The sequence below is a fragment of the Puma concolor genome, chromosome D2 (assembly GCF_028749965.1).
Source record: "Puma concolor isolate L17-30 chromosome D2, mPumCon1.1.hap2, whole genome shotgun sequence".
Classification (NCBI taxonomy): Eukaryota; Metazoa; Chordata; class Mammalia; order Carnivora; family Felidae; genus Puma; species Puma concolor.
Window position 1 is genome coordinate 8,537,406 of NC_141677.1, and position 60,948 is coordinate 8,598,353.

A 60,948-nucleotide genomic window follows, 5' to 3' on the forward strand; every position below is an offset into this window, starting at 1 on the left:
TCACTTTTGCCCATGTTCTGGCATCACACGCCAAATCCAGGGAGGCAGTTCTTTCCCAGCAACTTTTTGGATGGTGGCAGGCGTGTAGAGACAGGTGGAAGGTATGTACCCAAAGAATACTATGAACGCAGGCGTGTCAATCACGATCACCTTGAGAAAGTCACACCACATGTAAGAGGTAGTGTGGTCAGGCCCCTTCAGGTCATTTACTCTGAATTTAAAAAGCATATAAAGTTCCCTCCAAGAACAATTGCAAGGAGCACGGGGTTGAAGATGGTGTGGCAAAGTCCTCTCTGCTCTCTGAACAAGACCCATTAACTGCTCCAGACCTTCCTCATGTGTGTCTGCGACTGTGCACTGCACACCTCCAGGGGGCGCCGTTTGAGGGATACCTCTGAAAATGACACTCCCTGGAGTTGTTCGATGTGCAACCTGCATGGCTGGGCACGGCATGCCCAGAAGAGCCTCTCCATCATGCAGGGATGGAGTAGAGGGGAAGTGTGTAGAAGAAAGAGACTTGGCTCAAAATTGACTTTGTATCCTGGTTTCCATACACACTTTGGGCATGCTTATGGGCAAGTCATGTAACCTCTCAGAGTCTCAATCTCCCCCTCTGTAAAAAGGTGGCAATGAAAAAGATCTTACAAGGTTGATGGGTTAAATGAGGGCCATGTGAGAACTTGTAGATAAAAGTGCCTGATCCACGGAAGGACCTAGAAATGACAATTACCACTATTGACTCCCACTGCCAAGCAGACACTGAAGGAAGCAGTTTTCTTTTATTTATAGAGATAATTAGAATAATACCTCACGGGGCGCCTGGGTGGCGCAGTCGGTTAAGCGTCCGGCTTCAGCCAGGTCACGATCTCGCAGTCTGTGAGTTCGAGCCCCGCGTCAGGCTCTGGGCTGATGGCTCGGAGCCTGGAGCCTGTTTCCGATTCTGTGTCTCCCTCTCTCTCTGCCCCTCGCCCGTTCATGCTCTGTCTCTCTCTGTCCCAAAAATAAAAAAATAAATAAATAAAATAAAAAAAAAGAATAATACCTCATATTGAAGTAGTATTTTACATATTACTATCAAATAATCCAGTAAAGAAATGGGCAAAAGACATGAACAGACACTTTTCCAAAGCAGACATCCAGATGGCTAACAGACACATGAAAAGATGCTCAACACCACTGATCATCAGGGAAATGCAAATCAAAACCGCAATGAGATACCACCTCACGCCTGTCAGAATGGCTAAAAATAGCAACTCAGGAAACAACAGATGTTGGCAAAAATGTGGAGAAAGGGGAACCTTTTGCAATGCTGGTGGGAATGCAAACTGGTGCAGCCACTCTGGAAAACAGTATGGAGGTTCCTCAAAAAATTTAAAATAGAACTACCCTAGAACCCAGCAATTGCACTACTAGGTATTTATCCAAAGGATACAAGAGTGCTGATTCCAAGGGGCACATGCACCCCAAAGTTTATAGCGGCATTATCAACAATAGCCAAATTATAGAAAGAGCCCAAATGTCCATCGACTGACAAATGGATAAAGAAGATGTGATACACACACACACACACACACACACACACACACACACACACACAATGGATTATTACTCAGCAATCAAAAAGAATGAAATCTTGTCATTTGCAACAATGTGGATGGAAGTAAAGTGTATTATGCTAAGCAAAATAAGTCAGAGAAAGACAAATATCATATGATTTAATTCATATGTGGAATTTAAGAAATACAACAGGTGAACTTAAGGGAAGGAAAGAAAAAAATAAGATAAAAACAGAAAGAGAGGCACACAATAAGAGACTCTTAAATACAGAGAACAAACTGAAGGTTGCTAGAAGGGTGTTGGGTGGGGGGGATGGGCATTAAGAAAGGCACTTGTTGGTATGAGCACTGGGTGTTCCATGTAAGTGTGGAATCACTGAATTCTACTCCGGAAGCAATTACTACACTATATGTTAACCAACTTAGATTTAAATAAAAATTTTTTTTAAAATTTTAAAGGAATAGAAAAAAAAGAAAAACAACAAAATAAATACTCAAAAAAATATAAAAGGAGATAATAAGGAATGGTAACAATAATAAATAATATACTTAGAACCAATAATGAATTAGAACTCAAATATTTAAAAAGTAGCCTTTTTTGTTAGGCACTATTAGTAGACCCATTTTATAGATGATTTAAGTCACTTTCCCAATGAAACAAAGTCAGGAAGTGAAAAGCCAAAACTCAAATCCCTGCTTTTGATTAAAAGGTCGACGCCCTACCTCTGAGTGATTCCTCAAGAAACAAACAGGCTTAGGCGAAGCACTTGAAGGAAGGTGAACTGGCAAAGTACGGTTAGCCAACTGAGCTGCTTTGGCAGAGGGTTTTATGAACTCACTAACATCTATTTAAGATGCTTCCTTTTCTTCTCATCAGCCACCTTGGGATTGCTTTCATGCAACCCAGGGGCAAGAAGAGAGAGACCAGTTCTCAGGCCACACACATTACTGGAAGAGAAAAACAGAAATGTGGAATTTAAAAATTGGCTCCAACCTTAAGTACTTCTATTTGGCCGGGAAGTGTGTGTTGTCTTTGCATCTGATAATAGGCGTGTGTGATGTGCCAAAATTGGAACCAGTTCAACCACAACAAAAGGCCGAATTTTCAAGGGACCTTCCAATTCCTTCCCCTGGCCTTGCCCAAAGCTGGACTCCCTCCTCCACACCTAAATTAACACACCAGTGGAAACTGAGGACTTTGGCCTCCAAGTGCTTGGGGCTTTTTTTCTCCTGCTGGCTACAACTTTGGGCAAGGTTCCTCATCACTTTGTGCATGAGCTTTCTTTCTCTCTCTAAAACTGAGATCGCGGCTCAGTGGGTGCCCAGGAAATTAGGAGTGCGTAACAATCCTAGACGTTTCTATGCCTCATGTAACAGAGTTCAAGATACACAAGGCAAAAACTGGTAGAGCTAAAAGAAGAAACAGATGTACCTGCAATTATAAAGTAGAGACCTCAAAACCAATTTTTAATGATTAATAGAGCAAGCAGAAGGAAAATAAAGATATAGGGGTCTTGGATAGCACTTTAATCAACTTGCTCTCATTGATCATTACAGACACTCCACCCAATAGAATACGTATAGACTGAATGTTGGCGCCGCCCCCGCCAAACACAGCCCCCCAATTTTTATGTTGAAGCCCTAACCCCCAAAGTGTTGGTCTTTGGAGGTAGGACCTTTGCAAGTTAATTGGGTTTAAATGAGGTCATGAGGGTGGGCTCCCGTGATGAGATTAATGCCCCTAAGAAGAGGAAGAGAGACCAGAGCTTCTTCTCTCTCTACCATGTGAAGACATAAGAAGAAGGTGGCCATCTGCAAGCCAGAAAGGGGGCCCTCATCAGGAGCTGAATCCACCAGGCCCTTGATCTTGGACTGCTTGGCCTCCAGAAACAAATGTCTGTCATTGAAGCCACAAAGTCTATGGTATTTTGTTAGAGTAGCCCAAGCTGCCTAATATGAGCACACACGAAACATTTGCCAAGATGGACCCCATCCTGGGCCAGAGAGGAATTCAAAACATACAAAGTGGATGTCATCGATGAAAATGTATCCATCCATCCGTAAGGCATGGGAAAAACCATCAGAAACTATTTTTTTGAAACTTTGGGAACTAACCAAAAGCTTGCAAGAAGCAGAAAAATGCTTAACCAAGAAAAAAAATGACTGAATCTTGATAAGAACAGAGAGTTTATATCATTTTAACTTACTTTAGTCTCAACTCCTCCTCCGGAGCTCAGCAGTGGCCTTGAAGAAACAGCCCACGTCCCCAGTACAGATCAAGGTCCAAGGCAGAAGAAGAATGGACTTGACTCACAGAGAACCACGGTTGTTTGTTTTGACCAGTCTTGTGTATCCCTTGAGGATAGGCCCCAAATACTTGCATTTATCAAGTCAAATTTGGAGCTCCCCCAGTGCTGAGCCAACTTCCCAGTGGGTGGAATTTGTCCATAACATTTACAGGGAAACGTATCAGTCACAGCCGCTCAGGACAATGGCCGGCAGTTCAACAGGTGATCAACTAAGCAAAAGCTTGGTAGGAAAAGAAAGATGCTTTGGGGAATCAAGACTCTGAAAAGTTCCAAAATATTCCTGGGACTCTAAAGGTCATACATCAGCCCACGCCTTGTGAATGCTCAAGAATGACTTGAAAAGGCCCTACACGTTCACCTCTGACCGACCTCCAGGCTCTGGGCAGGCAGGAAATAAAGGTGAAGACTTAGAGCTGTAAACTGCCAGGCTGAAAGTTGGAAGTGCTCCAAACACACATAGAGAGTCCACTTGGCAATGACTGGGGTATTTTTTTGGTTCCAGGCATGCAGGCTCTGGAAAAGTCACTTACCACCCAAACTCAACAAGCACAATCGGCAGAAACAATGAAACCTGCGGAGAGCAAAAGCACCGTTTATAGAGTTGCCACGGCATAATATGTGAAATGTCTGCTTTTCACAAAAACTACAAGCCATGAAAGAAACAGCCAAGTATGGCTTGTTCACAGGAGGGAAAAGCAACTAAGAGACACTGTCCCAAAGGAAGCACACGTTGTGGACTTAGTGGACAAAGACTTTAAAAAAACCATTTTTTTAATGTTTATTTATTTTTGCAAGGCAGAGCGTAAGCAGGAAAGGGGTAGAGAAAGAGGGAGACACAGGATCCGAAGCAGGATCCAGGCTCCGAGCTGCCAGCACAGAGCTCGATGCGGGCCTCGAACCCACGAACTGTGGAATCATAACCCAAGCTGAAATCGGACGCTCAACCAACTGAGCCACTCGGGCTCCCAGTAGACAAAGACTTTAAATCAACTGTCTCAAATATGCTCTGAAAGCTAAAAACAAACAAACAAAAACAAAACAAAAAATAAAAATAAAAAACACAGACCAAGAATCAAAGGAGATCATGAGAACACTACCATTATATTTCTAAGAGAAAGAAATTGTAAACAGAACCAAATAGAAATTCTGGCTTTAATTTTTTTTTTTCAACGTTTACTTATTTTTGGGACAGAGAGAGACAGAGCATGAACGGGGGAGGGGCAGACAGAGAGGGAGACACAGAATCGGAAACAGTCTCCAGGCTCTGAGCCATCAGCCCAGAGTCTGATGCGGGGCTCGAACTCACGGACCGCGAGATCGTGACCTAGCTGAAGTCGGGCGCTTAACCGACTGCGCCACCCAGGCGCCCCGAAATTCTGGCTTTAAAGAGCACAAATACTAAACTACTAAAATAAAAAAAATTCACTAGAGCAGCTCAAACTTGACGAGGAAAAAGAAAGACAATCTACAAAATGGAAGAAAATATTGATATATCACATATCTGATAAGGGTCTAGTATGCAGAATATATGAAGAACTCTTACAACTCAATAACAAAAGACCAAAAATAATATTTAAAAAAATTTTTTAACGTTTATTTTATTTATTTTTGAGACAGAGAGAGACAGAGCATGAACGGGGGAGGGGCAGAGAGAGAGGGAGACACAGAATCGGAAACAGGCTCCAGGCTCTGAGCCATCAGCCCAGAGCCCGACGCGGGGCTCAAACTCACGGACCGCGAGATCATGACCTGAGCTGAAGTCGGATGCTTAACCGACTGAGCCACCCAGGCGCCCCAAAAATAATATTTTTAAAGGAGCAAATGACTTTAGTAGGCATTTCTTCAAGGAAGGCATACAAATAACCAGTAAGCACAAGAGCAGATGCTTGACATCATCAGTCGTTAAGGAAACACAAATCAAACCACAGTGAAAGACCACCTTACACCCATGAGAATGGCTATAATTTTTTTAATGAGGGGCGCCTGGGTCACTCAGTCAGTTAAGCGTCTGACTCTTGATTTCGGCTCAGGTCCTGATCTTACACTTCACGAGATCAAGCCCTGCATCAGGCTCTGTGCTGACAGCATGGAGGGAGGCTACTTGGGATTCTTCTCTCTCTCTCTCTCTCTCTCTCTCTCTCTCTCTCTCTCTCTCTCTCTCTCTCTCTCCCTCTCTCTCTCTCTGCCTCTCCCTCGCTCATGCACTCTCTCTCTCAAAAAAAAATAAATAAACGTTTAAAAAATGAAAACAACACATATTGGGAGGACGTGAAGAAATTGGACACTCATGCATCATCTCTGGTGGGAATGAGAAATGATGCATTTATTTTGAAAACAGTGTAATGGTTTCTCAATAGTGTTAAACATAGTTACCATATGGCCCAGCAGTTCCACTCCTGGTTATACCCAAGAGCAATGAAAATATATGTCCCCACAAAAAAAAATTAATGAATGTTCAGAGCAGCACTGTTCCCAATAGCAGCCAAATGGTGGAAACAGCCCAAATGCCCATCAACTGATGAATGGATAGATAAAATGTAGTATATTCATACAATGAAATATTATTTGACAATAAAAAGGAAGAGGTACCGTTGTAGCATGCTACAACATGAATGAACCTTGAACACATTATTTTACTTGAAAGAAGCCAGACTAAAAAAGGCCACACATTATGTGATTCCATCCATACAGCCTCTGGCCATCGCTTGGGATGTACCAATTTGCGTCCATTGGTGACAACCACCCACGACTCCTAGACTGGTTTGCACCAAAGGGACTTCCTCCTTCCACCTAAAGGCAGAAGAACATCACAGAACCCTTGTGTTTTAACCAAGGTGCTCTTTGCATGCAAGAACCAGAATGGCATCTAAACATCCAAGCAGAGAAACCTGATGGAAAGTCACAGAATACAAAGGCAGTAACTACGGCGGACGTAATACCCGGAGCCCAGCCTGTAGATCCCTCAGGAACGAGAGCAGCTGCCTTCTCCCTTTACTCTCCTTGTTTTCACACTCTTTCCAGGGATGTGTGGCTCATCCCTCCTCCCTGAAAATCTGCCCATCCTTCCTTTGATCTGCAGACGAGTTTCTGTTGTATCGACGTTCACATGGCACAAGACGGTAGCCTCCACGTGGTCGCGTCCACTCCCTTGTTTACAGGACCTGAATTCCTGGGAGATGGGCTATTTATTCCTCTGTGGAACAGATTTCCAACCCAGGTCCACAAAGCTGTGGCCACAACAGTGGGATCGTATAGCACAACGTGGCTGCAGGAGCCTACCCTGTCTGTGTGTATGTGGGGGTGGGGAGGAGGTCCTCAGAGAAAGGGGTCTGGATTTTGTAGGCTCTCAAATGGGTCTTTTTCCTTCTGATAGGTCAGGAGTACAGATGGGCAAAGGATAGATCTTAGACTCTGTGTGTATGTGTGTGTGTGTTTACGATGTTATCATGAAGACCCCCACCATATTTTTTTCATGGCAAATTGGCTTCAAAGCTAAAATTCATAAATGATTAACCATCATTGTCATCATCCTCATCATTATTCAGTATAATTGATCTACAATCAACTAAACATGTTTAAATCACACAGTCTGATAAATATTGACATATGAAAACTACAATCAAGATAGAACTACAATCAAGACAGTGAACGTGTCCCTACCTTCTGTCACAGTGGACTCATGACTCACTTGCATTTCCTGGAGCTTTATGTCAGCAGAATCATTTAGTGGACACACTATTTCACATAAATCGAACCGTAGCGCACACACTTTTTTTGTCTGGCTTCCCTTACTTATCATAATTATTTTCAGACCCTTCCTTGTTGTTGCATGTACGAAGCGTTCCCTTCCCCGTCAATTGCTGAGTTGACTGTATTCTGTTATATGGATGCTTTCTTAATCACTCTGTAAACAGAGATTTTCCGAGTTCATGGGAATACAATAAAAGTTTCCATCAATTACCCACAACTGTATGTGGCAGGATCAATCTTAACCAAGTGTGGAATAAGCACTTCACTCAAGTTGCTAAAAATCAGCAGAGCTGTTAAGGTTGTGTTTATGCAAATGATTAACAAAGAATATGGATTGCAACAATTTCAAGGCAGTCTTATAACCACATTTCTAGGAGTGCTCAGTTGGCTGAGCGTCTGACTCTTGAGTTTTGGCTCAGGTCATGACCCCACCGTCATGGGCTCAAGCCCAGCGTTGGGCTCCCTGCTGAGCATTGAGCCTGCTTAAGACTCTCTCTCTTCCTCTGCCCCTCCTCTCTCTCTCTCTCTCTCTCTCTCTCTCTCTCTCTCTCTCTCTATATATATATATATATATATATATATATAATAAAACTTAGGGGCCCCTGGGTGGCTCAGTTGGTTAAACCTCTGACTTCGGTTCAGGTCATGATCTCTCAGTTCGTGAGTTCGAGCCCCACATCAGGCCCTGTGCCCACAGCTCAGAGCCTAGATCCTGCTTTAGATTCCGTGTCTCCCTCTGTGCTCACAGCTCAGAGCCTGGAGCCTGCTTCTGATTCTGTCTGTCTGTCTCTCTCTCTTGCTCTCTCTCTCTCTTTCAAAAATAATAAACATGAAAAAAATTAAAATTAAATTTAAAAAATTTTAAATGACCATGTTTCTGCAACCAGGCACGAGGCAGTCTGCAATGGCTCTGAGGCCCCAGGGGGTGGAAGGGAATCAGCAGGGACGCAGGGGGAGCCCGGATCCTCAGTTCTAGCCCAGCCCTGTGACCCAGGAAAAATCACTTCCCATCTCTCAGCCTCAGTTTTCTTCTTCCTAAAATAGGGAAACTGAATAGTGGTGTCTCAGCCTTAGCATTCGGAGAACCTAGTTCAAACAGTGTCAGCTCGACAGCCGTCTTCCCTCGGCTCTTGGGTCTCAGGCAGATCAAACCCACAGCCACGATGAGCCACTCTTATCCATTTAGCTGGAACTCAAAGAGCCGAGGAGGGGGTGGCTTTTCTCCACTTAGTGTCCGACCCGCCCCAAGTTTCTTCTTTCAATAGCCCTGCCCTGCCTCATGCTGCTTATGTGGCTGGCTGCAGCTCGTGGCTGGGGGTCGTCCTCGGCACGGAAAGCAGGCAGGGCCCTCTCCTGGAGCATCTGAGAGCGACACCACTTCTGGCGGCACCTGCGTGCGGCTCCTTCTGCAAACTCCGCTTCCGATCTCCTCTCTCTCCCTCTCTCTCTCTCTGGTGTCTCCGGAGCTCCCTCCCCTCCTGTGCTCTCCGGACACTTAGCAGACAGGCAGGGACCAGCGCACGCAGAGGAGACAATTCAAGGAAGGGACGCTGGCACGGGCCCTGGAGGCAGGACTGTTGGGGGCATCTGTGAGGCAGTATCGCCATGGCGGAGAGGAGGGGGACAGGAGCCTTAGCGCCTCAGTGCCTTCCTAACACACTCACGATCCCGTGTCACACTCGGCGCACACAGCACTCACTCCTACCTCAGCATTGTACCCCGGGCTGCCTCCCCAGTCGGAAGCCACCTCCTTCCCGTCTACCCCGACCTCCACCCATTTCACAGAGAGGGAAACTGATGTCCACGGGGACTCGAGTGATCTCCCACGGATGGGAAAGGGGTGTGGGCATGAGAGACAGGGGACAGGGAGACTCCCAGCCGCAGGCAGCAGGAGAAGCTCGCTCTTCCTGTGACCTGCCCTTTCTGCTGCGCCCCAGGCACGGCTTCCACGGACGGCGGGGAAGGCAGACAAGTTCAGTTTCTCTTCTTGTTGTAAGTCGTGATCAAACAGTACAGAAAAAGGAAATAAGCAAAAGATATTTAGAGGGAGGAAAGGCACGTGGGCTTTTATCTAAAAATTTCTGTTCACATTAACTTTTTTTTCTTTTTTTTTTTTTTTTAATCAACGTTTTTATTTATTTTTGGGACAGAGAGAGACAGAGCATGAACGGGGGAGGGGCAGAGAGAGAAGGAGACACAGAATCGGAAACAGGCTCCAGGCTCTGAGCCATCAGCCCAGAGCCCGACGCGGGGCTCGAACTCACGGACCGCGAGATCGTGACCTGGCTGAAGTCGGACGCTTAACCGACTGCGCCACCCAGGCGCCCCTTTTTTTTCTTTTTTTAACTTTTGATGCATTTAATGCAATCCTAGCTGCAAAGGAGAGGGAGAGGAGAGAAACGCTGAATGACTGGCTTTCTGGTCTGGTACCCAAAAAAGGGTTGACGTTGGTTGTATCTGCAGCGGGAATCAGTTCATCGAATGGGGGCGGAAGGTACTCTTTACTTCACACTGTTCTCTAGCGGTCGAAATTTTTCCGTGAGCCTGTGTTGCTGTTATGACGACAGAGAGACCCATTTCTTCCTTCCCACCTTATCCCCACTTGTTCGGGAGCAAGCTGATTCTATCTTGCCTGCAATCCTGAGGCTTTTGTAACTTGTCACAGGAGAGCGACTATTACTCACAGAGCGTTGGCTGTATGGGAGGCAGAGTGCTGAATTCTCTAAACATCTTCCTTACTGCTCCCCATAATTCTTTTTTTAATTAATTAATTTATTTTGAGAGAGAGAGACAGTGCCTGTGGGAAGGGCGCCGAGGGAGGGAGGGAGAGAGAGAATCCCAAGCAGGCTCCACACCACCAGCACGGAGCCCAACGGGGGACTCGAACTCACGAACTGTGGGATCAGGACCTGAGCCAAAACCAAGAGTCGGACGCTTCACCGGCCGTGCCCCCCAGGTGCCCCTGCTCACCATAATTCTAAAGGCAGTTACTACCACCCTCTTCTTACAGGCGAGGAAACTGAGTCTTTGATGGAGGAACTTGTTGAAGCTCACAGAGTTCCTCCTAAGCCAGAGAGCCAGGATTGGAACCCAGCGGCCCCCTAGGTGGAACCCCCACACCCTTCTCTGCCGCCAGTTACCTCCTTCCGCCAGGTCTGATCACATCACTCCTTTGCTTAAGATCTGGGGAGCCCTCCCCTCACCCTGAGGGATAGGTGCCTGGAGAACACAACCTAAGCTTCTCAGAATGTCATTTCCAAGCCCAGTGTTGAGTGCATTCATCCACGCACTCATCACAAACCAACAAATAACAGCAAGCCCTAACACGGGCTTTGAAGCCATTTTGCACACGTCTCCCCAAACCCCTGCGCACAGGCAGGGGAGCTAACAGGTCCTCCGGCCTGTCAAGGGGCAGGACATTCCTTCCTCGTTCTCACGGTGCTCTGCGCCTCCCTCCTCGTTTCAAGCACGCCAAGTATCTCCACTCCTCTCTGCTCTGCACGGCTGTCGCTTCTGACAGGTATGCCCTTCGCCCTGCCTGGCAAACGCCTACAAATCCTTCGTGGTTTCTGTTGCTCCAATGAGCCCCCCTTCCCTTGGGTTCTCTTGACGCCCCGATCCATTTTCCCACCATCGGGGCACGGACTGCATCACACTGGATGCATTTCCTGGCCCGACTGTCTCTCTCAGCAGACTGTGACCTGTCGTAGGACAGAGATTATGAGTCGTGAGCATGACCTTAGTGAGGAAGCCGGGACGGACTGGTGAGGGATGGAATGGAGGAAGGAAGACAGGGCTAACAGCAAAGCTGTGTCCACTGCTTCCAGGATTCATGCAACACCGAACCGGTACATATCAAAGAGGAGAATAGTACTAGGGGCAAAAATAAATGGTAAGCAAGACAGAAATGGGAATATGTATAGTGTGTGTGTGTGTGTGTGTGTGTGTGTGTGTGTGTGTGTGTGGAGGGAGAGAGAAAGGAGGGAGTACATACCTCTACTGTGTGTGTGTGTGTGTGTGTGTGTGTGTATAATGTGCATATGTAATGCATACATGTCTGTGCATACATGTATATGAGTCTGTGTATGTATGTGTATATTCATATGGGGTGTGTTGTATGTGTGCAAATGCATGCCTGTGGACATATAATAGTGGGCGGACCTACGGTCTGTGTATGGCCATACACATAGTGTGTATATGCACATGCAGTTATTAGATGTTGTGTGTGTGTTTCAGAATGCAGTGAGAGCAGAGATTTGGAGAGTGCGGTAGAAGCTGGCACGAAGGACATTCGTCACAGGCAGAACAGATACTTTCCAACAAGAAGAGCATCACCTGGGGGCTTGCCTCCCAGCTGAGAAAAGTGTGGGCCCCCTGAAGGAAGCTAGAGAATTAGGAAGGAAAGCAGTTTGGAGAAACCTCACTAAAATCATTCTAAGAAGAGGCGGGTTAGCAAAAACAAATAAATACCCTTTGAAAAGAAAAAAAAATGCTGGAAAGATGAAAACCCAAGAGGAAGAAGTCACTAGATTTGATCATTGGGAAGGGAGCAGGGAGCCGGGTGTGGACGCTTCTGGAAGAGGTGGGGGCTGCATGACTCAGAGGTAAGGAAGTAGAACCAGACAAACACAGACTTCTGTCTCTTTCCAAGTCTTTTAGCCTTCAAAGGAGGACAAGAGAATCAGCTTCCAGGGAAAGGCGGGATCAAAACCTGGGCTTGCTTGATTTGGTCCCCTGTGCGGTGGGAGAGCTCAGGTGTGTGGACGGGAGATCCCTGTCCCCGCCCGGCCATCTCAGCGCTCACATCGTGAAGCGTCCCCGGCAGCAAACCAACGGTCCGTGACCTCCAGCCCTCCTACCCCTGCACACGCAGGGATAACCCAGAAGCCCTGTGAGGCAGGCTCTGTGATGATCCACATTTCACAGATGAGGAAGCCAAGGCAAAGACAGGTCAAGTGATCTGTCCATCATCACTCAGCTAGTGAGTCCCGGAGTCAAGCCTCCCCTCAGGGTAGTCTTGCTGCCCTGTGTGTGCTCTTGCTGATACGTGGTGGGGGGTACAGAAAACAGGGCCCTTGACTCAGGTCCCGTTTAGGCTGGCCTCGCCCACTCTCCCTGGCTTTGAATCCAGGGATGTCCAAGCAAAGCAGGGGGCCAGGCGGGGGAATTTTGCTCGAGAGGCGGTGGCCGAGGAGGAATAGCAGAGAGAGACCATCTGGTGGTGTTGCAGGGTTTCTGTCTCCCCGGGAGCCGCGGAGAGCACCACAGGCATCAGAAGAGCAGAGTTCAAGGACTGGCTCTAGCTCCTCGTGCTTTATAATTGGGCGTACGTCGCTTCCCCTGTGGGGAACCAGTTCTCCATGGAGGTACCAGTTCTCCATCCCCGATACGGGGTGGGAGTAATCACGATAATCAGAGCAACCGTCCTATCTCCCGCGGAGTGTAAGGAACCAGTGGGGAGATGCGCGAAAAGGCCATGCAGATGTGAACGACTTCACTAGGATTATTATCATTAGGCTCTCAAACTATCTGAAAACCTGCTCATCCTCTCCGCTCCCCTACTTCACCTTCCAATGCATTAAAACATCAATTTAGGGAAAGTGTTTCTAAACCCAAATAACTTCCATGGGTACAAGTTTCCCCAAGATGCAACATTCCCTTATACAGTGAGGCGACAAGAGACGTTTAAAAAATCCTCTGCGTGAGCTGTGATACACTGTCCTGATCCAAGATGCGCAGGCAGTTCGGGGGCAACCCCACTTTCATATATCAATATAATCTTTGAGACCCGGCATGGACCTTCTGCTGCGGACAGAGGAGGAGGTAGGTTTGGTGAAGAAACCAAAAGAGCGCACGTATTGAGAGTGGGGTGGAAATCAGCAGAACATCCGGGCATTCTGATAACATCTTGCCAAAGATTGGGAGAGCCTGAACCTACTTCTCAGGAGGTCTCATCCGGCAGGCTATGGATACCGGGTCTTGAGAAGAACGTTTCACTTTTAAAGGAGACAGCCTGGTTCAGACATAATGAGCCTAGAACTACATACAAAGTTGCCACTCTTTAGACCTTTGTGTCTAAATTGCCTTGGTGTTTTATTTTACCCTATTTAACTCTGCTCCAAAGATAACATGAGACCAATTCCCGCACGTGATGGGTAACAGGTGTGTGGCCAGTAACAGGGACATTTACTGTCACTGTGATCTCACGGTAATCTGTGAGAACATCTGGAACGCCATCTCCCTTTACAGATGAGGAACCAGGGACCTGGGGCCAAATTTCCCTTTTTCTCTCTTTGAGAAAGGGATATGCAATCTGCATGCAGGTCTTTACTTAAGGAAAGGGAGTTTGCAAAAATCCCCAATTTCAGACGCTATGTGTGTGATGGCCATTTACACCAGATGGCTTCCTGAAGAGGAGGGCTTCTCAGAATCTCTTTCTGTATCTTTGCACCCTTCTAATGCACACACCTCACTCACTAGTTTTGCAAAGCAAGGCACACCTGCCCAGCACCACTCTCCTCCAAATAATCAAATGGTCGAACAGTGTTAATCTCTCTAAAACTTTAGAAGGTAATTCTTTGATTTGCTTGTTATGTAGAAATCAGCTGAAAAACTGAAAAGCATCCAGAACAATAGTGCCCCCCACCCTGCGCTGTGAAGTTACTAGAGCAAAACAGACTAACTGACCCCTTCTCCCCACTGTCTCTCCTACAATCCCCCCAAAATACCCCTCACCAGATTCCTCTCGTTCTATGGCTGATGCAGACTCTGAAGGACACCTCCTGCCCCAGCCCCCTCTTCCAATTTTAGTATTTATCAGTCAAAATGCCAGAAAAACAACATCCAGTATTCGTTTGATTTAGGTTGGGGTTTTTTTTTCACTTTTAAAGCACAAATAACATTTCATTCAATATAAATATACAGTTATATGAAAAAATTGGGGTTAAGTACAATAACTGTGATCACTGTCCAGCAGGAATGTTTCACTGTTCACATTTTCCATAAAAATATATTCTTTTAGCCTATTTCTGTGACACTTTGAAAAATAAGAAAGTCCTTGTCCTACAAACAAACGTTTTAGAGATGATTTAAATACACCAGTGATATACATATATCATATATACATATCCAGGAATCAACGCTACTGAAGTGGGCTAGAATTAGACTCCGAGTACAATCCTCAATACGCAAAAACGATATAAATTACTTGGTCAGGCTGTGAAAATACATCAGATTTTACCCACAAATCTCCATCAGGTAATAAATTACTTACAAAAACAGAACAACACAAAGGCTCGGGTGTGTCTGTCCTGATTCCAGTGCGAAGCGCCCAGCAGTCCCGGGTGCGAGGGGCACCCGCCCCGCCGCGCCCGCCGGGGGGCGCGCGCCTCACTTGGCGTGCGGGGACCGGAAGGTCCCCAGCAGCTTGTCCCAGTGCGTGAAGTAGGGGGCGAAGTTGCAGTTGAACTGCGAGTGGTGCAGGTCGTGGTGCTCCACGCCGCCGTAGCAGCCGAAGGGCACGAGTCTGTGCGTGGACCAGGGGAAGTCGTAGCCCGAGTGGTCCTCCACCGACAGCCAGATGTTGAGCACGTGGAAAACCAGCACGGTGAGCGGGTGGCACTCGAGCAGCGTGACGTTCAGCAGGTGGAAGAAGCCCAGGGAAAACAGCTCCCAGACGCTCATGTACTGCGTGGCCAGCGCGAACGACGCCGCGTTCTGGTGGTGCACCTTGTGGAACGTGCGGTACAGCCAGGGCACCCGGTGGTGCAGCACGTGCCACGCGAAGAACTCGGCGTCGAAGAGCAGCAGGCAGCAGCCGACGTGGCGCGCCAGCTGCAGCAGCTCGGGGGCTTCGGGGGGCACGGGGGCCGGGCCGCGGGCCCAGTCCAGCAGCGTCACGGGGAACACGAACACGGCGTGCTGGTAGAGGGTCTGCGCCAGGCAGGGCAGCAGCTGCCGCGCCGACGGCGCGAAGTCCGGGTGGATCTTGTAGCGCCGCAGCGCGGGCACCCAGGGGCACAGCGCGTCCAGCAGCACGAACGGCAGGCAGCAGCCCAGGTAGGTGCCGATGGAGAAGACGGCCGGGAAGAAGGGCGACTGCAGGAGCGCCTCCCGGGCCCGCAGGCCGTCCCAGAGCGGCTGCAGGAACAGCGGGCCGGGGCCACACAGGACGCGGAGCTCGTCGGACGCGTTGCGGCCGCTCATGGCGAGGCCGTGCCCGGCAGCTGCGACGGCTCGCGCCGCCCGCCGCCTTTTCTCGGCGGCCGCGGCCCCGCCCCCGGTGACGTCAGCCGCCCTCGCGCCCGCCCTCCCCGCCGCGCCCGGCCCTCCGCAGAAAGAGCTGCGCCGAGCCGCGCTTTAGCGGCCGGACGCGCGTCTCCCGCCGCTCGGCCCCCTTACGCGCGCGGTGCGCAGTGCTCCTGAATAACTTTTCGCATGCGTGCACTTTTATGTGCCGATTTTTTTTTTTCAACTGATCAACAATTTACACACCATACCACTTAATTCCTCCGTGTCGTCGTGACCCCCGGACGAGATAAGGACTATTTCCGTCACCACGATAAAGAGCGCCTTTGCAATCAGTGCAGAATTATCTGCATTTTTTAAATGCATACGTAGAATTGCGTCCGCGTGCTTTCATCAAGAGGCGAAGTATCATTGTATCTTTAAAAAAAAAAAAAAAACGTTTTAAAGCGACGTAGCTTCTGTATGTCGGGTCCTTTCCGTCTGCACGCCTCCCGTCGGTCTAACGCGCCGCGAAGCAGCAGAGTAACCTGTCGCTGGGAACTGCGGAGTCCCCGGGCGCGCGCAGCGGCCACCAGCGCAAGAAGTCAGGGCGCCCTGCGGGCGGGACCAGAACCTCCCCGGTCCCAGAGTCTCCGAGAGAGGGGCTCTCCCCCACGCTGGCCGCAAGCTCCCGACCCCACTGCGCGCGGACTCCCGGCGGCGGGTCGTTTCTCCGCGGCGCGCGCAGGGCTCAGACCCGCGACCCGGGCGGGGAGGCGCGGCGACAGCGCAGGGGACGCGTGCCCAGATCTGGCTAAAAAGCCGCTAGGTCTCGCCGCGGGATGGAGGTGGGAAAGCAGCGAACCACCCGCGTAGCTGACTCTTGCGCGCACCTGACTCCGCGGGAGGCTGTGGGGGCAGCGGATGAGGCCGCACCTGCCCTGTCCTCTCCGCGGCCTCCGCGCCTCCAACCCGCCGCTCGACCTCAACCCGTGCTCCGCGGACCGGCCCGGGCGCCCAGAGGCCGGCCCCACCCCCGCGGCTGTCGGAGGGCCACAGGGTGGGCAGGCCGGGGACGGAGCGGGAGGGGGTCGGCACCCGGAGAGCTCTGGGGCCACCCCGGGACCTGCGTAAGAGACCACCTCCGCCTTGCCCGGGGTGGCCGGCGCGCGACACAAGAGACCCCTAGAAGACAGAAGTTCGGAACCAACACTTTGAAGGCGGGACCACTCCTAACTAATGCTAGCTTTGCCTCTTCTAGGGTCCATGAGGTTGGGACCGGCGCTTCCCTCCCCAAGTTTTACATTTCCTTCTTTTTCTTTCTTTCTTCTTTCCTCCTCTCCTCTCCTCTCCCTCGCCTCGCCTCGCCTTTGTCTCTCCCTCTCCTCGCCTTCTGTCTCTCCCTCTCCTCGCCTTTGTCTCTCCCTCGCCTCGCGTTCTGTCTCTCCCTCGCCTCGCCTTCTGTCTCTCTCTCTCCTTGCCTTCTGTCTCTCCGTCTCCTCGCCTTCTGTCTCTCCCTGTCCTCGCCTTCTGTCTCTCCCTCTCCTCGCCTTGTCTCTCTCTCTCCTCGCCTTGTCTCTCCCTGTCCTCGCCTTCTGTCTCTCCCTCGCCTCGCCTTCTGTCTCTCCGTCTCCTCGCCTTCTGTCTCTCCCTCTCCTCTCCTTCTTTCTCTTTCTTTCTTCTTTATTTCTTCTTTCTTTTTCTTTCTTTCCTTTCTCTTTCTCTTCTTTCTCTTTTCTTTCTTTCTTTCTCTCTTTCTCCTTCTTTTCTCTTTCTTTTCTTTCTTTCTTTCTCTCTCTCTTTCTTTCTTCTTTTTCTTTCTTTCCTTTCTCTTTCTCTTTTCTTTCTCTTTTCTTTCTTTCTCTCTCTCTTTCTTTCTCTCTCTCTCTTCCTCCCTTCCTTTCTTTCTTTCTTCCTTCCTTTCTTTCTTCCTTTCTTTCTCTCTTTCACTTACTTATTTAGAGGGAGAGAAAGAAAAAAATCCCAAACAGTGTGAATCCACGGGAAAACAGGAAAAATCCACACCACCAGTGTAGAGCCCCATGCGGGACTCAAACTCACAAAGTGGGAGATCCTGACCGTAGCAGAATCAAGAGTCAGACACTTAACCCACTGAGACACCCCAGAGCCCCCAAAGCTTTGCATTTTTTTTCCAATATATGAAATTTGTTGTCAAATTGGTTTCATACAACACCCAGTGCTCATCCCAAAAGGTGCCCTCCTCGATACCCATCACCCACCCTCCCCTCCCTGCCACAGCCCATCAACCCTCAGTTTGTTCTCACTTTTTAAGAGTCTCTTATGCTTTGGCTCTCTCCCTCTCTAACCTCTTTTTTTTTTTTTTCCTTCCCCTCCCCCATGGGTTTCTGTTAAGTTTCTCAGGATCCACATAAGAGTGAAACCATATGGTATCTGTGTTTCTCTGAATGGCTTATTTCACTTAGCATCACACTCTCCAGTTCCATCCACGTTGCTACAAAGGGCCATATTTCATTCTTTCTCATTGCCACGTAGTACTCCATTGTGTATATAAACCACAATTTCTTTATCCATTCATCAGTTGATGGACATTTAGGCTCTTTCCATCATTTGGCTATTGTTGAGAGTGCTGCTATAAACATTAAAGCTTTGCATTTTCTAATCCACACCCCCAGCCATCCCTATCCACCCCACTCCCCACCCCCGCCCCGCCAAAGGAAAATAATAGTAGCCATCTCATGAGGTTATTTGAAGCGTTAAAATGGGAAAACAACCATAATATAACGTCTGCCAGGCATTAGCTAAGTGTTTCACTTGAAGTGACTTCATCCAGTCCTTAGAAGGGCTGGGCTCCCCATGCCGCCAGGAAGAATCATGCTACAACATCCCAGCCTTACAGAAGCAAAAGCAAGAGTGCCCGCCACACCGCGAACAAAGTAAGACACTTGATATTTTAAATTTATACTCCACACTTCACCTAAAGAGGAACTGAGGAAGTTTACAATTAAGTTCACAAAAAAACACATAAAGAGGGGCGCCTGGGTGGCGCAGTCGGTTAAGCGTCCGACTTCAGCCAGGTCACGATCTCGCGGTCCGCGAGTTCGAGCCCCGCGTCGGGCTCTGGGCTGATGGCTCCGAGCCTGGAGCCTGTTTCTGATTCTGTGTCTCCCTCTCTCTCTGCCCCTCCCCCGTTCATGCTCTGTCTCTCTCTGTCCCAAAAATAAATAAACGTTGAAAAAAAAAAATTTAAAAAAAAAAAAAAACACATAAAGAGAAATGAGAGACAGAAAGCCATATATTGGGAGGAGAGAATCAGCACAACAGAAACACAGATAAATATATCGACCTAGAAATACAGCAATATGTAGGATGTGTGCATATATACATATGATACAGAATAAGCCAATTCGTAATATATATGTTAATATCTAATCACGTATTGGATGTTATGCACACACCCTATAATGAGCTAATTCATAATCCACGACCTCCGAAGTGGTGTATGTCCCTGCACTGTCACAGACGGAACACATATTCCCTAGACGGCCCATTCTCTGCGGCATCCAGCCATACTGCATGCAGCTTTTATTTTTTTTTAACGTTGACTTATTTTTGAGAGAGAGCGCTAGTGGGGAAGGGCCAGAAAGGAGAGAAAATGCAGCTTTTATTTTCTTTTAACGTTTACTTATTTTTGAGAGACAGCGCTAGTGGGGAAGGGCCAGAAAGAAGGAGAGAAGAGATCCGAAGCAGGCTCCACATAGTGAGCAGAGCCGGACATGGGACTCGAACTCAGGAACCATGAGATCATGACCTGAGCTGCAATCAGGAGTGTGCCACTCAACCCACTGAGCCACCCAGGCGCCCTGCAGCCTTTTTTCTTTAAAACTTCTATGTGCCACAAGAATATTATGATATTCTGCTTGTGTGTTGATGAGACAAAGGTTCAGAAACAGCTCTGAGCTTCATGATCGCCAGTGCACAAGGAAAGAGGCGGCTTTTCTAATTGCTTGGAGAGCTAGATGGTATCAGAGACGGGTACAATGCAGGCCCCCCGCCCCCTGCTGGGGAGTTCCTTGCACATTAACAACCTGTGGGTTCTATCCAGGCTTCTCTTCAAACTTCCCCCCTCCAATGCTATTTCTAATTCACCTTGAGGGCAACCCAGGGACCTCCTTCTTTCCCATTCCTGGTAGATGTGGCCTGCCCTTGAACTTTGTATGGCTCAAGCAGCACATGGGGGGGGGGGGGCTGGGGAGAGGAAGGGCTTGATCTCCTTCCCTCTTGGACCCCTCAGTGTTCCAAAGGTACCATCAGGGCTCACTCTCTCAGACTTATGACGAATTGTGTTCAGAGGTAAAGTATCACTCAGATTTGCCTTCGAAAGAAATTAAGTCAACCTTCAAATTTCCATCCAGAACATGCTGTCCTCTGCTTGTGATTTTGGCTATCATGCTTGGATGCTTTGGGTGCTCTCGTGGATTTTTTTGAAGTGGGTGGCATTGACAGATTTGGACTTAGCTATTTTAATTTGGATTTAGCTATTAGATTGCCAGTCAGGACTGCCTCCTTTGAGCCCCCAGGACCAACCAGCCCATTCTTTGCCTTCTTTGGTTTTTCTGTCCTCTATTACTAAGCCTGTTAGAATAGTCTCCAAGGGCTGGTTGCATAAAGCCCTGTGCAGCAAGACTCAGAGGCCGCGGCTTCCCCCTGCTTGGCCCAGACTCTCCCCTTCTTGCTCACAGCACTTTGAAAAATAGCCACTGTCTTGTCTGCCTTTCCGGCCCATCAGCTGCCCAGGACAAAAGTTTTTGTCCCATATACAAATGCAACCATCTCAGGAAAAGGAGTCAGTTAAAATCTCATCACTGTTCACTCAATGTCATATAGAGGGTGCTGGAAAAAAGTTAGCACAATATGGGCGACCAAACCCAGCATCACTTACTGGACCCAAATAGAATCAAACACTAATTAGTTTGGACTAAAGCAGCATCATTTCTCACACTGGCAAATGTGTGCCTTTGAACACTTCATCTGCACAAAATACACTGAACGGCTTGCTAGGTGAATAGATCTTTTTAGGGCACAGATTCTATCTTTTAGGATTTTTTCCCACAATGCCAAGCATTGTACCTCACACATAGTGAGTGTTCTAGATGTATTTGTGGATTCAGTACTCATTTTTAAAGCTCTAAATCAAGGCTTAAAAATAGATTTTTTTTTTTTTTCTAGAGCGCTGGTTGGTGTGGTTTAGGGTAACCTATGTACTGAGAGAGGTTTAACTGATTTCTGGCGGTATTAGGACTTTGGCCATACTATTTCTTGCGCTTCTCCAGTTGATTTTGAGTTCCTGTATATCATTTTTATGTTGGCAACATCTTTCTGACGGCGTTAGAGGATAGGATTCCTTTCTTCTCCAGCTACCCCAGAGATCAGATCACTTTCACCAGACTGCAACAATCAAGTCTGTGCATATTTAAGCACAGTCTCGAAGTTATTCAGCACCAAAAGACTTTGGATACTGCCCCCACTCCCCACAAATAGAACACGTAGTTGGCAAAATTTATTACCAATGACATCATCTTTTTCTATGGACCTTTATGATTTTTTTCTTTCCCAAATTAGGTAAGGTGTTCTTTGCTCTAGCTAACCAAACCAAATATCACTGAATATCAGAGATAAGAACTGTGTTACAACAGCCGTAACATGTAAGACTCATAGAGAGTAGAGTAATCCCAAAGATTAAAATGTAATTTACTCGTTGTAAAAATGAAGGCTTGGGGCACCTGGGTGGCTCATTCGGTTAAGCATCTGACTTCAGCTCCAGTCATGATCTCATGGTTCTTGGTTCGAGCCCCCACATCAGGCTCTGTGCTGATGGCTCGGAGCCTAGAGCCTGCTTTGGATTCTGTGTCTCCCTCTCTCTCTGCCCTTCCCCAATGCATGCTGTTTCTCTCTCAAAAAATGAGTAAACATTTTAAAAAATTCTTAAATGAAGGCTTCTTCTCAGAAAAGTCAGGACTAGTTAGAGTTGAATAGAAAGTCACAGCCAGGGGCACCTGGGTGGCTCCGTTGGTTAAGCGTCCGATTTCATTTCATGTCGTGATCTCACGGTTTGTGGGTTCGAGCCCCGTGTCGGGCTCTGTGATGACAGCTCAGAGCCTGGAGCCTGCTTCGAATTCTGTGTCTCCCTCTCTCTCTGCCCCTCCCCGACTCATGCTGTCTCTTTCAAAAATGAATGAACATTAGAAAAAAAATTTTTAATAAAAAAATTAAAAAACAGAAAGTCCTAGCCAAAGTGAGAGCAGAACCGTGGGTCAGTTTCAAGGTCGTCCTACAGAAGGACTTTGGTGTTGGGGCCGCATTTATAGCGAAGTTTACAAAAACTGCAGAGAACATTACTTACCCACCCCAAAACAGTAGACTATGCTGCTGAAGAATATGGGAGATGTTAGATCCCCCAAGAGACTCCCTGACACCCTATTTCACACCGAGGCTGCTGCATATTTAGTTTTAAACACTTTATGTTTTGTTTTTATCCATCCACATAAGTGTGTGCTTCTACTGAGATTTTCAGGATGCTCATCAACCCCTTTAAATACATAAAGCATAGGGGCGCCTGGGTGGCTCAGTCAGTTAAGCGTCCGACTTCAGTTCAGGTCATGATCTCACAGCTCATGAGTTCGAGCCCCACGTCAGGCTCTATGCTGACAGCTCAGAGTGTGGAGCCTGTTTCAAATTCTATTTCTCCCTCTGCCTGCCCCTCCTCTGCTCACGCTCTCTCATAAATGAATAAATATTAAAAAATAAAATATGTTAAGCATATAAAATCATCTCCATGAAAAGTCATAAGAATTAAGCCCTGTGAGGGGCGCCTGGGTGGCTCAGTCGGTTAAGCGGCCGACTTCAGCTCAGGTCATGATCTCGCGGTCCGTGAGTTCGAGCCCCACTTCGGGCTCTGTGCTGACAGCTCAGAGCCTGGAGCCTGTTTCAGATTCTGTGTTTCCCTCTCTCTGACCCTCCCCCGTTCATGCTCTGTCTCTCTCTGTCTCAAAAATAAATAAACGTTAAAAAAAATTTAATAAATAAATAAATAAACATTAAAAAAAAAGAATTAAGCCCTGGGAGAAGGTTTTAAAAATTGGAAGGCATGATGTCAAATGCAAAGTATTTTTCAGTGCTACTAAAACAAATTGGCAAAAAGAGTGTTAGTTGCTTAGTTTGGAATTGAACTCGAAATCTGTACCTAGCACGATATGATACTCAATAAATATCCTTGAATGAATTAGTGAGATGCTTTTTCAAAATCAGAATAATTATTGGGGCCCCTGGGTGGCTCAATCAGTTAAGCGTCCGACTCTTGGTTTCAGTTCAGGTCATGATCTCGTGGTTTCATGAGTCTGAGCCCCACATCGGGCTCTGCGCTGACAGTGTGGGGCCTGCTTGGGATTCTCTTTCTCCCTCTCTCTCTACCCCTGCCCCACTCATGCTGTCTTTGTCACTCTCAAAATTATAAATCAATAAATCAGAATAATTATAATAATTATTGTCACCTAATGTTGCCTTTCAGGGAGGTCACATTTTGAAAATATCTCCCTCTCTAAAACACAAAATGAAAAAGGTTACAAATACAGTATATTTTAAATGTTCACATTTAACACATGAACATCTGTAATACAAACACAAAATAACCGTCATTATTTGGAGATAATGTCAATAGTCTAAATTGTGGTCCTTCATAAACGTGAGGTCTAGGTTAAAGCCTTCCCCACCTCCTCCTCCACGTCTGAAGTCCTGACCACTCTTTTACCCATTGGGCAAAATTTTATCTTCGGGTCGCATTGGGGCACAGCTATTCTTTGACAACATTTTTCAGTTATTATGAATTAGGCAAGAATTGATCATAATCCTGGATGGAAATGACCCGAGATATGGTTGATCTCACCAGTCCTCAGATTACCAACTGGCCCATGAATCAACAAAATTCTCTGCCTTTCCCAGGGGAAGAGACAGGAGAGAACGCCTGCTTATGGAACGGAAAGGTTTGGAAGCAAAGCCAAGAGTGCCCTCTTGTGGCGAATGAAAAAAATGACTTTGTTCTCCATTGTAGCTTCATTTGGTGGTGGCTTTCCCCGGGGTTACCACAGCATCGTCGAGTTCCAAGCTGGCAGAATATTAACTAGTCTTCTTGCCCTAGAGATCTGTGGACATCCTTGTGTCCTTCTCAAAAGAATATATTTGTCAAACCGGCTTGAAAAGGAGAGTCAGAACTCCTACCAACTTGTTACAGGACGTCTTGAGACACAAGCTCGTACCTTGCATTGCACTCGGCCAAAGATAAAGCAAGACTGTTTTGTGCAACAGTAGAATAAAACAATGATGAAACATTAATCCAGCCAGGGCTATAAGGACATAAAGGGCCTAGGCACCAGTGTCAGGAACAAGAGGCCAGTAACAAAGGCAAATGTGCAAGGTGACAGGACTGTGTCAGGAACAGCTGGGCAACATCTCCACCTCTGGACTGTCCCACACACCCAAGAAAAGTCCCACAGAGAAAAGTCTGGAAAGAGGGGAAGAGAAACACATGCCAGTAAGAGGTGGACTCTGTGGAATGCACCAACCCCCCTTCCTACACCTCGTCACCCCACCCACCCACCCCCCCCCTCCCCCCCGCTCATCTGTATCACCTGGTGTGTGAAAGCCTTACTTATCTCAAGGGACTCTACTGGAACCCCCAGGGCAGAGCCAGGTCACCTATGGCACTGAAGCCATTCCTGCTCCAGTAAGCTCTCTCCCACTGGAAAACAACAAACAAAACACTTATTCACTGTCCCTTTCTTTCCAGCCCTACCCAAGAATCTTGGTTGGCCAAACCAGTTTGCCTTGGTCAAAGGACGGAGAAGGGGTTTAGTGGGGGGGGGGGGAATATAAAGCCAGCCAGCCAGCCAGCAGAGTGGTATCCTCCTGTGCATGTATAGCCTTTCCACCCAGTACAATCTCTTTTCTTTTCTGTTTTAAAGTGAGAGAGAGAGAGTGAGCTAGCATGGGGGAGGGGCAGAAAGAGAGAATCCCAAGCAGGCACGGGGCTTGAACGCACGAACCATGAGATCACAGCCTGAGCCGAAGCTGGACGTCTGGCGCCCCAAATCTGACTCTTTTCTGTGGGTGCCATGGGAAAACACAGATTCCACTCCAGTCCTTCGACCCTCTCAGACGTTACCTGTGCATCTAAATTCATTTGACTGATTGGCAAAGTATCGTTTTTCACACAATAAATCCACGTGGATTTATTGACTCAGCATATTCCAGGGTTTGTGTTCGATTCTGGATACATAGAAACAAGTAAGACAGATCTGCCCTCAAGCTCACAGAGTAGTGGGAGAACTCGCCTTAGGACCCCGCCCCCCGCCCCGACAAATCTATGTTTTGGGGACCCTATAGCATGACTCGTCTCTGCCGGCTTCAGCTGCTTCATTTGCTCGAGGAGGGCGCTGGATGGACAGTCCTTGAACCCCTGGTCCCACCGCAGCCGGCGCCCAGGTCTCTCCTTAGTTTCCACTCGGTTTCGCTCAGTGAACCCTGTGAGATCAGGTTGACAGCCAGCGTTTCCAAACTACGCCCCACCCTCCCTTAGGTTTGAAACTGCTCCCTCCTCACCTCGGTGAGGGATCAAAGGTTGAAGGGCAGGGTCAGTGAAGCTTTACTCAGAGTAAGGAGGAGGGGAGAAGATGAGGAAGAAAAGTGTCAGTCCCTCCAGAAGACAAAGGGAAGTACAGGATGGCCATTAAGTAAAGGAGACAACACACATATGCACACACAATCCCTCAGGCCTGCAAGGCTACTCAGTTTTATCGAAAAGTTCAAGGCTTTTTAAGTGTTACAAAGTAGTAGGATGCTGTCCGCATCTATCAGTGCAGAATAAGTAAGTATCAGTAAAATATCCTTTATTACTGCAGCTGAAGAAGGTGTGTCAGAAGAGCACGTCAACTGTCATTCCATCCATCTGTCAGCGTTGCACGGGAACGGCGCAATGCGGAAAGCGGGTGAATACGGGTGTCCTGAAGCAGGCACGCAAATCAGAATTAAAACTATGGATGCACACAAAACTAGAAAACAGAGACACCCTGAGCTCTGATCTCAAAACATTCACGCTCATGTTTCTCTTGTGGGAAAATGAGTTAGGATGCTCCCCCCGGGGAAGCCTCTGGGCTCCTGCGTCTGGTCATCGGCGCTGATACAACAGCTGGCCAAGAGAATACAGTAATTCCACGGAAGAGAGCAGTATTGCCTCTACACAGCACCCTTGCTCTCAAACGAGTGGAGGGATAGCCTGCCACACAATTACAAACTCGGGAAGACAGATGGTTACAGGTATGAGTCTTCAAGCTATTTAAAATACAGGAGTCAGTCTTTTTTTAATGAGTGCCATCTATTGTCTGCAGACCCCGGCAAGCAATGCTGCTTGGTCTGAGCAATTTAAACATTTTTAGATTCGATAACATTCACCATAGAATCTTCACACCTGGCACTGCAGGGTGATCACGGGATTTGACTTTGCACCTGCTGCATGAGGACATAAGAATATGGCATTCGGCTCCCTAATGACCACAAAGCCACCGGACTGAAGAGCCCTTTAAGGCAAAGAGACGAGAACCAGATACTTCACACACTGAGCTTTTTCAAATCAGCGTCAGGTTATCTGCCAACAAACCACCTGGCTTCGAAACTCCGACACACCCTCGGTGTGTCCTGTGTGAAGGCAAAAAAGGCAGTATTTGTACTTTCAAATTGTAAGGCTCTACACAACGGTTAGGATCTTTCATGATCAGTGGGATTTTGAAAAAAACTTAAAAAGGCTAAGGTAGGTTAGAGGCACTAGCCTCAAATACACCATGATTGGACAAAAAAAGCAAAAAACAAAAAAAAGCACAAAAAACAAAAAACGGGAAAATAATACACCATGATTGGACCCGAACACCTTCAATGGCATAATCTGATTGCACACAAAAATATAAAAAGCCTGGGAAAGACAACTATTTTACAGAAATTAAGCGAACTTGTTTTAACCTGCCTGATCCCCGGCATCATGACGGTGAACTTGGCCGGCGCGGCTCACAGGTGTTTCGACATCAGCTTCACCATGTCGTCATACAGCCGCCAGGGGGCGTCCAAGCCCCAGATGAAGTCCAGATGCTCCCATTTGGGGATGAGCTTGTTGTACACCAAGTTGGTGATCTGGGGCAACAATATGCTGACGTCGTTGACGTCCGCCAGCAGGTCCTGACCCCCGCTCCAGACGGCGGTGGGCACAAGCATGTCTCTCACGTTGTAAAGTGGAGGGTAAGTCTAGGATAAAAGCAACCGGAGGCGTCGTTTCAATTTACAAAACAAACACAGTCGACGTGATCCTCCTTAAATCCCGGTGAGATTTACCAGCGAGGATCACGTGGTGAAAAGCGGTCTCCCTTTGCTCTTCAAGTTACCGTGACCACAATGAGAAGAAACCTGAGCCACAGTGACAGAATCCTAACTATGGTACCTGCAGGCGGTCGGGCTGTTACCGCGCGCCGGGTACCCTAACAAGTGTTAAGTTCCCTCGCGAAGGCACTGAGCTCCCGGGGAGTGGATGTGAAAAGCGCGGGAGCCAGGTGGTGGGGCACTGGCTTTGGGGTCGTACCCCCACGCATGGAACACGTGCCACGGGGCCTCCGTAGGCCCGTTTCCTCACCTTCCATAGTAACAACCGGCACACCCGTCACACGGATGTTGTAGGAAACAACGAAGCAAGACAAGCGTGGGCAAAGTGCCTCAGGCTGCAGAGCATGTAGCACTCAAACCACAGTCCGTTTCTTTGTGTATCTTGGCCATGTAACGTGGTTGAGGCCCGCCAGCGACCAGGTGACAGGCCGATGCTAGTCTGACTCTGAAATCTATGTTCCTGGTCACTGTGACTGATGTGTGACGGTGATGGGGACGGAGCCAGGGAGCACCGAGCCCACCAGAGCCCTGTGACTCGGGTGGCTTCCCCGGTGAGCTTTCAGAGCCCAGTTCATTAATTCTAAAGACTTTTGAAGGCTTTACCTGATTGTAATGGAAATAATTCTTGGCGTGGCTTCCCCAGTCAAAGGCTTGAAACTTATGGTATTTAACAACCTAAAAAAGAAGATAAAAGGGAGGAAAACTTGAGTGACACAGAAGTTCAAGAAAGGCTCCCAGGCTGCAGGAGTTAACTACATCCTCAGAAGTCCATTTTACATCGTGTGCAGTTTGACTCTTGATTTCCAAACTGTGATTTCAAACAAAATGGCATCAGGGGCGCCTGGGAGGCTTCAGCCAGTTGAGTGTCCAACTTCAACTCAGGTCATGATCTCGCAGTTCATGAGTTCGAGCCCCGCGTCGGGCTCTGGGCTGACAGCTCGGAGTCTGGAGCCTGCTTCGGATTCTGTGTCTCCCTCTCTCTCTGCCCCTCCCCCATTTGCACTCTGTCTCTCTCTCAAAAATAAACACAAAAAAAAATTTGAAAAAACAAAATGGCATTCGTAGTGTAACGGAGTTGTGTGGCGACTGATGGCGGCCACGTGGGCAGAAAGCACAGCACAACGTGACTTGTCAAATCACTGTGTCGTGCACCTGAAACCAGTGCAACACTGTGTGTCATCTGTACTCCGACAATCTAAATGATAAAGTTACGTTATTCTGATCGGAATAGAGTTACCATACGACCCAATAAAGCAGCTTCGCACACATGCCGTGAAGGACACTGGGCTGACAACTGTACTTGTTAGATAAGCTTCATGATGGCTTTTTACTGAGATTTGAAGCCTAAACTTTTTCAAAGAGTTAACACTCTTATTTGGGAAAGAAATGAGTATTACGTACAATATATGGATTAATGCTAATAGGTGGATTCATATGTATGTGGAATAATATATTCAGATTAGTATGTAAAAATATTGATTATGTATGAACATACCTCTGTGGGATAATATAAACACTATATTATACTTGTATTTAAAAAAAATTTAGGGGCGCCTGGGTGGTGCAGTCGGTTGAGCGTCCAACTTCAGCCAGGTCACGATCTCGCGGTCCGTGAGTTTGAGCCCCGCGTCAGGCTCTGGGCTGATGGCTCAGAGCCTGGAGCCTGTTTCCGGTTCTGTGTCTCCCTCTCTCTCTGCCCCTTCCCCGTTCATGCTCTGTCTCTCTCGGTCCCAAAAAAAATAAATAAACGTTGAAAAAAAAAATTTTTTTTTAATTTAATGTTTATTTTAGAGAGAGACAGAGACACAGAGCATGAGCAGAGGAGGGTCAAGGAGAGAGGGAGACACAGAATCTGAAGCAGGCTCAAGGCTCTGAGCTATGAGAATAGAGCCCCACACAGGGCTCAAACTCAAGAGCCGTGAGATCGTGACCTGAGCTGAAGTCAGTTGCCCAATCAACTGAGCCACCCAGGTGCCCCTGTATTATCCTTATATTAATCTATGAGTTAATATATTTATTTATAATCCCCATGTTTTCTAGCTATCCACTCCACTCAATGATTCAATATTTTATTTTATTTTTTATTTTAGAGAGAGAGCACGTGAGCAGGGGGGAAGGACAGGGGGAGGGAGACAGAATCCAAGGCAGGGTCCATGCTCAGTGCGGAGCCTGATGCGGGGCTCAATCTCACGACCCTGGGATCATGACCTGAGCTGAAATCAAGAATAGGATGCTTAACCGACTGAGCCACCCGGGCACCCCTTGTTTTTATTGTTTTCTCAATACTTTAATGATTTTATTTAACACTTATTCTTGAGTATAGCCAGTATAATCACCAAATCGTACCACACACCAACACAATTCTACCTACAACCATGGAATAATACTGTATGTGAAACTGTAATGGATGCATATTTAGAATAGTGACATTAAAACATTTAAAAAGTCACTTTTTCGAAAATTTTGAAATGACACCAATCCGTACCTCCTCTATATCCCCAGATTAAAAACTGCCAAGAATCAAATCCAAAATTGACCAGCTGAATGAATCGGAAACTGTTCAGCTCGGGCCAGTCGGTGGTGCCCAGTAAAGAGAAAAACCTAGACTTGCTTCATCTCGACTGCTTTCAATTTGTGCGAAGCTTCAGTTGTTAGCAATGGCATAAAATGCTACTTCTACAGGAGAAATGTTCAGCGTCTGCCTTTGCCCTTGCAAAGGACAGACACCGGTACCTGAAGCAAATTTAACAAGCGGAATAAAATTTGGACTCACCGCACCCATCAGGGCACCTGTTCTCAGCTCAAATTATCAGTGAAAATCCACCACTGTAGACAGACATCAGTTTCTCACTCTCTCACATGTGTCTTTTAACATTTGTATAAAGCACCAGGAGACGGTATGGGGTACAAAGGAAAAATCTGCCTGGAACTCAGACTGAACTCCAAAGTTGACTTTTGTGCTCAAGAGGCATAGGACTTCACGCCACACACTGGAAAGGGCATTTCAGCAGGAGGACGATGTGAAGGACACCGCACTAACAACCCAGAAATCAGCTGAAGTCCAGTGATAGGGATCTGGTTAAATACATTATGCTACATCCATATGCACAACAGCGTGGCCCCGTCACAAATAAACATAATACAACAGAAAGAGAAAACTGTTCATAAATACTATTAAGTGGGAAGCAGGCAGAAAATGAAATGGAACATGCACTGTGGTTACACTCCCGTGATAATGGTATATGGATAACGAGGCAGAGGAGAAGGTTAAAGTATTAGGATGGATGGTTTTTTAAGTGACAGAAGGTTATTCTTAGGTCTTGAATGATAATGAAAACGTACAGTTTCAATCTCGCTAAAGTACAATATGTATTGCAAGTCTTCGAGTTATGCCAATCTCTCTGACCATGAAGTCTACTCCCACAACTGTATCCTAAGAAAGTAATGTGCCTTGAGTATAAGGATATACTTCTAATTCAAGAACATCTGTCCCAGGATGTTTTACTATGGAAAAGAAAAGGCAAAAAATAGTAATTTAAAATTTTAGGTAACGGAGGAGCGCCTGGGTGGCTCAGTCGGTTAAGCGTCCGACTTCAGCTCAGGTCATGATCTCGTAGTGTGAGTTTGAGCCCCGTGTCAGGCTCTGTGCGGACAGCTTGGAGCCTGGAGCCTGCTTCAGGTTCTGTGTCTCCCTCTCTCTCTGTCCCTCCCCCGCTTGTGCTCTGCCCCTCTCTCTCCCTCCCTCTCTCTCCCTCTCTCTCTCTCTCTCTCTCTCTCAAAAATAAATACATAAAACATTAAAAAAAAATATTTTAGAAGCCAGATTGTAGCCAATCCAATAGCTCTACTATGAATCCAACTCCCCTCATTTTTTAAAACAATATTTTATTAAAAGGTGGAATGTTAAAGGCAGCTCATGTGATTCTGCTGCAGGCAGTGACTGCCCAGTGCCTGGCAACTGCTATCCAAGACCACAGCATCTTAGTTTGGAGCTTAAATGGTGAGTTATTTCATGTTCAAAAAGAAGTTAGGAAGGAAATTTCTACAGAAATATGTCCTGAGGTAGATCTAAGCCCCCGATATATTGTTAGGCGGGGGGGGGGGGGGGGGGGGGGGGGAACAAGTTGTAAAAGAGTAAGTAGAAGAAAATAAATTAAGTCACCTGATTAATTTAATTAATCTATTTTTGCAACTATATTTCTATCTGCATCCTTAACCACTTCCTTCTGGAATGATCTGCAGTAAAAGGTATACAGTAGGCGGCAAAGACATTTCCTATCTCCTGGTACACATCTTCTGTCTCTGCGGACAATTGCAGAGCTTTGTTTTTTATCCCTAAGACAATTTTTATTATCCTTTTCCTACAGTACATGATCTCTAAATGTTCTAGAATGGGCATGCATTGCTTTTGTGGTATGTGCTAAAACAATGAGAGCTGCATTTTAAAAGTGACTGGCTCCCATTTACACTCCTGACTGGTTTGCTCTGGTTTATGCACTGGTGTCTTCAGTCCTACAGTGTTCACGGGTTAACGCTGACATTAGCTTGCATCTTAAAGCTGCTCAAAAATCTTGCTTGATGAAGCATCACAGAAATAAAATAAATCTAGGACTTGGTGAGAAACTGATGGGGTGGGGCAGGAGGGGAGAGAAAAAAGTCAAGCCCAATAGCCTGTTTGGTGAACGCACACAGGGTACAAAGACACAATGACAGGAACCCAGGACTCAGGGGAAGGAAACCAGCTCTGATGTGTAAGCGACCGGCCTGGTCTGCGACAAGAAGGGAAGGGCTCGCAGACAAGTGCTTCATGGAAGGCACAGGTCCCTCTGACGCTGATTTTATACAAACCCCAGCAGCCCCTCCAGAATGCCTACCTGGCTCCAGTGTAATATGTTTTGCACAGAAGTTCCAGCAGGAGAGTGTGTTATATACACCGACACTCTAGACTGCGAAAGAGATAAATTGACATAAATGATGGATACAGCATTAAGGAAGCATTGATAATAAATCAGTTCTGCACTTCAAAGCCATAATGTCATATATAGGAGATTAAGAACAAGAAAAAAAATTCTCTGACTACAGATATGTTCTAGAAAAACTGCACAGCCACACACACACAGAATACATATGGAGGAAACAGAGCAACATGGCAGCCGTAGGGCTGCATGGATTGAGGTTACTAGCCATTTTTATTTTCTGCTACAAGCCTTTCTGAATTTCCAAAATTTCATAGAATAATCAGACCTTTTTCTATCATCAGGAACGAGAAACTAGAGCCTTCATTCGCGAATCTCAAAATCCGTTTTCACATGACGCAACATTACAAACTACAAATATACATAGAAACACCAGCATTTTGCTGGCCAAGGGTTTACATTTTACGAAATAAAAATAGGTAAATAAATGTGTACATACACACAAACACACACACACGGAAATTGCTGTTCCAAATTTAAACACACACTCAGTAGTTTTTTAAAAGAAATAGATCACTAGAATAAATATAAATATTGGGACATAAATTATGACAGATGTCCTCACTCAGTAGTTCCTCACGGGCACCCTGTGGGAAGCTGCTAGCCTGAGGAAAGAAGCAGAGAACATTCCAGGCACTTGCCCACATTGAACCTCTCTCTTCAATGTCAGACCCGTTAGCACTCGGATGAGGTCGTTCCTGCTTTTCTCACATCCTTCAGCACAAATAAGCATATTCACAGATAAAATAAACTCGCTAAAAGTTAAAGCAAGTTTTATTATGAACATACATACCATGTTTAAGTTTCTCTCATTAAATCCACATAGAACAAAAAGAGCATTTCCACAGAGTTCCTTCAGAATGACACGACTGCAAACATTTGTGCTCAGCCACTTCAAAACCGCATTTTGGGGAAGAAATTGTTTGACTCCAAATATGTCCTATAAAAAAAAAAAAAAGAAGAAGAAGAAGAAGAAAACCAAGAATATCTCGGCATTTATTCTGGAATATGAGACTCCATGACCCGCGTCAGAAGAAGAGACATATGCCCAGTGTCTCCACATACGACTCAAAAGAAATGGGAACCAGTGGACGTTCACGCGAGGATATTTATACGATGTGTTTACTAAGGCAAAAGCGGATGTTACAGATGTGTACTTAGTCTCCAGGGAAGGGCAATTGAGGCAATAAGAGAAGATATTTGCAAAAGACATATTGGATAAAGGGTTACTATCCAAAATCTATAAAGAACTTATCAAACTCAACACCCGAAAAACAAAAAACCCAGTAAAGAAATGGGCAAAAGACATAAATAGACACTTCTCCAAAGAAGACATCCAGATGGCCAACCGACACATGAAAAATGCTCAACATCACTCATCATCAGGGAAATGCAAATCAAAACCATAATGAGAAACCACCGGACACCTGTCAGAACGTCAAACATTAACAACTGAGGCAACAACAGATGTCGGCGAGGATGTGGAGAGAGAGGATCTCTTTTGCATTGTTGGTGGGAATGCAAGCTGGTGCAGCCACTCTGGAAAACAGTATGGAGGGTCCTCAAAAAATTAAAAATAGAACTACTCTATGACCCAGCAATAGCACTACTAGGAATTTATCCAAAGGATACAAGAGTGCTGATTCGAAGGGACACATGCACCCCCATGTTTATAGCAGCACGATCAACAACAGCCAAAGTATGGAAAGAGCCCAGATGTCCACCAACTGATGAATGGATAAAGATGTGGTATATATATGCAATGGAATACTACTCAGCAATCAAAAAGAATGAAATCTTGCCATTTGCAACAACATTGATGGAACTAAAATGTATTATGCTAAGCAAAATTGTCAGGCAGAGAAAGATATCATGTGACTTCACTTATATGTGGAATTTAAGAAACACAACAGATGAACATAGGGGAAGGGAAGGAAGAATAAGATAAAAACAGAGAGGGAGGCAAACCATAAGAGACTCTTAAACACAGAACAAACTGAGAGCTGCTGGAGGGGTGTTGGCTGGGGGATGGGCTAAATGGGTGATGGTCATTGAGGATGGCACTTGTTGGAATGAGCATTGGGCGTCCTGTGTAAGAGATGAATCACTGGGTTCTACTCCCGAAACCAATACTACACTGTACATTAACTAAATTGAATTTAAATAAAAAAAAATTTGTTAAGTCTCCAGTGAAGAAAAGGGCAGAAAACCAAGTAAGTTCACAGCAGACTTTTCACAGCAAGAAGGGGCAATTAATGATCACTCGCCCCAGGACCATCCCCAAAGAGTTTCATTGGCTGGAAGATTGGTAGTGACTTCCAAGAAAGAGTCTAAACCAAGACTGGTCAACAATGCATCTACGTAGGGCACAGACATCCAATCCAATTCTACTGTCAGCGAGCCAGTTCCAGCCCGTTGTCTTTTTCTTCTAATACTTTTTTACTGTGATAGATCACACATAACACAAAACTTACCATTTTAACCATTTTTAAGTATTCAGCTCAGTGGCATTAGTACACTCACATTATTGTGCAACCCACACCATTATCCATCTGCAGAGCGGTTACAACATCTCAAGCTGAAACTCTCCCCCTTAAATGGTAACTCCTCATTCCTTCCACCAGCACTACCTATGCTTATAAATAGTTTTATTGGAACACGGGCATGCTCACTTTTCTATGCTGTCTCTCAGACTGTTCTCACACTACAATGGCAGGGCTCAGCAGTCGCAACAGAGACCATATGATCCGCAAAGACAATGAGATTTACCATACGGACCTTTAGAGAAAACTTGCCGACTCCTGATCTACACAAGTCCTGACCAATGGCCACTGAAGCCATGCGCACGTGTTTCCAGGGCTGTCACTACACCCTCAAAGATATTCACACACCTGTGCAATGGGAAATAGAAAAACAACCTTCCTTATATTGAACCCAAATCTGTCCGCTGATAATTTACACTTTTGCTGATGCCTACCCTCTGGAGGGACAAGCAGGAGTGAAAAAATTCAAATGCCTACCAACACCTCGGGGGTGGGTCTTAATTCCCAGTTATCTCAGCAGGTGACCTTATTTGGGGACAGGGTCTTCTCAGAGGCAATCAAGTGAGGATGTGGTGGGCAGGGTGGGCGCTCTGCAGGACCGGGGTCCTTCTAGAAAGGGGGAAACGTGAGCAGAGACAGACACACACAGGGAGAACGCACACGTGTGGAGGTGAAGGCCGAAACAGGAGGGATGCTCCTGTAAGCCCAGGAATGGCAGGCAAGCCCCCAGAAGCCAGGCAGGGCAGGGGGCAGCCTCCTCCTCACAGGAGGAGCAAACTAATATAGGAGCAAACTAACATAGGCAGCACGAAAATGCAAATGTGTAAAGTGGCAAACGCTTTCGGGGTTTTTTAAAGGGAGGGAGGGAAATAAAATAAAATAAAATAAATAAAAAATAAATAATAAAAAATAAAATAAAATAAAATAAAATAAAATAAATAGATAAAATAAAATAAAATAAATAAAATAAATAAAATAAAATAAATTAAAAAAATAAAAAAATAAAATAAAATAAAATAAATAAAATAAAATAAAATAAAATAAAATAAAATAAAATAAAGGGAGGGAGGGGCAGAGAAGGGGGGGGTGGAGGGGGGGAGAGAGGATCCCAGGCAGGCTCCACACTGTCAGCACAGAGCCCGACTCGGGGCGCGGACTCACCAACCGTGAGATCATGACCTGAGCCGAAACCAAGAGTCAAACATTCAACCGACTGAGCCCCCAGGCACGCCCTAAAGTGGCAAGTGTTAAATGCCACCCTGCCCACAGGGATGTTTAGGGACCGTTAAGAACTGTGATGAACTGGAAAGCTTACGCTCAGCCTACGGGTGCGACTGCTTTGTGGTGCACGGCGCCCTTCTCACTCCCTCCCCACCCCCTCCAAACAACCAGTGATCAAGATCCCAACATTACATATGCTGCTTAAAGGCTGCAACTAATTTGAAGTCATAAAACTGTATGGGCCATACTCGGCACTTCTTCAGGCAAATACTGTCCACTTACACACAGCCTGTGACCTCTATCAAATCTGCCTACCACAAGACAGCCAACCAATATTTACGGACAGATACCGGGACTCCTCGAATGCCCCTCTTCTGCAGACGAAGCACATTAAGATTAGCTGGGGAGATGGGGCGCCTGGGTGGCGCAGTCGGTTAAGCGTCCGACTTCAGCCAGGTCACGATCTCGTGGTCCGTGAGTTCGAGCCCCGCGTCGGGCTCTGGGCTGATGGCTCAGAGCCTGGAGCCTGTTTCCGATTCTGTGTCTCCCTCTCTCTCTGCCCCTCCCCCGTTCATGCTCTGTCTCTCTCTGTCCCAAAAATAAATAAAAACGTTGGAAAAAAAAATTTTTTTTAAAAAGATTAGCTGGGGAGAATCAAGAAGTATCACGTGCAGACAAGGTCGCAGGGCAGGAAGAGGCTCCTGGCTTTGAGTCTACATAATGGTCACATGTGATAGATAGATAGATAAATGCATATATTTCTGAGGTTCTCTACTAAAAACAAGAGGACAATGTATCACTGACTTGTAGCATGAGAAGCCAAGCTTTCCTTTTGGCCGACAAAGAACGTGAAGTTGACCTTGTCCCTCAGAGCTGCGTGCTCACCGAGAGCATGTAAAAGCAAGAGAGCGCGTAGGGAGAAAGAAAAACTCACCTTACACATTTACAGGCCTGCCCAGATCAATCTTGATGACTTTAGAATTTATATCTTTGCAGGCTGAGAGGGTACTAAACTTTCGTGGCAGCAGCACTGATTTCCCAGGGCAGCTAATCCAAAGGCTTTATGGACATTTATTTTTTCACTTTGTCATTCTCCCAGGATATTAGGAAACACCGCTGTCTGGGACAGTGGTTCTCAACTACCGGTCTGTTTAGTTACTTTAGAATCCCACAGGGTGCTCTGTGAAACGCAGCTCCTGGCCCCACTCCAGATTTAAAGGACACCATCTCCAAGGTGGGGAGTGGGAGTTGGTATCCTTACAAAGCTACCAGATCACAGTCTCCAAGGGTTAAATTAAATCCAAAACATCCCTATGATGGCCATTTCAGTTCTTTATGAAAAAAGACACAAGGAGGGGTGCCTGGGTGACTCGGTCGGTTAAGCATCCGACTTTGGCTCAGGTCCAAACAGACTCGCGGTTTGTGGGTTCGAGCCCTTCATTGGGCTCTGTGCTCGCAATTGGAGCCTGGAGCCCGGAGCCTGCTTCAGATTCTGGGTCTCCCTCTCTCTCTGCCCCTCCCCCGCTCACGCTCTGTCTCTCTCTGTCTCAAAAATAAATAAACATAAAAAAAAAATGTTTTTTAAGGACACAGTGAGGCAGCAATGGCAAATTAGCAACAACCTTAAAAGTCTACCAGGCAGTAGCTCCTGATAACAGAATACTTACTACACAGCAGCTTATAAGAGGGAGTTGTATGTATTAACGTGACAGCTCACCAAGAGTGAAACGTGTCATCTGGAGAACAAGATACATAGCGGGCTACCGTCTACGTTAACACGAAACACTAAATTTCTCTCAGGACGTTTGTACGTATTTAAATTCACACACAAGGTGTATAGGAAAACCTCACACTGAGCACTGTTTTAATTCTGAGGAAGGAGTAAGAGAGGCCTTGGTAACTGAAGGATACTTTATTTGGAATCTCTGAACTGTTTACAGTGAGAACGGAGGCTTCTATGACCCAAGGCATTAGAGCTAAAATTGCTTAGAGGGGGCCACGTCTTGTCTGCATGTCTGGTCACTGGTACCGAGAATCCATCTGAGGTGTGGGTCGGGATTCTGAGATACACCGTCTGTACCTCCTGTGCACGTCTCTGAGGTGGCTGATATGTTACACCTCATTTTAAGTATACGTCCTGTGTGGAAACGTGTGTGGGTATACACGTATCACACATGGAACGCATACAGAGCGCACATAATGGGCCAACCGGCCTCAGCTGGCTCTCAACTCCTCCTCATGAAAACTGCTTCCTCTGTGAACAGAGCCAGGGCCGCGGGGGTCACACAGTTCTAGGGTTGAGCCTCAGGGAGGTTACTGGCTTGTAGCCATATTACTGGCCACATTATGAAATGTCATAGGAACGGTGTCTTTCGGTGGCCCTCGGTATGGCCACGGTCAGGCGAGTGGGAGCGACGCACTTCCCGCGTCCCGTCTCCTGCCTACGCCCAAGCACAGGCTACCGCGTGGGGTACAGGGCAACTCTGGACCGCCTGTGCTCCCTCTGTGTGGTGTGGGGATAGCTGCACTGACATGCCGACCATCAGAAGTTGGTGTTCTCGGGTAGAATTAGTGATTCACCTTCCCTGACTCCCCAGGATCTGGAAGGAGGGGTGAAGGGGGAAGGAAACACTGGGGGAGAAGAGCCACTGTTCCACTGACAGTGAAACACAGAGGAGGAAGGCACGGATGCTCCTCTAAAGGCCAGTTCTTCAGGTCTGAAATGTTGTTGGTGGGGCTCAAGGGGGGTTGGGGAGAGTTCAAGTACCTTGAAGAGAAAATCTGGAAAGTCTCCTAATTTATTTAGAGGGCTAGTAGCGAACTTGAGTGAAGCCACAGGAGCCAGGGCAAGAAACATTTTAATCTTTCTGGCCAGCTCTGGAATCCGTGAAAATGCTATAAAACCTGGAGAAACACAAAGAAGATTAACAGGAGTTTCCATCTTCTAGGACTTTCTCTGAAAAACCAAAGGCGGTCGCACATCACACCCTCTAGTGGCGATCTGAGAGCCATGCAGGCAACGCCACCACCAGGAGGCAACCACATGGGGGGGCCTCTGAGCTTCTCCAAGCGGAGACTCCAAACGGAGTCTGATTAAACTAGTCAGTCAAGTACTTGTTAAGTGCTTGATTCAGTTTTTAACCTACAGAAATCAGAAGATGCCCCTGTTCCTCTTATCCTAGAAGCCAAGCAAAGGAAGGACTCTCCCTCACAGCCCCACATTAGCACCCAGCCCCAGCGCCCGTCCACCGGCCCCTGGGAGCAGTTTACAGGGGCATTCAGATCAGTCGCCAAGGGCTCCAGAGGAACGTGCACATGCAGAATGTTCTAGCTTTAAAATACCTTTTAGCTTTCTCTCGGGTCACTTCTTGCTTTGAACTTGGCCCCCAAGTGTCACATTAGAAGGCACTGGGGCAAAGGACACAAGCAGGCAAGCCATGGGAGAAGGACCAAAAACGAAGGAAAACACTTCTCTTGACACATGAGAATGGCACACGCATCTGTGTCACATGTTACTTTCTGTGCGTCGTCTCTCAAACTGGCTAAGAGTGTTTGGCAGTGGGCAGAGTGCAGACATTTAACTATAGTACATCCAGACACTTAAGAATCGCTCAGGAGTGATTCTCCTCCTTAGGAATGTATTCTAAGGAGACCGTGTGATTTAAACACACAGCTACTGATGAGAGCACACACAAAAAGGAGGAACTGGGGTGCCTGGGTGGCGCAGTCGGTTAAGCGTCCGACTTCAGCCAGGTCACGATCTCGCGGTCCGTGAGTTCGAGCCCCGCGTCAGGCTCTGGGCTGATGGCTCAGAGCCTGGAGCCTGCTTCCGATTCTGTGTCTCCCTCTCTCTCTGCCCCTCCCCCGTTCATGCTCTGTCTCTCTATGTCCCAAAAATAAATGTTGAAAAAAAAAGGAGGAATTGCATAAATTATGGGACAGGTCCCTAGTTCCTCATCGGAGGAACTCTTGTTCGCTACAATTACAGGCAATTTTTATTTTCCTTCAACTCTGCCAAATTTTCTACTTTTGTATACAATGAACACACGTTCTTTTTATAATCGGCATAAATAAAAAATGCATAGAGCTTTTAGAAACTACTCAGAAATGAAGCATAACATGCCATCTTTGTAGTTACTTTTATTCCACTTAACTTTTAAGACTCACTGTATTTTTGGGGTTCCTGGAGGGCTCAGTCGATTGAGCATCTGGCTCTTGATTTCAGCTCAGGTCATGATCTCACAGTCGTGAGTCTGAGCCCTGCATCGAGCGTCCCTGCTTGGGATTCCCCCTCTCTCTCTCTCTCTCTCTCCCTCCCTCCCTCCCACTCTCTCTCAAAAATAAATAAATTTTTTTAAAAAAGAAAAAAAACTTAAAAAAAAAAAGTGTATTTTCTTGTTTTCTGTTTAAAAGTCTCTGCCCTTATAATACCTCTTGTTTTCTACCTTCTCACATCCCCATACTGCTGTAACCAGGAAAATATGCACCAGGCTGAGGCTTACTTTAATTCCTTCTGGGTCAAGGGAACCATAGACCATGTGTATCCATTTACATGAAAGTCTGAATTTTCAGAGAACGTGAAATATTACCCCAAATTTCCTGCCCTTCCCCTAATCATCACTTCTGCTTGGCATTAAAGCAAAAAACAAACACCTCTGTTTGCACTAACATGATTTGTTACTATTTCCCTTTTAAGAACAGGCACAAACTCTGTAAGAAGACACTGTATCCACCACCAGGCTTTATGACATACGTACCTATTGTGGTGCCTTGAGAATGACCCACGTAATACACTTGTTCTTGGCCAGTTTTATTCAGAATGAAGTTAATGGAAGCTGATAGGTCATAATTTGCCATCTCATCATAACTGTAATCAAGAAAAGGAACCCTTTCATTAAGACGCTGCACGCAAACATAACCGCACGCTAACAAGAAGGGTGCGGGGGGATGAATAACCATAAGCTGAGCGCAGCTGCGTAGAGCAGCACAGAACTGAGCGCAGAAAACATCAACAGGATTGCGCGGGCCCCTTTCTAATTCTGCCTCCCTCCCAAAGGTCCTGTCCTCATTTTTTATGCCATAAGTTATGTTATACCCATTTCTGAACCTTTCTATAAATGAGATCAAATAGTATGTGTTCTTCCGGCTACATTCACGCTGTCACAGAGCCGTGGGATGTTCACTGTATAGATACACGGCACTTCATCTGTCCATTCGCGGCTGATGGGCATTTGGTAGTTTCTGGCTTTTCACTATTACCAGTGGCAGCCCAACAAGTATATTCCTTTGGTAAAAATTTGTCATTCTTGCATTTCACGCATGTAGGTAAGCTGTGGTTTCACAAACGGGACACAAGCCTGAAGGAGTCCAGAGGTCTGACCTTCCCTCATGCCAGGTAGCAGGACACAGCCCTGGACACGTTACATGTGTGTGTGCCATTCATCATCAGGAGATGGGTAAGCGGACTGTCACCAGTGCCTGCAGCGTGCCAGGCTCTCTCCTCGTATCCTCTCCTTTGATCCCCCAATGGCCTCGGGAGATAGGCGGTTATTACCCCATTTTACAACAAGGAAACTGAGACACAGAAGGCTTATGCAGCATGCCCAGTGTCACGCAGGGATTAATAGGTACAGCCAGGATTGACAGAAAAAGGACAATTTCTGGAAATGGAAAAGCAGACATTCGGTGTGCATGTGTATGGGGGAAAGAAGAAGTTTCCAGGACGCAATTTGCCCACCACCTCCCACAGGACCCAGAATGCCCAAGTAACTAAAAGTCCATAGTTGAGTCTAATTCTTAAGTGTAATCATTACTTATAATGTACTTCACTGTGATTTACCAAATTCCTCATAAGGTTTAAAACCTTTCCCCAGGCATCCGTCTCCCCTCTCTGATAACCTTGAGCTACCCATCCACCTGCCTCCCGAGTGTCTGTGGTAAGGGTACTAAGGAAGTAGGCCCCCGTCACCATCAATTCCAATCTACCTGAAAGCCCAGAATTCGTCCTGAGAAGGGGATAAAGTCTTGTGTCTCCGAGACCAGGTGTTTCCCCTGCTGTTCCCCATCCACACGTCAAAACCTGTGTCCGCCAGGAAGAAGCCCAGGCTGTTGTTGGGAAGGTTTGTGACCCAGTTACTGGAATCGGCCAGCAGGCCATGCTGCAGGAACACAACTGGCTTAGGACCTGAAAAACATCCATGTTTAGGACTCAGCAGCACCCAGCCATAAGGCAGATGCAAGAACAGCGAGGCAGCAATGCACTCCAACAGAACATCACTGAAAAGTATCTTTTTAAACAGTGCTGGCAAAGTAGCAGCAAAAATAGGCTATCTCGTGTATCTAATACCAAGACGTGTAGATTTGACCATAAAAAACTTTTTACCGTATTCTTAAGACTGTATGAAATGTTTCTATACTGTATTTGCTCCCATAATCGAATTTCTTACAATGTATCCTAACAAAATAAACCAAAAGACAGGAAAAGATTACAGTATGCAAATTTATAAATATATATACACATATTCCTTTATTTACATATATATTTCTACTTTTATGTATACACATGCAAATAAATTTTCTACTCACCTATACCTGGGACGGTGATGCTGTGGAAAAACAAAGACTCGGGAGACAAAGAAACATAACCTCTGGCTGCTTGCATCATGTTAAGACCATTTAGTCATTCATTAAACAAGCATTTATTGAACACCGACTGTGTGCTGGCATTCTCGGCACTGGTGACACAGCAGAGAACAGAACCAGGAGGAAGACGGTTCACCCTCACGGAGCTGATGTCAGACTGACTGCGAGTGTCAGAGACAGACGCACTTGGGCTCGAGTCTGTCCTCTCCAACTTCGAATGTGCCACTGGGTGCAAAAATATTTCAACATCCCTCCAACATCCCTTCAACCTGAATCATCACCTGCAGCAGGGAAATGTAACAGGCACTTTATAAAGAGCAATGACTGGGAGATACTGCGTGAAAAGTTCTTCGCAAAGTGCTTCCCAGCACAGCGAGAGTTCAATAAACATTAACCCAGTCTGGGCATCTGCTCCATCAATAACTGTTAATAGAAATAAATGAGGCAATTAAGTGTCTGGCATAGTGACAGACACATAGATCACAACGAACAAGTAAGAGCTCCTTTGGCCTTCTGCTCGTTCGTAATGAGAGTGAAACGTGGGGGTGCCTGAGTGGGTTAAGCATCTGACTTTGGCTCAGGTTATGATCTCACAGTACGTGAGTTCGAGCCCTGCTTCAGGCTCCACACTCTCTCTCCCTCTCTCTCTGTCCTTCACTCACTTGCACTCTCCCACAAAAAAAAAATTTTTTTAATTGAGTAAAAAAAAAAAAAAAAGAAAGTGAAGTGCTAAGGGAAAGAGCTAACTGTTGAGACGTCAAATAATTGATTGCAATAATTAAACCATCACCAATGACAAGGACTGTGGCATCCCAGAAAAATTTATAACCCAGCCTTGAAGGGTGGAAAGAAAGCAAAGTACAAGACAATAACCTCATTAAGTTGTAGCTGATGAAATGTGTTTTAAATGACACCCGCTCCTAAGCAGGCTGCCTTGCGGAGACGGTGACAAGTGGCGTCATCGCTCCGCGGTGACTGTGAGTCTCTGTGTGAGGGACCCCCAGGAGCCACACCAGGGTGCTGACGAGTCCCTTCCGCACGTTAGGTCACTTCTCTCCCATCGAAGGCGCTTTGGGGCTGGGCTGTGAGGAGTAAGACTTTTTGGCCTTAAGTGAAGTCAGCAAGTCAGGCTGACGGAGGCAAGAGTCTGACAGCACACGGGCATGAGCCGGGCAGGACCACTGTGCTCCGAGAGGCAATTACACATAACCATGGTCTGCCACTGGAGCGGTCTCCCCTGGGAACAGAGGGTCCGGCGGGGCCAGAAGCATGGCAGGTGGCCAAACTCCTGCTGTTTCCTCCAACCTGTGCCTCTTCAGACACCTGGTGGAAAACCTGTGTCTGCTTAGCTGACTCCTCAGGGCCCAGCACTGAGAAAGGCAGGAATGATCTAGATGGGAAGGCAGAGCTGGGGGGCAGGGGAGGGGGGGAGCGGGGGCAGCCAGGACTGAGGCTGGAAGGGGTGGCAGGGGTCAGCCTGCGGGGACCAGGCAGGTTTTCTACACTGGGGAACATTTTTTTAATATTTTTATTTATTTTTGAGAGAGACATAGCTAACAGGGGAGGGGCAGAGAGAGGGGGAGAGAGAATCCCATGCAGGCTCTGAGCTGTCAGCACAGAGCCGGATGCAGGGCTCAGACCCACAAACTGTGAGCTTATATGACCTGAGCTTATATCAAGAGCCGTACGTTTAACTGACTGAGCCAGCCAGGCACCCCTGGGGAACATTTAAGTGGGGAGCGTTTAAAATCCCCCTGAAGTCTCTGTGCATTGTATTTCCCTCCCTAACCTATAGGAGCTTTGGAGGAGAAATGTGGGAATGGCAGACTGAAGGCATACCAGAAAACTCTTTAAACACTACCGGTAAATAACTCCTGGATTCCCAGGGGCAACGAGAAGCCGCTAGCACTCTCTCAGGAGGTGAGCTCGAAGCCAGAAAGGCCGACGGCCTGCTGAAGCGTGTGCTCAGGCCCCACATCTTGTATAAACCCTTCCTGGCACGTGTGATATTTCAGCCACTGCGCCAGCTGTGGGGGACACAAAGGAGGGTAAGCCCCGCTCCCTGCCCCCAAGGGGCTCCAGTCCAGCCCAGGAGACAGTCCCACAGTTACCTTCTAGGCCAGTGTGAAAAAGCCCGATCAGCACCCAGGGAAGCCCACAGGAAAGAGAGTTACGTGGCCAGGGGCAGGAACGTGTTTGCCAGCTCCCGAGTGAGACACAGACCGCCCCACAGAGGGTTCTGGAGAAGAAAAGGGACCCTGGATTTGTAGAAGTGACACTGCCCCAGGCCGCAGCCAGACAGGACCATGGGGCACACACAGGTGGCTCCCTCAGGAGGCAGACACAAAGCAGGTGAAGGTCAATGCCCTGTCTGACCCAGACGTGAAGGGCTTTGTAGGGGGCACATCCCTCCAGGTTGGGCGGCCTTCCTGGTCTCATTCCAAAGCCCCTGCTTTTAACCACTACTCCAAAAAAATTCTTCATTAATAACTAAAGAGGTAGGGGAGAAGAGATGTGCTTGAAAGTATTCCCTTTCAGGGCGCCTGGGTGGCCCAGTCAGTTAAGCATCCGACTTTGGCTCAGGTCCTGATCTCCCAGTTCGTGAGTTCAAGCCCCACATCAGGCTCTGTGCTGACAGCTCAGAGCCTGGAACCTGCTTCAGATTCTGTGTCTCCCTGTCTCTCTGCCCCTGCCCTGCTCACATTCTGTCTCTGTCTCTCAAAAATAAATAATTTTTTTTTTCAGTATTCCCTTTGTACCCAGCCCCTTCCAAGCAAGCCACGCACTATTTCCCCAAACTGAATGCATGCACATCAAAACTACCTGGAACATTTAAAAAACACACATATTTGTGGCCCAACTTCTGAGGTAGGGGATCCAGAACTCCAGGGACACAGCCTGGAAGTACTTATTTTCCACAAGCTCCCTCAGCTCTTCTCAGGAGCCCAACCACAGCTGGGTTCAAGGAGGAGTCATCCGAAGGGGGACGTGCCGCCCACCGCTCTACCAGGCCGGCCCAGCCTGGAGACAGGCCAGGTGTGCAGAGCCCTGCTTGACATCTGACGGGCTCCTGGAGGGAGTTCTAGGGCCTCCTTCCCAAGAATCATTAAGAGCAGACCTCCACTGATCCAAAGCAAGGGCTCCTGAGTGAATTTCTGTAGTCTAATTCTGGTTGGAAGAGTTGGCCTCAAAACACGGCCAAAAGCAAGATGAGCAAATAACATCTGTGGGAAGCCGGAGTCACGACACTTATGGCCCCTGGAGAGAATAAGAAGGAGGCACCCATCCCCAGGCCTTTATTGCCAGATCTTAAACGACAGAAGCTGGTGCACAGCTTACCTAAACAGAGCACTCTCCCCACTGTGGCTTTATCGGGGACATCGCCGCAGTGGGTAGAAACTCGGCCCTAAGCCACGTCAATCCTGTCTTTGCCACAGGCAAATTCATCGAGCCCTATAACCCCTGGTTTCCTCATGTGTAACAGGGGTAAGCACTGCAGGAGATCTCTTCGCTTGAGAATCCACAGGAGAACCTGGCCCGTCCCCAGCTGGCCCGTCCCCAAGATGCACTCAGAAGGGTGCACACCCCTTGCCACGGTCCAGGTCACTGTGCTCACATTTCAGGCACCCTGCTGAAGAGGAGTGGCCTCTGCAGGAGGGAACACAACAGCCCTCAGATCAGAGACAGGAAAGAGAACCATCCCCCCCCCCCCCCCCCCCACCACCACACACACACACACACCGGCCACAGCCACTCTGGTCCCGAGCAACATGAAGCCAGAGACCTGGTGGTCCTGCCCACCACCCCGTCCCCAGCACCCAACGTGGAGTCTGGCTTGTGGTCCTCACTCGTGACAAGTCTGATGAATAAATGCAATAACGAAGGAATAAACGAGGCAAAGAAAGAAAACCCACTACGTGCCCGCACGCACACCATGCACGCCATGTGCACCTCCCAGGCACCACCTTGATTAGTTTTCTACATGCCCAGGGTGGCACTGGGCCATTCACGTCACTCTTCTCACCTTACGGATGGGGGCTCTGGGGCCTAGAGAGAAGGAATGAGTGCCCCAGGACAGGACACACGATTAGTACGCGGTGGAACCAGGAACCAACCTCAGGTCATGTGAGGGCAAAGTGTGCCTCACCTCCACGCAAACTGCCTTCTGCCCTCCCTGCCTCTGCTACCCTGGCTGCCCTTCGAAAGGCTTTGCACGGTGGCATCTCCACGCTCCAGTTCATGGAGCCTTACAGTTGGCCTGACGCTGGGCAAGTACGTAGCTGTAGTCCAAAATGCTCAACTAACAGAAGGAACAGAGGGGCCCGGAGAGACAAGTGCACAACAGAGGGCACCTGGCCAGAGACACTGACTCTGACCCCCAGATACGCTTCTCTCTATCATGCTCTCCCTTAAGGACCTCCTGCACACAGCAAACACATCCTGAAATACACATCCTTCTCCTGTCCTTGTTCTCCGGAATGCATTGTGCGTGCGTCCATTCAGGCTGCTGTATCAATACCACAGACTGGATGGCTTTGTGAACACAGGAAACTCTAGCTCACACTTCTGGAGGCTGCGAGGTCTGAGATCAAGGTGTTGGCAGACCTGGTGCCTTGTGAGGCACCTCCTGGTTCACAGATGGCTGTCTGTTCACTGTGTCCTGGCAGAAGGCAGACAAGGAAGCTCTGGGGTCTCCTTCTGATAAGGGCACTAATTCCATTCTGGAAGCCTCTGTCCTCAGGCCCGAGTCACCTCCCGAAGGCCCCACTTGCAGACGCCACTACACGGGGGTTAGGACTCAACACCTGCATTCTGGGGGGACATAAACATTCGGGCTATAGCACCTTCCCCATCAGGGAGGACTGGATACAGAGGAAGCAGACATCAGAGACTACCGTCGAATCCAGAAGGATTTTTTTTTTTTTTCATTGAAAACAGAAGCCACAGCTCCACTGGTTCTGCCCAAGATGCCCCTAATTCTACCCACCACTGGAAGGCCTACACTTGTGTCTGTGGCTGTCTGCGCTCAGGAGTACGGAATCCCTCACCAGTGTGGCCCCGACTGTCGATGCTCTGCTCAACCCCGTCCCAGGAGGGCCCAGGCCCAGAGGAGCTCCTGGAGAGACTTGGCTGGAGTGATGATCGAATAACCAAGAGAAGCTTCAGCCTTACCGTCCTAAGTGCTAGGAAGAAACACCCAGAGAGCAAAGAGAACATGCAGCAGGAACTAGCCCAGGGTGAGCGGCCGGGGACGCTCCCTGAAGAACTGACACTGAGGATGACGACGGACAGCGGGTAAGATGGGTTAGCCCGGAGGACAACGGGGAACACCGCAGGAGACAGAGGTTCTGGCAGCACACCCCAGTCCTTTCCACCCTGACTCTTGGTCCAGCCCCACCCTGCACACAGGAGTCAGCGTGCAGCCGACACTGGCTTGTGCTTCTCCATTAGGTCAAGGGTCCAAACACAGCCCTACACCTGATGCACCATCAGAGCCAAATGAACCTGGCCGTGAGTTCAGCCAGCCAGTGCCATCAAGTCCGGCACCCAGGAATGACCCTGCATCTGCTCCATGCCACCAGGAGGCAAGGAGCTGCATCTCGGCCTGACGGGACCTCTGGGGACATGTCAGAGCACAGCATTTATTCAAAAAGACAGCTCCTCTAGGAACTGCAGAGAGGAAAGAATGGAAAATCCAGAAATGATCAGAATCCTGAAATAAGCAAAGGAAAACACAGGCCAGCGGCCTTTCTGTCCAAAGACCTACTTCCCAAGCCAGGTTGTGAATTTTCAATTATGACTTAAAAAGCTTAAGGGGCAAGCCCTGGAGTCTTTGCCAAGGTGAAGTTCAAAATGCCTGAAGACCATTACTCAGATCCCAGAACACCACTGCCCTCATTAGGCCAACAGATACCTATATATCATATACATGTATGTGTATGTATTTACGGATATACATGCATGTATATTGGACACAAATAACCCACTATTGTTGCTTTGACAACTGATTTACTGAACAATTTATTTCCCAATTTGGCAAGAAGTCTGCCTTGTAGCCATTGCCGTTTGATGTATTTTAGGCAGGACAATATGTATTTCCTTGTTTTAGTCAAATAAAATCAATATCATGGGAACAACTTGCTCAATGCTTATTACATAACACTGCATCTTCTAGTTCAAATCGCACAGACTCTGGAGTCACACTGGCTAGGCCACTAGTTTTTGCCTTAAAGCCAACCTCTTTCCCTTTCTCTTTCCAGCTGGTTGTCTCACCCAGTAAAATGAGGGTGCTCATCTAGACACAGGTTCCAGAACTCAAGGACTTTACTTTGGAATCCACCAGGGAGTATGTTACAAATGCAAACTCTCCAAATCTCTGGCTCAGAAAGGACTCTGAGATCCTTCTAGTGCTAACATCCCATGACTGTCGGAGATATGGCTGAGCACACGAAACCAGAATCACTTCCCTATTCAGGATGACTTTCAATTCCTTTTTGGAGTTAGCGCAAAGCAGGGGAAGTGCAACACTTGATGGAGAAGTTTGCTTAACACTGGGAAGCATCACACATATGCTCACCAGGCCACTAAGAGCTTTCTTTCATTTTGTTTTTGTTTTGGATTGTATGAGAGTTTTATTTTTTTATATACATAATTTATTGTCAACTTAGCTCACATACAGTGTGTATAGTGTGCTCTTGGCTTCGGGAGTAGATTCCTGTGATTCATCACTACATAGAACACCCAGTGTTCATCCCAACAGGCACCCTCCTCAGTGCCCATCACCCATTTTCCCCACCCCGCCCCCCGACCTCCCACACCCGTCAACCCTCAGTTTGTTCAAAACCCTCAGTCTGGGGGCGCCTGGGTGGCGCAGTCGGTTAAGCGTCCGACTTCAGCCAGGTCACGATCTCGCGGTCCGTGAGTTCAAGCCCCACGTCAGGCTCTGGGCTGATGGCTCAGAGCCTGGAGCCTGTTTCCGATTCTGTGTCTCCCTCTCTCTCTGCCCCTCCCCCGTTCATGCTCTGTCTCTCTCTGTCCCAAAGATAAATAAACGGTGAAAAAAAAAAATTTAATAAAAAAAAAAAAACCCTCAGTCTGTTTCTAAATGTGTGTTCCAAGCTGACTAGTTAGTAGGAGTTTGACGACACGGGTAAATGTGTAAACAGGGTCATCTTAGTGGGTCCATCAACTCTCTACAAATATATGTAGTATGTGTGTGTGCACAGGGCTCTATTTTATGTCCCTACACAGAAGGTGCATTGTCTGCATAGTCCAGTTAAGAACCCCAATTCTGAAGACTGCCCTCATATAACCCTCACTCAGGCTGACCATGCAGGGAACATGGTGCCACCCACCGTGCTGAGGGATACAACGATGACAGAGACACAGCCCCTGCCTTCAAGGAGCGGCTACGGGGAGCAAAGGGGCATGGGGTGGGGAGGGGAGGAAGAAGTACACAAATAAGTCAGTCCCAAAGCAGAATAAGAAAGGCACTTCAAGAAGGGTGTTAAAAAGGTGGCTGGGAGCTCAGAAGAAGTACGCCTCCTTCCTGCTCATGTAATCAAGGACACCCGCCACTTAGGCTGGGCCTGGAGCTGGGGGAAAGAATTATTTTTAAAAATAATTGGGGCACCTGGGTGGCTCAGTTGGTTGGACGACTGACTTCGGCTCAGGTCATGATCTCACAGTTGGTGAGTTCAAGCCCCGCGTCAGGCTCTGTGCTGACAGCTCAGAGCCTGGAGCTGCTTCGCATCCTGTGTCTCCCCCTCTCTCTACCCCTCCCCTGCTCACACTCTGTGTCTGTCTGTCTCTCAATAATAAATAAACATTAAAATAAATTAAATTAAATTAAATTAAATTAAATTAAATTAAATTAAATTAAAATATATAGAAATGAAGATGGCAGGCAGGTTGAGAACTATTCTAGAGGCTGTTTTCACGAGCTGAAGTCCAGGGTGAGCTCAGCAGAAAGGAAAATTATTCCCTTGGATGTCAGAGGGCCAGAAAGTAGTCTTAATTAATTAATACCACAGAGACATGACTTCAGTGACTCATAACTTGGCTAAGGTGCCAAGTTAAACCTGGGCAGCTAATCAGTGATAAATGTCCCTGATCCACCTGGGTGACTCAGTCAGTTAAGCCTCTGGCTCCTGACTTTGGCTCAGGTCATGATCTCACGGTTCATGAGACTGAGTTCCATGTAGGGCTCTGTGCTGACAGTGCAGAGCCTGCTTGGGATTCTCTCCTTCCCTCTCTCTCTCTGCCCCTCCTCCGCACATGTGCATACACTCTCTCTCTCTCTCTCTCTTAAAATAAATAAGTCAACTTAAAAAAAATGATGGATGTTTTTCTTAGATAACGAATGAACCCGGATGGTGCTTAAGCACTCCTCATAAACGTCCTGAAAGAGGTGTGCCACCCCATTCTAAGTAGACATTGACACCACAGACACCACAGTCCAGACCTGTAATCACTGATGTGCCAAATCACGAAGGTCTCTGCACATACCCGTGGGAAGCTTCCAATTTCCTCTGCTGTATGAGCGGTACAGACAACAGAGAGACAGAATATCAAGGAAAGGTACATAGCTTCATTTATTAGGTCCCTGAAGACTGCTGAATGGCCAGTACCATACAACAACCCCTGGGTTCTTACCCTGCAAAACTACACAAGATGGACAAGCACAGCTAGCAGGAAGAGGAGCGGTGTGGCCAGGCCGCGTGATCACACAGCCCACCCCCCCCAACAAATCTGCAAGTGGGCCACTCCAACAGGACCCGAACACGCTGCCCATACAGCTCTCAATCAACTTGTGCAGCACCTCCGGACAGCACAAGAATGGAGAAAAACCACACTGAAAAGGGTAAGAGGGACGGTCTCACTTCATCCCCAATAAGTGAAGAGATGTTGTTTTAATGTATCTTGCAACGCCCTGTAATTGGTACAGATGTCCTGCGTTATTTTTGTACGTATTAAAAGTATTAATTTCTTAAAAGATCAACAGTTTCCATAGACCGGTTTTGAAATTCTTCCTTCCTCTACTACACGGGAAGCCTCAAAAATGAAAGCAAAGCCTCCCTCGGGTTCTGAGCTTCTCTCAGGCACCCAGCTGAATGGTCACGAGAGCATACGGAGGGTGGTGGCCTGGCCAAGAGAAGACAGGGATGGACTGAAGCCAGGTAACGTGGGCTCGGCCACCGGAGCACCGGACTCGAGAAGGATTCTGCATTTCCAGGGCAGGAGGACGATGGTCTTATGAATAAGGGAGGAGGCCAGGAAGGGGGTGGCCTGAATAAGAGGATAAGTTCCACGCTGGGTGGGAAGGGCTCTTAGGAATTCTTTTTTTGTCTATTTGGCTTAAATGAGCCGAAGTAACACCACTGACAAGACTGCTCCTGAGGATGCTGAGGGGACAATGAGGAGTCCCTGCTCTGGACCACGGGTGTGCACACCGTCAGAGAAGGGTCTACGCAGCCCTCACTGACGCCTACAGAGGAAGAGGGTGCGGACCTAGCGGTGTGGCCACACTGAGAATGCTTTCCCTCTGTGTTCCCCATTCCAAAGTCCACGAGTACCCACCCACTGCTGCACACCATGCACCCCAGCCAAAAAAAAAAAAAAAAAAAAAAAAAAAAAAGAGTGTGGACTATAACCCACGGAACCAGAGTGACAAAGAGGAACACTGGGACCATCACAGTCAATCAACTGTTCCTGCGGACGGAGATTCCAAGGCACACGGAGGCGGCCGCCCACACGGACCTCGCCGCTGACGGAGATCTCACGCTCAGCTGCCCTGACTCCTTCCTGCCACCGGGGGGCACATCTAGGCTCCTGTTCGCTTCCTCACCTGGCAGGGCACAGCCCCGCACCACAGTGCTGCTGCTCGCACACGCGGGTGGGGGTACCATCTGTTCTAACTGTGGCGTGAATTCCAGGGGTGGGCGACAGAGAAAAGACGAGAAGCATTCCCCAAGCATGTTTTCACTGAGGTTCCCTGCATCTTTTAACGATGATTCACATTTTTTTTTTAATGCTTATTTATTTTTGAGAGACAGACAGACTGAGAGTTGGGGAGGGGCAGAGAGAGAGGGAGACACAGTATCTGAAACAGGATCCAGGCTCTGAGCTGTCAGCACAGAGCCCCGTGCAGGGCTCGAACCCGTGAACCACAAGATGATGGCCTGAGCTGAAGTCAAGACACTCAACAAACTGGGCCACCCAGGTGCTCTAACAATGATTCGCATTATTAATTATACTAGTTACCCAATCACTTTTAAGAGAGTAATGATCAGTACATATTCTTCCTTATATGGGATCTGAAATCAAAGGGTTTACCAAAAAAGAAAAAAACCAAAAAAACAAAAAAAAACAGGGGAACTAAGATCATATGTTTGTTCCGGAATAAAATATACATTTTGTGTGTTTTGAGCAGAAAAAGAAATGTAAGCCCTCACTTCAGCTCACTACTCATTTTTGTAACATACTTATAAGAAGGAAGCTTAATAGTATGAACATGAATCTATAAATCATAAAAACCTCAAGAATGAGAAAAGAGGGGCACCTAGGTGGCTCAGGTAGTTAAGCATCTTGACGTCATCTTGATTTATTGACTCTTGATTTCGGCTCAGGTCATGATCTCACAGTACATGGAACTGAGCCCCGTGTCAGGATCTGCCCTGGCAACACAGAGTCTGCTTGAGATTCTCCCTCTTTCTCTCTCTCTCTCTCTGCCCCTCCCAGACTCTCTCTCAAAATAAATCAACATTTAAAAAAAATGAGTAATGAAATTTCAAAAACAGCACTGGCTGTCTCAGCCACTTAAGTGTTATAAAATCCCTTATTATAGTTACAATCTGGGGGGCAGGGGGAAATAGACCAGATTATATTAAGAAAAAAAACAAACAATGATACAAAGGTCATGTAACACAGGTTTTTAAGTTTGCTTTGAATAATTTGGGAAGGAATTGAGGCAAAAAGGCCCTTCTGCTCATATAAAATTGTAATTGAAGAACACTGAGTCATCAAATTACCTTAATCTCAACCTTAGTTGTCCAAGGAAAATCTTTTTAATTTTTTTTTTTTTTTTAGCATTTATTTATTTTTGAGACAGAGAGAGACAGAGCATGAACAGGGGAGAAGCAGAGAGAGAGGGAGACACAGAATCGGAAACAGGCTCCAGGCTCTGAGCTGTCAGCACAGAGCCCGACGTGGGGCTCGAACTCACGGACCGTGAGATCATGACCTGAGCCGAAGTCGGACGCTTAACCGACCGAGCCACCCAGGCGCCCCCAAGGAAAATCTTTAGAAACAAAATGTTAAAGAATAAGGTACATCTGGAGGGATGATTGCATTGGGATCGATCTTCATTCTGACATATGTTTCACAATTTCAAATAGCCTGCCTAGAAAGAAATTCATTCATCTCCTGGAAGCGGCACTTTCGCTATGGGAAGATATAGACATACGTATCTCCAAAACTATAAGAACTTTCACATCTTGCTAGTGAGACTAACTACCGGAACAAGATTGCCTGAAAAGAGATTTAACAGTATCTATCAAAATCATAAATGTACATATCCTCTGACTCAAAAATTCTATCTCTGGAAATGTATCTTATAAACAAACTTGCACACGTACAAGGTTGTGTTAAGCAGCAGTATCTTCCTTCTACCAGAAGGACTAGAAATACCCCAAATGCCCATTACTAGGACACCTGTAAAATAAATCATGGAACAACTCTGCGGAACACCAAGTGTCTGTGAAGTATTCTCTTTTTTTAAGTTTATTTATTTATTTGGGGATGGGGGGAGGGAGAGCATGAGCAAGGGAGGGCAGAGAGAGAGGGAAAGACAGAATTCCAAGCAGACTCCACACTGTCAGTGCAGAGCCAGACGCAGGGCTCAGACTCACGAACCATGGGATCATGACCTGAGCCGAAACCAAGAGTTGGACGTTTAACCGACTGAGCCCCCCAGGTGCCCTGAGTGGTAAAGTATTCTATGTATTGTATGGAACTATCTGCATGATATTAAGTAAAAAATTCAAGTAACAAAAGAATTGACACTATATACCACCTTTTGTATTAAATTGGAAGCAGGGAAAAATAATCACCTATGTCTGTATCCATTTCTAAAGAAATTTTTTTTTAGAGCTAAAGAAATTAAAGAGATTTTGGAAGAATACACACAAAACTAGGGAGGTGAAGGATGAGAAGGGAGGGAGGTATTTCACTATATGTCTTTTTACTCTAAGTTTTGAACTATGTGAATATATTGCCCATTCAAAAAAGTCAATATTCAAACAGCAAAAGTGATTTACTTAATGCTCAAGACATTTCACTAATAAGATGCCTCCTTAAAACAAGGAAAGCAAAGATTTCACATATCATCAAACAAAACTGACCTTCAAATCGTTAAGCAAAATGTGAAATTACATAACCTGTCTTTACTTCTTCAAAAACAGTATTTTCATATGCCTTGCATAAATGTGACATGGTTAGTACTTTAGCCTAAAAATAACCCCATTTCAATGTTTTCAGGTTAAATCTCAACTTGATTACTGACACAAAAACCAGCCAAATTCCAGCAGTGTAGGTACTTTCCAGAGCTTTCCTGCCTCACCACAGGAGACACCCATACCTTTGTCAGCACGATTCTTCCTCCCATGAGGGATTCGGTGAAGGCAGAGAATATAGCCGTCTTTTGTCTCAACGTAGTGTTCCTCACTAGGGAATCCCCAGTAAGAGATAATTTCAGTCTACAGAGAAAAAGAATAATGGAATTTCTGTGCACAGAATCTGACAAGATCTCCCACATTAACAGGCAAAGAAGACAAAATGCCAGCAGGCATTCTCCAGGCTTTAAGAAATCAGTTGTTAGTGACATTTTCGTGTGCTCAACCTAGTAGCACCCCCCACGCAAGAGTAAATCCTCCACTGGTTTCATCCGGATCTTCTACTCACAGGTGTTGGATTAACCTTGGTTTCAACATTCTAACATGTTCTACGCCACGCGTGTCTAATTTCACCACCATGTTGGGCCTCTTTGTTTCCATCCTGGCTCCCAGGTACAAATAAACATTCTTCTTTATTTGTTTTCTAAATATGCCAGCTAATATTGTGATCACGCATAAAATATCCTTATTTTCAGAGGTCCCTTCCTGGGAAACAAAGCGTAGCATTAATCTGTTTTTATCAATGAACTAATGAAATTACACTAGTAAAATACAGAATGGCAAGGTGGACTTGGAGGACAAGAAAAGATGAAAAGCAGGAAATTGTGATCAAATTCACTTCTCCATAAGGAGCAGTCCATGGAGAAACTCTTAACCAGGAGCTCAGTAGAATACGGATAATTCAATTATCTAGATTTAATGTAAGTAAATGCTCACTATCCTTTCCTCTGCAAGTATCTGAAAGAATTTAATTCTTTCATTTTTACAGAAAAAAAAAAATTAAAGGAGGGGAGGAATAAGAAAAAATCGGGGACAAGAACTAAAACTTGACCGTAAGACCCTGATCAAGTTACATTCTCTTGACTCACTTTGGATTTATCAGCTTCAAACCGTGGTGTCTTGATTCTTCAGCTGGGTCACTGCTTCATCTATTTTAAAGTAGCTACTGTCTCTAGTCATTTGTATTTTCCCATGTTTTAGGCCTAAATGAGATAGTTCCAGGTTTTATTGTTTCCGTAAGATTAATAACCTTGAAACGTTAATTTCAAATTTGAAATATTAATTACTCCACAAATTGTTTTTGCTTATTTGTTCTAACAAAACTTTTTTTTCAGATATTTTGATTTTTATATCGAACTGTGCTCCCTGGACATTGCTAACCACACTTCTTGTTCACTGTGTTGTAACAGCAGCACTCGGGAGTAGCATTCTTGCAAAGTTTTGATACATTTTTATCCTTCAAAGAGGTGAGTTGGTGGCTTCATGTGGCCCACTTAACCGAATCTCAGAAAATAACTGACCTTTGTCACATGCATTTTATTTATTTTTTTTTTAATTTTTTTTTTAATATTTTATTTTTATTTTTGAGACAGACAGAGACAGAGCATGAACGGGGGAGGGGCAGAAAGAGAGGGAGACACAGAATCGTAAGCAGGCTCCAGGCTCTGAGCCATCAGCCCAGAGCCCGACGCGGGGCTCAAACTCACGGACCGTGAGATCGTGACCTGAGCTGAAGTCGGATGCTTAACCGACTGAGCCACCCAGGCGCCACCCGTCACATGCATTTTAAAAGCATCTTTCAGGGGCGCCTGGGTGTCTCAGTCAGTTAAGTGTCGGACTCTTGGTTTCCGCACAGGTCACGATCTCACAGTTTCCTGAGTTTGAGCCCTGCGTCGGGCTCTGCGCTGACAGTGTGGAGCCTGCTCACGATTCTCTCTCCCCGTCTCTCTCTGCCCCTCTCCTACTCATGCTGTCTCTGTCTCTCTCAAAATAAATAAATAAAACTTTTAAAAAAATGTTGAAGCATCTTTGAGATTTTGAGAAACTTACCACATTCATATTTGTTTCGGGATCCACAGCTGCCAGCTTCCCTTTGAACGCCTCACACTGCAAGGTCCCAAGGACCAAACAGAACACCAACCCCAGGAGCTGCATTTTCATTCTGTATAAAGTAGTCTATTGTTATTTGTCTGAATTTCACTGCACAAATTATGCCGGTAGATTAATGCTCCCATAAAAAGTTCTGAACCAGGCTTAGGGGCAAGTCAAAGTCAGGTTCAGGGGCAAACATGAGACAAAGGACTCCGGCCCTATCTGGAAACAGAAAAAAGTGAGGAATTATTATTTTTTTTACTAAGAAACCTCTCTACCTGCCATCCTCCACAAGGTTACCATGTGACCTTTGGAGCCCAGCACACCCACTCACCCTCTCACCACAAGGTTCAACAAATTTTTCCAGAGAAATAACAGAGAAGAGGACTTAGAGGATAATAGGCTGGAAAAAAAGGGAAGAGCCACAAAATTTCAGAACTGGTTAACCTCCCACCTTTTCCCTTCTAATAATGATTTAACATTTCTAAGGTCTCATTTTTAAGTGCAGTATTAGTGCTTTTGCCTCCCACTGTCTACTTACTTCCGTTCTTGCCCAAAATTACACATCAGGATTCGAATTTGTCACCCAAATGTTCTGCTAAGTGAAATAAGCCAGATTGAGAAAGACAAAAACCACATGATTCCACGTATAAGTGCAGTCTAAAAAACAAATGAATAAACAAACAAAAAAGCAGAAACAAACCCATAAATACAGAGACCTACATAAATACAGAGTGGCTGTCAGGTGGGAGGTCCGGCAAAACGGGTGAAGCGGAGAGGGAGATACGGGCTTCCAGTTATGGAATGAATACATTACACGGATGAAACGTACAGGGTAGGGAATGTCCTCAAGGGTACTGGAATAGAGTTACATGGTGACAGACGGTAGCTACATTTACGGTGAGCATAACATAACACACAAAGATGTTGAAACACTATGTTGTACACCTGAAATGAATGGCCCATTGTGTCAACCATACTTCAGTTAAAAAATAATAATAAATTAAAAAAAAATAAATAAAACAAATAGGTCATCCAAGGAAAAAGCTGAAATGAAAGGAAGCCTGCAAGAGAAACAGGATAGAAGAACATCCCTTTCTCCTTCTGAGACCCTCCAGACCACCAACAAAGATGATCTAGCTTCTGCCAGGGATGGTACAAAATCACAGCACAGCAAAGACCTCGGGGATGGATGTTAAAGGCAAAGTAAAGTGAGTCTCCCCAAGGAACCTGGATGATTAGAAGCAAAGCAGGAACTACAGCCTAGGCATCCTACATTTTAAAAAATATAGTCACTTAAAAAAAAAAAAAAAAAGATGCATGCATGTATACCTATTCAAAGACTTGTATAAAAATGTTTAAAACAGCTTTGTGTGTAATAAACAAAAACTGGAAAAGCGCAAATGTCCAAAATGGGTGAATGGTTGTGGATAGGACATGAACATGATATATACATACTACTCAGCAATAAAAAGGAATAAACACACAGTAACACGGATGAATCTGAAACTAATTACGGTGAATGAAAGCAAGACCAAAACACAAGAATAAATACATCTGAGTCTATTTATAGAAAACTCTACAAGCAGATCTAGGGCTGGCTGCCTGAGAAGAAAAGGGAAAGGAGGAAAAGACTGCAAAGGGGTATGCAAGAGAAGGGTGATGGACAGGTTCACTATACTGAATTTACCGATGGTTTCGCAGGTGTATGCATATGTCAAAATTCCTAAATTGTTCACTTAAAAAAGTCTTGTTATTGTATGTCAATAATACGGCTGTTTTTGAGACTTGTGCTTAACTGAGTAATCCACAAATCTTAGGGCATTGGTTCTCAGGAGATTACAAATAGTGAATTCTGCCAAAGCAAGCACTGCACTTAGTATCCAACCAGCAGCCAACCCTGAACATCTACAAAGGAAGGCATGTTACCTTGAATCTGCACCGCAAAAGCAAACTCACTGGCCTTTACTCACAAGTGTAGACTTCTTTGTGGTGGTTGGGAAGGGCTGCCTCGTCCGGAGCCATAAATTCAACCTCCCCAAAGTCCATTTTTACTAGGGAATGGGGTGTAGATTGAAAAGGAAACGGAAAAGTTGTGCCCACAATTTAAAACAAAGAATCATCTGGCAGCAGACTGTTTGCACTCAGTCCTGCCCTACAGAACCTGGGCCAGCTGTCCACAGAGAGGCTCCAGGAGGGCGACAGGATCTATCACCCAGGTAATTTTTCCTTCCGACACAACATTTAGCAAGCTTCTCAACCTAGGAGTCAAGGGATTCCCGGAGGGCTGATGATTGAGAAGCTTAAATGGAGAAAAAGCCCCCATCCAGGCTGGATTCTGTGTGCTTTCCTGGGTTTTCTTAGCAACTTTTATCTCGGGTCTTTCTACATTGTAACAATCCAAGTATGTGCTCGGCTGGCCCTCATTTCACCCCAGCCCATGTGCAAAGCGGGCGTCTGACTCAACTTTGAACCCCTAGGGCCTGAAGAGATTCCAGGCAAATATTGGATGCACAGTTCAGATTGGAATACGGGATAGGGAGTGGTCCAAAAGTTCAGTGGCTGGAGAAAAGAAAAACCGCAAAGCAGCCTTCCATTTTGCTTTCTAATAATGACACCACCACCACCAATAATTTCGGTTCCCATTTAAACTTGCGCTACGCGCCAGACACCGCCGGCAGCGCTGCTGAGCTGTGTGAACTACTCTGAGCAAATCTGGGGGGTACCGTTAAATCTTCTTTCGAGAGAGGCTGAGATTGCACCTAGGTTCTGTACCGGAAGCAAAGTGGCAACGCGTTTAGAGGGAAGCTTGACCAGGGGAAAGGGGGTAGCTGGGAATCAGGAGTCCCGATTGTCACCGCAGTCCGCGGGCTCCGGACGGCTTCGCTGATCGGCGGCCGCTCCCGTCCAGGAAATCGAAGGGCTCCTGGAGAAGGGCGGGCAACTTCAGGGGGACCCCCCACCCTGAAACCTGGACCGCGCCGCCCGTAGAAGGGGCGCCCGCAGATGCTCCAGACAAGGTGCTCCAGGCGGGATGCTCCAGGCGCCAAGCGCAGGGGGTCCCGCCAGCCTGCAGAGGCTCACGGCGGGGGGGGGGGGGGGGGGGCGGCGGCGCACATGGAGACAGGGGCTGCCGCACCTCACCTGGCGGCGCAGCCAGAGCCCCACTCACCTGCACTGATCCTCCCCTGCAGCTGTCCAGAGCCGCAGTGCCCGCACGCGGAGCCGGGCACCTGGAGGGCCAGACGCGAGGGCAGGCGCTCCCCCCCTCTCCCCGGCTTAAGCTTTGTGCACAGCCAATCGGAGCCGCGGGCCTTCGGGAAGTGCGCAGAGACCCCGCCCTGCCCTGTGCTTCCGAGCGGCCCGGCCCCCGCAGAGCATGCGCTGTGGGCGGGCCCCAGCGGGGCGGAGGCTCCGCCTCCCAGACCCAGCAGTAGCCCAGGGACATCATCAGGCAGCGGAGGCTGCCTGCGCCCTGCCAAAGGAGCTCCTGCAGGGTTGGCACCCTCTGCACCTGCCATAAGGCTATGGGCTCTCTACGTGAAAAGAAATATGTTCAGTATAAAGCGCTAAGCAATGTGTCTGATGCAAAGCAATCTTCCTGTACATTTTATTTTTATTTCTAAACTGCCAACCATTAAGACACTGCAGTGTAGCCGCCAACCAAATAAGGTCCCTGTTCTCCTGCTTACATTCCAACGGAAAGAGACACACCATAAATAAATATA

The 60,948-nt window shown here is 46.9% G+C and overlaps 2 protein-coding genes across 2 annotated transcripts; both read right to left on the reverse strand.

Moving 5' to 3' along the window:
- Positions 1–14,464: 14,464 nt before the first annotated feature.
- Positions 14,465–17,133, reverse strand: CH25H (cholesterol 25-hydroxylase). The gene has a single exon (XM_025915081.2). It carries the CDS (start codon positions 15,818–15,820, stop codon positions 15,005–15,007), a length of 816 nt encoding a protein of 271 aa, XP_025770866.1. The 5' UTR covers positions 15,821–17,133; the 3' UTR covers positions 14,465–15,004.
- Positions 17,134–25,637: 8,504 nt separating this feature from the next.
- Positions 25,638–60,550, reverse strand: LIPA (lipase A, lysosomal acid type). Its single transcript, XM_086679551.1, has 10 exons — positions 60,393–60,550; positions 57,179–57,290; positions 55,315–55,432; positions 42,021–42,219; positions 40,793–40,902; positions 38,803–38,939; positions 33,065–33,211; positions 32,170–32,241; positions 27,899–27,970; positions 25,638–27,163 (listed from the first exon to the last, which is right to left on the reverse strand). The coding sequence occupies exons 2-10, from the start codon at positions 57,287–57,289 to the stop codon at positions 26,930–26,932; spliced, it is 1,200 nt and encodes a 399-aa protein (XP_086535677.1). The 5' UTR covers position 57,290; positions 60,393–60,550; the 3' UTR covers positions 25,638–26,929.
- Positions 60,551–60,948: the final 398 nt, after the last annotated feature.

What these genes read in the sequence shown, in the direction of transcription:
- LIPA (XM_086679551.1), bottom strand. Translation starts at nt 57,289, where the DNA reads ATGAAAATGCAGCTCCTGGGGTTGGTGTTCTGTTTGGTCCTTGGGACC. An exon ending in CCGAAACAAATATGAATGTG is followed by an intron (nt 55,433 to 57,178) that starts GTAAGTTTCTCA and finishes TTTTCTCTGTAG; the next exon opens with ACTGAAATTATCTCTTACTG. An exon ending in TTCTCAAGGCACCACAATAG is followed by an intron (nt 38,940 to 40,792) that starts GTACGTATGTCA and finishes GTGTTTCTCCAG; the next exon opens with GTTTTATAGCATTTTCACGG.
- CH25H (XM_025915081.2), bottom strand. Translation starts at nt 15,820, where the DNA reads ATGAGCGGCCGCAACGCGTCCGACGAGCTCCGCGTCCTGTGTGGCCCC.